The following is a 72,089-nucleotide window of genomic DNA, read 5'->3' as shown; positions in this document are numbered from 1 at the left end:
ATGGGGTTAGTGCTGTTGACTCATCAGAAAGTAAAGACTAATTCACAGAGTGTATGAAGATTCCAGTAAGGGTTTTGTGAAGGAGCCCTAGTGCTGTTGACTCATCAGACATAGAATGTTTTATTTAGCTCATCAGTGGGCACTCATTACCATGGACACCTCCAGCCCAGCACCTTGCACCACGGTTCCTGCCCTGCTCCATGGATGACAACGATGATCGCCTGACCCTTGCCTGACTCCACCAAGTCCTTTGCCTGACCCCTCAAACCTGTTTGACCTAATAAAGTCCCACACCTGGGGTCATTGACATTCTTTTATTTATATACAGTTAGGTCTGGAAGTATTTGGACAGTGACACAATTTCCATAATTTTGGCTCTGTACTGTATAACACCACCAAGGATTTGAAATGAAACAACGAAGATGTAATTGAAGTGCATACTTTCAGCTTTAATTCAAGGGGTTGAACAAAAATATTGTATGAAACGTTTAGGAATTGCAACCATTTTTATACACAGTCCCCTATTTTCAGGAGCTCAAAAGTAATTGGACAAATTAACATAATCATAAATAAAATGTTCATTTTTAATACTTTGTCGAGAATCCTTTGCAGGCAATGACTGCCTGAAGTCTGGAACACATGGACATCACCAAATGCTGGGTTTCCTCCTTTGTGATGCTTTGTCAGGCCTTTACTGCAGCAGTCTTCAGTTGTTGTTTGTTCGTGGGTCTTTCTGCCTTTAGTTTTGTCTTCAGCAAGTGAAATGCATGCTTGATTGGGTTGAGATCAGGTGATTGACTCTGGCCATTGCAGAATATTCCACTTCTTTGCCTTAAGAAAAGTCCTGGGTTGCTTACACAGTATGTTTTGGGTCATTGTCCATCTGTATTGTGAAGCACCATCCAATCAACTTTGCTGAATTTGTCTGAATCTGAGCAGACAGAATATCCCTAAACACTTCAGAATTCATCTGTCTGCTTCTGTCTTCTGTCACATCATCAATAAACACTAGTGACCCAGTGCCATTGGAAGCCATGCATGTCCATGTCATCACACTGCCTCCACGTTTTTTTACAGATGATGTGGTATGTGTCGGATCATGAGCCGTTCCAAGCCTTCTCCATACTTTTTTCTTCCCATCATTCTGGTACAGGTTGATCTTAGTTCCATCGGTCCAAAGAATGCTGTTCCAGAACAGGGCTGGCTTTTTTAGATGTTTTTTGTCAAAGTCTAATCTGGCCTTTCTATTCTTGAGGCTTATGAATGGCTTGCACCTTGTGGTGAACCCTCTGTAATTGCTTGTGTGAAGTCTTTCTTTTATGGTACACATGGATAATGATATGCCTACCTCCTGGAGACTGTTCTTCACTTGGCTGGATGTTTTGATGGGGTTTTTCTTTACCATGTAAAGGATCCTGTGATCATCCACCACTCTTGTCTTCCATGGACGTCCAGACCTTTTTGTGGTGCCGAGCTCACCAGTGCGTTCTTTTTTTCTCAGAATGTACCAAACAGTTAATTTGGCCACTATTAATGTTCCCACTATCTCTCTGATGGATTTTTGTTTTGTTTTTACAGCCTAAGGATGGCCTGTTTCACTTGCATTGAGAGCTCTGTTGACTGCATGTTGTGCGTATACAGCAACAGCTTCCAAATGCAAATGCCACACTTGGAATCAACTCAGACCTTTTAACTGCTTAATTGATAAAGAAATAATGCCCACACTGGCCCATGAAACAGCTTTTGAGTCAATTGTCCAATTACTTTTGGTTATTATATATACAAGAGCTATAATTCATAAACCCTTCCTTCAATTTGGATGTGAATACCCTTAACCTAAAGCTGAGAGTCTGCACTTTAAGCCCACTCCTATTTCTAGGAGTAATATTATTAATAATAATAATAATAATAATAATAATAATAATAATACATTTATTTTATAAGGCGCCTTTCATGGCACTCAAGGTTGCCGTACAACAACAAATTTAAAAACAGTTACAAAATTCAAAATAAAAAATACATAGAAATATACAGTATAAAACATAGCTAGTAGCAGAGCAGCACGGGAACAGTAAATCAACAGGGATATGCCTGCGTAAACAGGTGGGTTTTGAGGTGGGTTTTGAATGAGGAGATTGAATCAATGTTCCTGATGTCGGGGGGGGGGGGGTTCCAGAGGCGAGGGGCGGAGCGGCTGAAGGCTCTAAACCCCATGGTGGACAGACGGGCTGGGGGGACGGTCAGGTTGATGGAGGAGGCAGACCTGAGGGACCGGGTGGGAATGTTGATGTGGAGGAGGTCGGACAGGTATGGAGGGGCGAGGTTATGGATGGCCTTGAAAGTATGGAGAAGCATTTTGTAATCGATGCAGTGTTTGATGGGGAGCCAGTGGAGTTGGTGTAGAATTGGGGTGATGTGACTGATGACAGGGGTTCTGGTGACAATACGGGCAGCAGCGTTCTGGACCAGTTGGATCTTGTGGAGCAGTTTGTGGGGGAGACCAAAGAGAAGGGAGTTACAGTAATCTAGGCGGGAAGTGACGAGGGAGTGGACCAGGATTGCGGCGCTGTTGGGAGTGAGTGAAGGGCGGAGGCGGTTGATATTACGAAGATGGAAGTAAGCAGACCGGATGGTGTTGTTGACGTGGGAGTGGAATGAAAGGGTGCTGTCGAGGACGACACCCAGACTCTTTACCTGGGGGGAGGGGGAAACCAAGGAGTTGTCTATGTTGAGGGTGAAACTGGGGTGCTTGGTGAGTGTGGATTTGGAGCCAATGAGAATTACCTCTGTTTTATTACTGTTTAGTTTGAGGAAATTTGAAGTGAACCAGGATTTAAGTTCATGTAGACAGGCACAGAGGGAGGAGGGAGGGAGGGTGGAAGTGGGTTTGGAGGAAACGTAGAGCTGGGTGTCGTCCGCATAACAGTGGAAATGGATGTTGTATTTACGGAAAATCAGACCAAGTGGGAGGAGGTAGATGATGAAGAGGATAGGGCCAAGGACAGAGCCCTGGGGAACACCAGAGGAGAGGGGGGACGGATGGGATGTGAATGATTTTAACTGTATAAACTGAGTGCGGCCAGAGAGATAAGAATGGAACCAGTGTAGAGGGGTGCCAGATATACCAATGGAGGCTAAACGGTTAAGGAGGGTGGAGTGCGATATAGGGCCAGTTTCACAGACAAGGCTTAAGCCTAATCAATCCTGGACTAAAAAGCATCTTCAATGGAGATTTTACATTGAAAGTGTGATTTAGTCCAGGACTAGGCTTAAGCCTTGTCTGTGAAACCGGCCCATAGTATTGAAAGCGGCGCTCAGATCGAGTAGGATGAGGATGGATATGAGTCCGGAGTCAGCTGCCATCAGGAGGTCATTTGTGATTTTGAGGAGGGCTGTTTCTGTGCTGTGAAGGGGGCGGAAGCCAGACTGGAACTGTTCATAGAGGTTATTGTTAGAGAGATGAGTATGAATCTGTAAAGCCACCACTTTAAAAAAAGAAATGGCAGGTTGGAGATGGGACGGAGGTTATTGAAGATGTTGGGGTCTGAACCAGGTTTCTTCAGAATTGGTGTTATGGCTGCGGATTTGAGAGATGATGGGACAGAACCAGAGGTGAGGGAGGAATGGATGATTGCAGTTATCAGGGGCAGGAGAGAGGGGAGGGAGGCTATGACCAGGGAGGAGGGCAGGGGGTCAAGTTGGCAGGTGGATGGCTTGGATTTCCGGATGAGTTTAGATAAATCGGCAGCAGAGGGGAGATGGAAGCAGGAGAGAGGTACAGAGAGGGGGGGATGGGGAGATAGGGGAGATGGACAACTGGACATAAGAGGGGTCAGTTGCTGGTGGATGTTGGCTATTTTTGAGTTGAAAAATGACATCAGGGAGTTACAGTGGTCAGTGGAGTAGAAGTGTGGGGGAAGGGAGTCGGGGGGGCGAAGTGAGTTGTTGACCGCTGAGAACAGGGCCCTGGTGTTCCCAGCACCAGCAGTGATTTTTTTTATTAGACAGTCAATTCTGTTGGAAATCTCATATAAGATACGTTAGATCCAAAGTATCAAGGAGTATTGCAGTATTGTGCAGGGCAAAACATATTCTGGAACAGAGGATGTTGTATACTCTATATTGTTGTCTTGTCTTACCCTATTTGAGTTACTGTGTGGAGATATGGGGAAATGCATATAAAAGCACTTTAAACCCATTGATTACACTACAGAAAAAAGCTATGAGAATTGTACACAGGGGTAGTGGTGGTCTAGTGGATAGTGAGTTGGACTTGGGATCGGAAGGTTGTGAGTTCAAATCCCGCCTGAAGCCACACCACTACTAGTGTGCCCTTGGGTAAGAAACTTAGCCCTCAGTTACTCCAGGGGGAATGTCCCTGTAATTCGTAATTGTAAGTCGCTTTGGATAAAAGCGTCTGCTAAATGACAAAATTAATTAAAATTACATAAGGTCGGATATCGTGATCACACAAATAACTTGTTCCTAATGTCAAATGCCTTAAAGCTCATGAACTTATTCAAATTGAAATTAGCACAGTTAATGTATAAAGCAAAGACTCAAGAACTCCCAGGTAACATTAACAAATTATTTATATAGAGGGATAAGGGATATCATTTGAGAGGTAACCACAACTTTAACAAGGGTTATGCTCGCACCCATCTCAGGAGCAGGTGCATATCATTCTACGGAGTTACCATATGGAATGGGCTAGAGGAAAATATGAAGGAAAGCAGAAATATTGCTCTATTTAAAAAAAGGTTTAAAGAAATTATTTTTGTTAAATACCAAAATGAGGAAAGGGAAGGTTGTTAATCTTCTGGAAATTAAGGTGTTAGTCAGTTTCACTATGTTTCAATTTAAACTTTCGTGGGAATTTTTTGGGGATTTGCTAATCTATACATTTTTGGAAAGGGCATTGTATAAGGAATCAGAAAATATATGTTTCCATTTGCACAGATGTCTGAAAGGCGGCCATCTTGGCATTTACAAAATGGCCACCATAATACACACGTTTTGTAATATCTTGGCTTCTAAATAAGCTAGAACATTGATTTTAACTGCTAAACCTACATTTTCAGGGTCAAGGAATCCAATGGTTGTAGTTACAAAGCTATTTTTTGTATTCTTCAAAACAAACAAAAAAGTATATGGGCACAGGCAGCCATTGCTCTGCAGGATCCATAATTGGATCCCCTGCAAAATTGGTACTCCAAACATGAGGATGGCATGCTTAAACCAACAACCACAGACGTCCTCCCAGCCCCAAAGTCCATCATTGAGATTGTACAATGCAAATGCAAAACTGACTGTTCTTCTGGCAGATGTTCATGCAGAGCTAAGAACTTAGCCTGTACCGACATGTGTCAGTGCAGCAGCCAGTGCCAGAACGATGACGATTCCCAAGCCGTGACGCACGAAAGTGATGATGATGAACTAATCTAACAGCCCAGCTCAAATTGGCACGCATTGGACTCGCCATTCACATATCACATCACATAAACGCTTATACATAGTCAAGAGACCCGCCTGTCATTACACATCTAAATACACATCCCACAAACAGAACAACCAGCACACCATACACTCCCCACATTCCTCCCATTCATTTATTTTGTTTCATTCCCTATTTTTATCATTAAATATGATATACAGAGCTTATTCTCCATGCCGCACCCGCCTTGAAGTCCTGGCTGAGAGCGTTCCTCACTTCCAGTTTGCGCCAACTCAAGATCCCCAAAATCTGGCGAAGAGCCCTAGTTGTTGCGATCCCTAAACCGAATATGCCTGAAGGGGACCCTAAGAGTTACCGTCCCATCTCTCTGTTATGCATCCCCTTCAAGATCCTCGAGCGTCTCATCTACACCCGCATCGAACCAATTGTCGACCCGCTGCTCCCACGTGAGCAGGCCGCGTTCCGACGCGGGAGGTCGACCGTAGATCAAGTCACCCTTATGACTCAAGACATCGAGGATTGCTTTTTGGCAAAAAAGAAGGCCGGGGCCGTCTTTATAGACCTGACGGCTGCCTACGATACCGTATGGCATCACGGCCTCTCCTGCAAGCTGCTCCGCCTGCTGCCGGACAGGCACATGGTCAGAATGATCATGGAGCTCATCCATAACCGCAGCTTTACCCTTACCACCGGTTGCGGACAGCTAAGCAGGCTTCGACGCCTTAAGAACGGCGTCCCTCAGGGATCGGTCCTGGCCCCCCTCCTCTATAATATCTACACCTATGACCTGCCCAACACACTCTCGCGGAAGTACGCCTACGCAGACGACCTCGCAGTGGTGTACTCTGCTGGAAATTGGCAGTCTGTGGAGGGGATTCTGAGCCAGGACATGCAGACACTAGTGGCATACTTCCGGAAATAGAGATTGAAGCTTAGCGAGGCAAAGACGGTATCGGCTGCCTTCCACCTTAACAACAGGGAGGCTAAACGTGAGCTTAGAGTATACCTAGATGGAACTCCCCTGCCATGTTCCGCTGAGCCAATCTATCTCGGTGTGACATTGGACAGGACGCTCACGTTTTGCCGGCACCTCGAGTCACTGCGCAAGAAGTTAACAGCTTGTGTGGCGTTGATGAGGCGACTGGTTGACTCGGGCTGGGGTGCCGGCGCAAAGACCTTGCGCACGGCAGCCCTAGCCCTCGTTTATTCAACTAGTGAATACTGCGCCCCAGTATGGTGTTGCAGTGCCCACACCCGCCTCATCAACTCGCCTATAAACGAAGCCTTGCGCATTGTGACAAGATGCCTGCGTCCTACCCCCGTGGACAACCTTCCCATACTAGCAGGCATCCAGCCCGCAGGCCTCCGCCGCATGGGAGCCACAGCACGTCTCGCCTGCCGGGCCGTGGAGCTTAAGGGCCAATCCCAATTCCCTTTTCTACCCCTATGGCTCGTTTTCGAGTGTCACTCGATTCGAAGGCAAGGCCTTCGAATACGTCACAAGCCCTACCCCTTGAAATCTAAGCCCTATGAATTGGGACAGCCCTTCACGGCGCCTACGTCATCAACAGTGGTTTAGACGCGGTACGGGTGACGCGTTGTGTTGCCGGCGAATTCTCTCTCCTGTGACCGGAGGAGATAGCAAAGATGGCGGCCGTTAGCATCACAAACACTATGATAACATCCTCCGTAGTATCTAGTCTATCTCAGTCACAGACATGTTCAACAACAAGGAAGGGATACAACTAATAAACATGTTAACTCACTATTCACCTTGTTATACAACAACTACTACTACTACTACTACAAGTGTCTATGACTACTGTTCATGTTAAATCCGTGTGGAGCTAATGCTATCGCGTCTCCACAGGCTAAAGTACAACACTGATATCCTTAACTTATGTCCTAAACACACTACTGTCATACAAGTCGTACCTTCCCAGCTTGCACTGGGCCTGGTCTTCAAGATACGCTACACCACAAAGACACCCAAGTACCTGTCAACATACTTCCAAAAAGTGAACAACGTCCACACATACAATACCAGAGGAAGCTCCACGAACCACGTTCAACCGCGTTGCACCACAAACAAGGGGTTAAACTCGTTTGCAAACTATGCAGTAAAAATGTGGAACGCCCTTCCTATAATCTTAAAGGAGTGCAAAACACTGCCCACCTTCAAAACCACTCTCAAAAAACATTTACAGGAGGCTGCAATCCGTAACTGGACCCTCTAAATCAAAAATCAGATTAAAAGACCCGAACTACCCACTGTACATACTTTGTGTTTTGTCCCCCGCCCCCACCTGTGGTGTATGTCCCCACCTGTCCTACCCGCTGTACATACCTAATGTTTTGTTATATTGTTCTTCCCATGATGGATGTATGTTTATCTTGTAGATAGTACTAGTTATTTGTCTGTATTATCTTGTAGATAGTACTAGTTTTTTTTGTCTGTCTTACATGTAACGATGAATTGAGAATCAAGGACCCCAATTGAAATAAGCCAGTGGCTTTCTTGGGTTTTTATCCTGTTAGTTGACCTTGTATGTAATATGTACTTTCATGTACCTACTCCTGCAAATCTTCTATGCTGCACTCTGTCAACTACTCGTAGCCAATCAAGGCTCAAAAAATGAGCAGCGGTTAGATGTGTCCTAGGGTTGAGGCCTAGCAGAAGCCTAACCAGTTTAATTTGGGCTGTCTGGAGTCTTGTTTTATGGGCCTTTGTGGTTCTATAGTACCATGATGTTACGGCATAGTCGAAGTGACATTGAATGAGAGCTCCTGATAGGGTCCTCAGTGTGTTTTTACTGACAAGTGAGGATATCCTGTACAAGAATCTAGTTCTATGGTTCACTTTTTTGATTACTTTTGCTGCCATTTTATCTCCGGAAAGATTTGCCTCTAAGATGGAGCCCAGGTATGTAATATCCTCTTTTCTTGTGATATTAATGTTACCCACTTTTATTTTAAAATTTTCAGCCTTTCTGAGTTTAGATGGGGATCCGTATAGGATGGTTTCAGTTTTACCTAGGTGTATTGATAGTTTATTGTCAGCTAGCCAGATGCAGATTCTACTCAGTTCAGTGCTTAGCGCTTTTTCCACCTGCAATATGTCCCTGTCAGAGACCAGCAGAGCCGAGTCATCCGCGAACAGGAACAAATTGCAATCACATGCTGATGACATGTCATTCACATATATTAGGAACAGTAAAGGTCCCAATATGCTTCCTTGTGGAACGCCGCAGGTCACTGGGAGGGGGGGGGACAGTGTTCCGTTCACACTAACCACCTGTTCTCTCCCCTCTAAGTAGGATTGCATCCAGCTCACCGATGTTCTATCGAACCCAATTGCTTTCAGTTTATCTAACAATATGTGGTGATCTACTGTGTCGAAGGCCTTCTGGAGGTCCAGCATGACCATGCCGCAGTACTTGCCCGAGTCCACCTCATGGTTGATGTGGTCGTTCAAATAGAGAAGGCATGTGTCAGTGGAATGGGATGTTCTGAATCCTGATTGAAATTCATACATCAGATTTTTTTCGGTAAGGTACCTATCAACCTGTTCATAAACTATTTTTTCCATAAGTTTCGAGATGGAATTAAGAATAGAAACAGGTCGGTAGTTGCCTGGGTCTAATTTGCTTCCTTTTTTATACAGTGGGGTTACCCTTGCTATTTTAAAGTCAAGGGGGACGTGTCCCTGTTTGATGGAGAGGTTTATTATGTGGGTGATGATTGGGGTAATGGAGGCAGCTGAGTCTTTTAGAAATCTGGCTGGAATATTGTCATGGCCCGTGGCCTTTTCTGAGTGTAGAGCGCCCAGCTTTTTAAACACCTCATCGTTTGACACCATGGAGAGTTTAAAATCATCTTTGCGTACACCCAGTTTATTGTAGAACGCACGGATGTGCTCTACACCATAACGCCCTGAGTGGGGTGGTAGATTGTTAACTAATTTAGTGGCTATGGTTGTAAAGAAAGTGTTTAAGCACTTAGCCACATCCAGCTTGTCTGTAAAGAGAGAATCTCCAGATTTTATGCTGATGTTTGTAGACCTGGTTTTGAGTTTTTGACTGCAACCTAGTTGGCTATTAAGTAGCTTCCAAAGGTCACGTGGTTTGTTTAAGTTTTCTTCGATTTTGTTATCGAGGTATTTTTTCTTAGCAGATTGGTCATGGTAATTACCTGATTGCATAGTTTGTTGCATTGTTTTTTAATTTTCTCAAAGTGGGTTTTGAGATCTTCGTTTAAGTGTTTCACTAATTTTGATTTGCATTTTTGAACTTCAGAGCATTTTAGGTCTCTGACTTAGTTGAGACACCCATTTGTGCCTGCCGCACAGGATCTCAGGCAGCAATGCAGAGATCTAAACATCAGTGCGGCAGGACGGGCGGATTATATGTGGCGCGCGGAGTGGGAGGCAAACACCTCCAAACTCCGCGACCACATCCCAGTCGCCGGCCCTGAGCCCCTCGGGATGGACTTGCCAAGGCTATCCTGGGTGACGCTCAATCGTCTCCGGACCGGCGTCGGGCGTTTCCGCTCATCAATGCACAGATGGGGCTTGGCCCCAAATGCGTCGTGCGAGTGTGGCGCAGAGGACCAAACCGCAGACCATGTTATCCTGGATTGCCCGGTTTACCACCCACCCAACGGGATGCATGGTCTGTCGGTACTAGATGACGAGACGATGACGTGGCTTCTGGAGGGGTGTCCAGAAATATAGCCCGGGTGAGCCCCTCAACCAGCTCTCGGGGTGGTAAAAGGGTAGCCCCTCGGCCCCGAGCCTGGTGGAGTGGAGAGGAAAACAACTACCCATACGCCGAAAGAAGATCATTAAATATGCCATTAGGCTAAAGATTTACCTGCCTCTGTATTGCCTTACTGGTTGCTGGCTGTTGCCATAACATCCCAAAATGTATAGATTAGCAAATCCCCCCAAAAAGCCAACAAAAGTTTAAATCATAACATCGAGACTATCTAATGCAGGAGGTTGTCATGATCATACTGTGGTCTGTGGACTCACGTATGGAAGTAATAGAAAAACTACAATTTCTTAAAGTATAAGTTACACATTTTTATGTGATGATATAAAAAATAATAATACAAAAAATAGCTTTGTAACTACAACCATTGGATTCCTTGACCCTGAAAATGTAGGTTTAGCAGTTAAATTCAATGTTCTAGCTTATTTAGAAGCCAAGATATTACAAAACATGTGTATTATGGCGGCCAATTTGTAAATGCCAAGATGGCCGCCTTTCAGACATCTGTGCAAATGGAAACATATATTTTCTGATTCCTCATACAATGCCCTTTCCAAAAATGTATAGATTAGCAAATCCCCCCAAAAATCCCACGAAATTATATAACAAACCTGACTATGTGGTTTTCTGTGTCTTTTTCTTCTGTATTACATTGTGGATACTGATGTTTGTTATTTATTTATTTTGTGTTGTTTCAGTATTAAGAATGGAATAATTATGTTAATTTATTTATTTTGTGTTGTATCAATATTAAGAATTAAAAAGTATTAGAACGGATGATACTGAAATATATGTATTAATTAATTGGATTATATAATGTAAGGCAAGGCAAGGCAAGTTTATTTGTATAGCACATTTCATGCAACAGGGGCAATTCAAAGTGCTTTACATGCATTATTTAAAAATACAGCAAGAGGAGCATAAGAAAATAAAAATTACAATGAATAAAAGCAAATATAAGAAGTAAATAGATAAAACATTTAAAAAGACAATATTCTATTATTCATACTATGGCTGTGTTCGAAATGACATACTGACCTACTATTCATACTATGGCTGTGTTCGAAATGGCATACTAACCTACTATTCATACTATGGCTGAGCTCGAAATGGCATACTAACCTATATTTAAGCAATATTACAAGAGAGGGAGTGCTGTTGTCCTGAATCGGCCTGCAAGAAGAGTAATCTAGCTCAGGCCAGGGGCCATTGGCAGTCGTCGTGATGGAAGAAGAAAAACATTTATAGACACTGGAGAAACAGTACAAGGGGGGAAGTAGAAATCTTAGGAGACACAGTATAGGGGGAATAATAATTATAACGTTGTTGTTGTTATTATTATTTAGCAGTCTGCCCATGGAGCTCCTCCTTGAGGCTCAGCCCCCACAGTGAACTCAGGTGACCAATCAACAGGCTGCTCTTTATGACCATGTTTATATACCTTGTTGCTAAGTTATTATAGTGACAGTACACCTCAGGTGGTGTTGATGATGAATATGACAGTTGCGTGACATATATACACACACACACATACATACACACACACACACACACACACACACACACACACACACACACACACATTGTTGTCGTTTATATATACAATATTCAAAATTCAAAAAAATCACTTAATGTCATAGGAAGCTTGTACATTTCTGTTGGTCAATAAAATAAATATAGTCCGGAGCCATGGGGTTGAACCTTGTTTTGTCGGGTAAATAAAAAATGTTTCTGCTGTTTCTTGGGGGTTCCTCTTCAACATAAAGGAGGGTGCCCTGTGATATCCCTTGAGCATTTTCAGATATTAACCCCTTCATTCCCAAAATGCCCAAATCCCAGAAAAATAGGTACTTATCCAACCAACAAGAAACAGCAGAGAAAAAAAAACTTTACCCAACAAAACAAGGTTCATCAAAAAAACAGGCTTTGGCTCCCGGACTAATAGCTTCCTGGTTCAAAAACAACAACAACAACCTGTCCTTCTCTTCTTCTTCTTCTTCCAGATGGGAACACGGCCCATCTCGTTTGGAGCTGCAGCCCTATAACCCCAAAAGCCTGTCTGCCTTTTTGTGTCTTGTTATTATTTGTTGTACACTAATTTGTTTCTTGTTTTTCTTTTCACTTGTTTACCTATTTACCTATCAAGTGTCTTTGGGTGTCTAGAAAAGCACTATATAAGTCTAATTTATTTGTATTTCTTTTAACCTGCTATTACTTTTGCTCTTTAATTATCTTTGTCTAGCCTATGTAAAGCACTTGGTGACCGGTGGTCTGATAGGTGCTATAGAAATAAACTTTACTTACCGTTTCTCCAGTGTCAATGATATAATACTATAGTGCTTCAGACCCTCCTTCACCCCCTCAGCCATTCCCCATCTCGATTCTCTGTATTCCCCATCCCTATCCTCTGTATTCCCCATCTCTATTCTCTCTACTATGTGTGTTTTTATCCCACAAACTCTTTTAAATCTTGCTGCTGTGAGAAAGTAATTTCCCCTCACACACACCAGTGTTTCCTCTACATGCATTTATTGGTGGCGGGCCGCCACGAATGAATTTCCTCCGCCACGAATTGATTCAGTCCACACAAAACAAAAAAAAAAAAAAAAAACTTCTAGCTGTCTAGTTGTCTAGCTGTCTTGGTGTCTTGGTGTCTTGGTGTCTAGCTGTCTAGTTGTCTAGCTGTCTAGTTGTCTAGCTGTCTAGTTGTCTAGTTGTCTAGTTGTCTAGCTGTCTAGCTGTCTAGTTGTTTAGCTGTTTAGCTCACCAAGTATAATTCTCCTCTTTCAATCCAATGCTTCCATCCTTTGTTCTTCTTCTCTCCCCTCTGGACACAGACCAGCTTGTCATTGTCCCACTTAACAGTTGACTGTGTAACATACGTATGTACTGGTTCTATTATTGTTGAATTTGTGAATGATATGTTACTCCCTAACTATTATTATATACCTGATTGTAACCTGTACAGTTATTTTGCAAACGTTATTCCCCTGATGAATTCCCCCCTATGAATTTTCAAAGTGTTGTGTATATATATATATATAACGTTTATTCCGTTTTCTGAATCAGTGTGGACTCGTGGTGTGTTTGTTCATCGTCTGACATTGGCACGTTTTATTACAATATCAACTACTAAGTTACATATGACTGTACTTATCATAACTGTACATGTCCTACTCTAATGGATCTTGAACGAAACGCGCATTTTTTTTTTATTAAGTTGAATTGCTGTGCATTGTTTTAGGATGCTTAGTCCAGGGCTCAAGTTGCGTTTGCAACTTTATGAGAAATGATCTGCTGATCAGACCTCCGTTTCTTTCTTTATATAAACGGGTTATTTTGATAAACCGGATACATTTTGTGAATATATATGGTTACTTTCTCGCCTGAAAACATATTAAAACTTCATAAAATGACATATTAACACTTGTAGAGGCAAATTACAGCTTTTCGCTAATCGCTGTCAAAACGGAGGTTTCAAAAACACTAGACTGACGCGTCACAGTCGCCAGCTGGTCGTGACGCGTGCGCGTGCCAGCTGGTCGTGACGCGTTAGGCCGGCAGCTTTTGGCAGCGGCAGGTTTTGGCATGACAGCTCCCCTGGTGTTAGGAAAGGGAAAAAAATAAATAAAAAAATTAAAAAAGAGCGCGCGTGCACGTTTCATGCGCGTGCATGCGGGAAAAATTTGCGCGCGCTGCGCGCGCGGTCAGGACAATCCGCCACCATTGTAAAAAATCCTGGAGGAAACACTGCACACACACACACACACACACACACACACACTCTCTCTCTGTTCACCACAGTGTCAAAGCTTAAAGTAACAAGTCACTCATGTTGATTTCAAGATTTTCTCTTCAAAAAACAGAATTTATTTGAATTCAGTCTCTTCACAGACAAACCAAAACAACACTTTCAGAACCAAACAACAACAAAATAAAACCTCTCCTCTCCTCTCCTCCTCTCATTGGCTGAACAGGTCAGTGAGGGGGGGTTTGACCGCCCAGGACCCATAGCCCTGCCGGGCCAGGTACGACTTCATCACACGCTTGGCTTCCTGGTAGGACGACGCCATCATCTACACACACACACACACACACACACACACACACACACACACACACACACACACACACGTTAGTTAGGCCATCCTCTACACACACAGGACAGGTGGTGAGGCTGGTGGAGGCAGAAATCGGAGGTTCATTGCTTCCCTGGTAGACAGAGCAGTGCGTGTTTGCAGTACCTTGGTCTGTCTGTAGGGGTGTTAGGTGCAGTACCTTGGCCTGTCTGTAGGGGTGTTAGGTGCAGTACCTTGGTCTGTCTGTAGGGGTGTTAGGTGCAGTACCTTGGTCTGTCTGTAGGGGTATTAGGTGCAGTACCTTGGTCTGTCTGTAGGGGTGTTAGGTGCAGTACCTTGGCCTGTCTGTAGGGGTGTTAGGTGCAGTACCTTGGCCTGTCTGTAGGGGTGTTAGGTGCAGTACCTTGGACTCTCTGTAGGTGGCGGCCTTCAGCAGCTCGGGTCTCTGCGCCTCTTTGGCCGTCTGGTTGAAGCGGCTCAACATGGCCACCTTGCACAGCCGGCTGGCCAGACCAGGACCACTCTTAAAGGGAGACCTGGGGGAGGGGGGGGGCGTGAGAAACTCCTGGCTGTGATTGGTTAACTTGTCCCACGCGAAAACGTCTTGCGTCAGACATGCGTAACTGGACCAGGGAATGTTCAGGCTTCTGTTCACACCTAACATTATTGCACACATTCATTCATTCACATTCAAACTAGACACTACAGTCAGATAAAAATCCTCTTAAACAAGGCAGTGAGTACCGGTAGCCTAAATTGTTTAACTTAAAAACACATTTTACGTTATAAATAAAAATATAGAAAATAAGTAACTCACATAGGAGCAGTAAAAAAACAGTTACTCACAAATAGGAGGATGACTGAAAACGTTAGTGTCCTAAAAAAAAAAAAAAAAAATCCAATTTATTAATGATTATCGAGCAAAATATTTTGTGATCGACCAAGATCCTTATCGATCAATTATCGATCGTCGATCATTGATGCCCACCCCTAGTATAGACTCCCCCCTCCAGGGTGTAAGGACTCACCCCTCCAGGGTGTAATGACTCCCCCCTCCAAGGTGTAATGACTCCCCCCTCCAGGGTAGTATAGACTCCCCCCTCCAAGGTGTAATGACTCCCCCCTCCAGGGTGTAATGACTCCCCCCTCCAGGGTGTAAGGACTCACCCCTCCAGGGTAGCAGTGTTTCCCCTAGGTTTGCTGCCTTGGGGGGGTGGCATGGACCGTGGCATGGACCCCCCCACCCGCCCAGGGGGTAAGGCCCTGCCACATACCAGCGTCATGTCCAGGGGGTGTACTAACTTGTACATTAAGCCGCCTCACGCTACGGAAACAGGAAATAGGCTCCTGCCCTATGGGCCATTAGGCTCCAGAACCATCGGTTCTCAAGGCTACTTACTTATGTGGTCTTGACTACCTGTCCACTTTCTCACCTGGTTCTTGCTGTCTCTCTCTCTGGTGTGCCGACACCATCCTGCTCTCTCTCCTTCTCTCCCTCCCTATCCTCCTCTCTCCCTCTTTTGCTGTCAACCAAAACGCAAACATAACAACCAGAGTATGTATAATCTAATAAGAGGTATAAATTGATCCATATCAATTTTTTTACCGGGTGGAAACACTGGGGTAGTATAGACTCCCCCCTCCAGGGTAGTATAGACCCCCCCCTCCAGGGTGTAATGACTCCCCCCTCCAGGGTAGTATAGACTCCCCCTCCAGGGTGTAATGACTCCCCCCTCCAGGGTGTAATGACTCCCCCCTCCAGGGTAGTATAGACTCCCCCCTCCAGGGTGTAATGACTCCCCCCTCCAGGGTGTAATGACTCCCCCCTCCAGGGTGTAATGACTCCCCCCTCCAGGGTAGTATAGACTCCCCCCTCCAGGGTATAGACTCACCCCTCCAGGGTGTAATGACTCCCCCCTCCAGGGTGTAATGACTCCCCCCTCCAGGGTGTAATGACTCCCCCCTCCAGGGTGTAATGACTCCCCCCTCCAGGGTGTAATGACTCACCCCTCCAGGGTCTTGCCCCCCAGGCCGTCCACCACCTCTGGGAAGAGGTCGTCTCCCTGGCTCCAGTTGAGGGCCAGGTGCGTGTCGGGGGTGGGGCAGCTCTCTGGTGCCGGCCCGGGGGCCAGGCTGATGCGAGGCTGGCAGAGGCAGTAGAACTCGGGCAGGAGGGGCGTTATGCCGTTCACACGCTGGGTCACGGCCATCTCCACCCCCCGCACGTCAGCGCAGCTCACCTCACCTGGGGGGGGGGAGACACCGAGGAGAGGGGGACACACCGGGGGGAGGGGAGACACCGGGGAGAGGGGGGGTTAGGGTTAAAGGTCACAGGGATAACAGGGTTCTGTTGCTGACCAGCACCAACGAGGGGCTGCTGGGGTACATGGGTCTGATGCTGGGGTACATGGGTCTGATGCTGGGGTACATGGGTCTGATGCTGGGGTACATGGGTCTGATGCTGGGGTACATGGTTCTGGGCTGAAGTGAAAGCCCTAGGAGGAGTGAAAGCCTAGGAAAAAACTTTATTTGTGTTGCTATTGCACACATTAATTCATTCACATTCAAACTAGACACTACAGTCAGATAACAATCCTCTTAAACAAGGCAGTGAGTAGCTTAAATTGTTTAACTTAAAAACACATTTTACGTTATAAATAAAAATATAGAAAATAAGTAACTCACCATAGGAGCAGTAAAAAAACAGTTACTCACAAATAGGAGGATGACTGAAAACGTTAGTGTCCTTAAGAGCGTCCAGCTTATCTTAAATTTAAACTCCAGCGAGAGACTGTAGGCGGCAGGCCTACTGGTTGTAAATAGTAGCAATTTAGATATATGGCGGCAGGCCATATATCATAACCATATGACTTCTCAATACGGTGATCAAGGCAATAAACAAACAAGTAAACTCACAATAAACCCAGCCTGTTATACTAAATACCCCCTAAATCATATTCATGCCTCCGACAACACCTCAGGCCTTTGGGTGGTTCATCCACATGGATGGAGGCAGACTGAAAGTCTGTAATCCTACTTTGATTGTTTGTTTATTGCCTTGATCACCGTATTGAGAAGTCATATGGTTATGGGGGGTGATATTGCAAGGTAATTTAAGCACCTGCGCACCTTGCATTGCAGTAGTGGAGAGAGAGGGGAGCGATGTATCGGGTACATGAAAATGAAAATGCAAATCATTAGAATTGCATTTTCATTTGAATATTGTCTGAAAGAATGCATGCAAAAGTGGAACATGCAATTGCAATCTCATATTGCATTAGCATTTGAAGCTATATGCTTCCATAATTCTGGTGCCTTTTAACAGGTGGGTTGATACTCTCTGGCTATACTAGCCTGAGAAAAAATATGGATAATTTTGTAATTTCATCCGGAGGAAGTGAGCAAGCCAAAAAATAGACAAATCTACTCTACAGACTGTAGACTACAGTACCAAATGAAAACTAGCCTCCCTCGTCCTCTTTTCACTATTTTAAGTTAAACTTAACCCTCTCAGCAGCACGGGGGCGCCGGTGCCCAAATATCATACCTTCTTAAAGAAGGCTTCTTTAGAAGTTCATAATTCGGAAACGGTTTGAGCTAAAGACAAGCAGTTTTTTGCATTTAAAAGTAGGCAAATAGCGCTCACCGGGAAGCTCCCGTTCATCGATGTGCGTCGCTGATGTCCGTATATAAATCTAGCCACAAAGTTGTAGACAATGTGGATAGTTTCCTGCTTTGCCTGCCGCAGTACTTCGTCAATCCCTGTGGATATAGGTCTACTCTTGAAAAAAAAACGTCACATCCAGTCTCATGTTGGGTCCAGATAAAATGTATAATAACTAGTCATGTGCCAACATGTCCGAATCCTATTGGCCCTCGTACAACATTACAGCGTAAGCAGGGAGTTGTAAGTTCAAGGAGAGAGACCGCGGGAACATAAAAAATAAATAATCGTTGTTAATTTCCATATAATTTGTGGTCAAAGCCTCAGGGAGCCACTGAAGATGGGCAAAAGAGCCGCATAGGGCTCCGGAGCCGCAGGTTGCCGACCCCTGATCTAGGAGGTGTGAAGGCCCTAGGAGGTGTGAAGGCCCAGGTGTGAAGGCCCCAGGAGGTGTGAAGGCCCTAGGAGGTGTGAAGGCCCCAGGAGGTGTGAAGGCCCTGGGAGGTGTGAAGGCCCCAGGAGGTGTGAAGGCCCAGGTGTGAAGGCCCTAGGAGGTGTGAAGGCCCAGGTGTGAAGGCCCTAGGACAGGGGTGCTCACACTTTTTGGAACCAAGATCTACTTTTCAAGTAGCCAGTCTGCCAAGATCTACCAGTCTAGTTTCAACATCGCAAACGTACATGCACGTACTACAAACACACACACACACAGTTCCCAGCCTGCATAGTAAACTCACAATACACTTTCCCTCTCTCTGTCACACAGCCACAGGAGAAGACCATCACAAACCCTCCCTCTTTGGTATTCTCGCTCACACACATTCACACACACACACACACACATTTGCCAGTCTGCATAGGGAGCCATAGCACAAACCCTCCCTCTCTCTCCCCCTCCCACACACACACACACACACACACTCACTTTCTCTCACTCACACACTGACAGCCAGTCTGCAGTACCATAGCCAACTACTGATCCAACAAACAGAAAAGTAAACCAGATACAAAACAGGTAGTTCCCTAGTTTGAAAGGAGGAAATAAATGCATTTCTCTACCTTAGTGGGAGACCTGGCACTGGGAGGAGGCAGCTAGTTTCTAATAGTCAGGGCTGTAGGAGCTGGTTGCAAGGTGTCATCAGCCACTGTGGATCCGTCATCGAAAAGGCAATCAGCAGCCTCGAGAAACTTTTTTCACAATTTCGCCGTCTTTGAATGACTTCTTGTGTTTAACAAGAACGTGACTGACGGGATAAGAAGCTATCGTTGCAGCCGTACGTTTTCGCTCTTTTGCCACATTTCCCTTCTTCGAAATAGCCATCGTAGATTTGCAGATCAGACAGACGCACTTCCAATATCACATCGTGTAAAAAAGTCCTCCTCCCATTCTGGATGGAAGTTATACGTTATCGGTTTCTTACTTGGTCCAGCTTCCCCACTCATTTGTATAGCCTTTATTTAGTATTATATAGTAAATAGTAGAAATTGGAAGGCTAACTAGGTAATTAGTAGGGATGCACCGAACATTCGGCCACCAAATGTATTCGGCCGAATATCGCAAAATAAAGCACATTCGGTATTCGGCCGAATGTGTGAAAACACCGAATGTTTACCACCGAATAGTGGGCGTGTTTTGATGATACTTGCCAGGTCATTCTTAGGGAAGAACTGACGATGAGTGAAGGGAAGTCCAGGGTAGATGTAGACAGAGGGTTGATTGGGAGTGGAGACAGAGGGTTGATTGGGAGTGGAGACAGGTGTGCAGGTTTGGCTGAAGATCTAATTAGCGGGGACAAGCCTCAGCTGCGGCGGAGAGCACGCTGTGCTCGAGCTGTGGGGGCGGGGGAGGGTGTGTGAAGGCCCAGCCGTAACACTATGTCATTGAACCATACGGACATCAATACTTAAGCCACAACATACAGAATTATCAAAATCCTGTAGCATCTCTTTAAAGAGAGTTCACCTAATTAGTTAACTTGCAATCTTCCAAAGTATTTTGTAATAATATTATCATGGCACATCATTCTTGTTAACACAAGTCATGAATAAAGCTTCAGCCTACATTGATGAAAGATTTTCTTTCAGCAGCTATTCAGGGAAAACAAAAACATTTAATTTGACTGATTTATTTTATTTATTGTGCTTTGTTGGTATAGACTGATGTCTGCTGGAATGTTCAATAAAAGTAACATTTTTTTCAATCTCAATTTCTTTCTTTGAGAAGCATGAATAAAAAGCAAAATGTATTTAGTTTATGCAATGATAATTAAAAACTGCCGATACACATTCGGTATTCGGCCAAGTGTTTCCTTAAATTCGGCTTCGGCCTCGGCCAAGAATTTTCATTTCGGTGCATCCCTAGTAATTAGTCTCGCCGGTATTTTGTAGTTGGTGCTGTTGACTGCGCATTCGTGGTGAACCGCGTGTTAGGTGTAGGTGAAAAGATCAGATCTCAGACTGGCTTACCTGTACGTCAATCAAGTGGCAAAAGCCATAGTGAGGATGGATGATAGGCGAACTTTTTTTATTTTTTTATTTTTTTTCCGTTTTGTTCAATGCCATGCGATCTACCCATACTACCTTTGCGATCGACCGGTCGATCGCGATCGACGTATTGGGCACCCCTGCCCTAGGAGGTGTGAAGGCCCTAGGAGGTGTGAAGGCCCCAGGTGTGAAGGCCCTAGGAGGTGTGAAGGCCAAGGTGTGAAGGCCCTAGGAGGTGTGAAGGCCCTAGGAGGTGTGAAGGCCCCAGGTGTGAAGGCCCCAGGTGTGACCTGCTCACCTATGAGGATGCTGCTGACGTAGACGGGCTCTATGAAGTGGCTCAGCAGCGCCCCCTGGAGGCCCAGGACCTGCCACTGCATGAGCTTGTCGCTGGCGGACATGCTGATCAGCCGGGAGGCCTGCTGCAGGGGGGAGGAGGGGGTGGCGGGGGAGTCCAGCAGCAGGGGGGAGGAGCACAGGCTGAACACGCTGCCCCCCAGGGCCACGTGCAGACCCAGCTGGTTCTCACAGGCAGCCAGGGACAGGGGCCTCAGACGCCTGGGGGGGAGAGAAGGGTTGTTAGAGAGGGACAGGGGGGAGGGGGAGGGGGAGAAGGGTTGTAGAGGTGTTGTAGAGGTGTTGTAGAGGTGTTATAGAGGGGTTATAGAGGGGTTATAGTACAGGTTATAGGGTGTTATAGAGGTGTTATAGTACAGGTTAGCGGGGGTTTTGGCAGCCCCAGCAGGCCTCTGGCTGAGGTAGAGGTGCAGGGTGTTCCCGGCCTTCAGGCCCAGCAGCCCGCTGGTCTCGTCCAGCTGGAAGACCGACTTCTCCACCAGACTCTGGTTCCTGCTGAAGAACAGCCACACGTGCCTGTACAGGTACCTACACACACACACACACACACACACACACACACACACACACACACACACACACACACACACACACACACACACACACAGGTAGTAGTCTATGCAGAGGAGGAGGCAGGGCTGAAGGAACATTCTGAGGAACAGGAAACAGCACACCACCCTCCTGGCAGCATTCTGACAACCCTACCTGTCTGTCTGCCTACCTGTCTGTCTGTCTGTCTGTCTGCCTACCTACCTGTCTGTCTGTCTACCTACCTATCTGCCTACCTACCTGTCTGCCTACCTACCTGTCTGTCTGTCTACCTACCTGTCTCATAGACAAGCTACGCCGCCTCATAGACAGGGAGAATGAGGTGCGGCTCGTTAAAACATTTATGACTCTTCCGATCGGATGACTGAAGGAGGAATTCATTTTTTGTGGATATTAATACATATTAATACATACTGATTCATGGAGGAAGTCAACTTGTCCGAACATAAAATGTACTTGTTAGTTCTCAGAACAGCTAGTTAGTTACTGCAGACTACCCCCCCCCCCCCCCCATCTCATCAGACCCCCCCCCCACCTCATCAGACCCCCCCCCCCCACCTCATCAGGGACCTCCTGGCGGTGACGACAGCGTTGGAGTCGTGGAGGAGGCGTCCATCGGCCGCAGGGCTCTCCCTGCTGTTGCTGCTCCCGGTCCCCATGGCAACCACCTCGCACCCCGAGGCTGGAGGAGGAGGGGGGGGGGTCTGCCATGTCAGTCTCTAGGAGGGTTACTACCAGGGTGTGTGTAGCAGGGTTACTACCAGGGTGTGTGTAGGAGGGTTACTACCAGGGTGTGTGTAGGAGGGTTACTACCAGGGTGTGTGAGTGTGTAGGAGGGTTACTACCAGGGTGTGCGTGTGACGTGGAAAGTACAGTAGCCCCTCGCCCCTCTCCTTCCCCCCCCTCCTCTCCCTCTCCTCTCCCTCTCCTCTCCTCCCCCTCCCTCTCCGCCCACTCACGTGACTGGGAGACGAAGGCTGCCACCGTGGCTCCGCAGCCGGAGAACTGAGGGTATTCCTGGGTGAGCCTGGCCAGCTGCTCCCTGACGGCCTGGGATACCTGGGACACCTGGTGCTCTACAGCGCCACACGCAGGACAGGAGGGGGTCAGCAGCAGAACACACAACTAAAGGTCTTTGCACACTGATGCGTTTTGTTTCGTATGCATATTTTTAAAATCCGTCATACGAAAAAAAAGCGTTATGCACAGAGACAGACAGAGAGAGACAGACAGAGAGACAGACAGACAGGCAGGCAGAGACAGACAGACAGTCAGGCAGAAACAGACAGACAGGCAGACAGACAGACAGGCAGGCAGGCAGAAAGACAGGCAGGCAGACAGAGACGGACAGAGAAAGGCAGGCAGACAGAGACAGACAGACAGGCAGGCACAGACAGACAGACAGGCAGGCAGGCAGAAAGACAGGGACAGACAGACAGATACAGACAGGCAGAGACAGACAGACAGACAGGCAGACAGGCAGACAGACAGGCAGAGACAGGCAGGCAGAGACAGACAGACAGAGACAGACAGAGACAGACAGGCAGGCAGACAGACAGGCAGACAGAGACAGACAGGCCTACAGACAGACAGACAGAGACAGACAGACAAACAGAGACAGGCAGGCAGGCAGACAGACAGACAGACAAGCAGAGACAGACAGTCAGGCAGACAGTCAGACAGAGACAGACAGGCAGACAGAGACAGACAGACAGACAGTCTTGCCATAGAGGGGTCTTCTAGAGTTGACGTCTGAGTCTGGGGACGGCCTCTCACTGACGGGGAGGGGAGGAGGCCCTGACACACACACACACACACACACACACACACACACACACACACACACACACACACACCTCACTGTTAGGGCTTTCACACCGGCAAAGAAACGTGCCGGTTCGCGTTCGCGTTCCGCATGTTCCGCTGCAGCTGTAGGATATCTTGGTATTTGATCACCTACTATATAAAATCACCTGCTCGGCTTTAATGACTTAACCGCTATTTTCTTTTTCTTTTTTATGTTGCCACCCTCTAGTTTTTGGTGATTTTTTTTCAGGGGGGGGTACTGACCTGGGGTGTCCAGGGGGGGGGGTACTGACCTGGGGTGTCCAGGGGGGGGGGGGGGGGGGGTACTGACCTGGGGTGTCCAGGGGGGGGGGGGTACTGACCTGGGGCGTCCAGGGGGGGGGGTACTGACCTGGGGTGTCCAGGGGGGGGGTACTGACCTGGGGTGTCCAGGGGGGGGGGGGGGGGGGGTACTGACCTGGGGTGTCCAGGGGGGGGGGGGGGTACTGACCTGGGGCGTCCAGGGGGGGGGGGTACTGACCTGGGGTGTCCAGGGTGGGGGTCAGCAGGGTGTCCTCCAGGCTGGGCAGCAGGGCGTCCAGGGCCAGCTGAGCAGCCTTGGCGCGGGCCTCCTTCTTGGAGACACCCATACCCACCTGGTACTGGTGATCATCCACCACCACACAGAACGCAAAGTATAACCCTGGGAGAGGGAACCCTGGGGGGGGGGAGGAGAGAGAGAGAGAGAGAGAGGGAGAGAGAGAAACAGAGAGAGAAACAGAGAGAGAGAAAGTCAGACGTTAAGGTTTTTTCCTACTTGCCCTGCAGGCCAAGTGCTTCTCAAATCTACTTGCCCATCTACATTTTTACTTGCTTACCGTTGCCGGCTGTGCGGCGCATAGATTTCTCTCACAACATACTTCTAAGATCCGTTGCCTGTTGATTGTGTGTAAATCGCTACAGAAGACACGTTTCTTAAAAAACTGTGTTCATATATTCAGCTATATTCAGGGTATATACAGGAATCTTGAGGTTCATTTCAATACCTTTCTAAAACTTTTTAAAGACCTTGTCAATATTTTTCCAGACCTCACCGCCACTTGGAGCTGTAACCGTTTACATCAGTGACACCTTTAACTTAACAGTTTTAGTTTGCAATAGACTAGACCACTATCATACAACAGAATTTCCGGTTCATCTTTGTTTTTTAATAAAACGAATAAATTCACGAACTTTTACTAAAAGGTTTTAGGACTCAAACTCTTTGGACAAAGTCTAATTCAGAAAAATACATACAAAATTCAAGACCTCATAAAATCGTGATAAGACTTTTTAATACTTATTAAGGGTCTTGATTTTCCCAAAATTGATTTATCAACTTTTAATACTTTTCAAGACACCGTGGATACCCTGATATTACATCAATCATTATATTTGATTGTAGATGAGAATTGGTTCCAACTATTAACTTATTTGTAGCACGGATGGGTAAAAGCAATATGGCAGAAATGTAACCTGTCAATCTGTAGTCATTTCAGATCAGTGAAATGATAAGTGCTATTTCAGAGTATTCAGACAGGGCCAATTACACCCTCCATGCCTCTCTGTACAGGTGAGCCACATGTTTAATGCCGGGTCACAGTTCACGGGTGGGTAACTCATGATACAATAACCTTACAATATGTTGTGCCCCGATACCGATGGTATCACGATACAGCGATTCTGCGATATTCGATACATTGTAAGACAAGTCATCAACGATACATCACGATATCTGTGTTAACTGAAGAAAAAATACCATTATGAAGGCAAAAAGCAGGAATTATGTTTTTTATTCATTCACTTTGTTGTTGCTGGTTGTGAACAATGAAACAAACACTAAATTAGGTCTAGCCGACATCTTTCATCCTCGTCTCTAACATACACACACACTGACTGCCACTTGTCCATGTGTGACAGCCATCATACAAAATAAAGTGCCAAAAGGCCGAACTGCCCAGAAAGCTGGAGTTAAAATGTTTAAGGAAGGACTATAGATATCTATTGTATCTATGTGAAGACTGATGTACATGTCCTATTTAGAAAAGAGGCTACAGAGCAGCCAGCAGTATCATTATGCTATACATACTGATAATATTAAACTATGCATTTTACTTATTAAAATATATTTTCTGTTGTCTCATTAATCGGAAGAGTAGCTTCATAATATAATTACCAAATTACCATATAATAAACCAATGGAACATTTACCTACAACTTCAAGTGGGATACCATTTACATTTACATTTTTGGCATTTAGCAGACGCCTTATTCCAAAGCGACTTACAATCAATACATTTGAATACTAAGCATGTGAATCAGCAGTCCACCATTCGTTGCAGGAAGAGTACTCTAGCTCGGGCCGGGGGCCACGGATAGAAGGAAAAACCTTCTCCCTATTATCGCCTTCTACTAAAACTTTTTTTTTATTTTTTTTTACTGGAGAAACTGAGAAACAGTACAAGGGGGGCAATAGAAGTTCTAGGGACACAGTAGAGGGGAAAGCGGGTGTCTTTAGGAGACGTAGAGGTGAGGGTCGGAAGATGTCTCAGGAGGAGCAGTTAAGATGTAACCTGAAGAGATGGGTCTTCAGTCTACGACGGAAGATGGGTAGTGACTCTGCCGTTCTGACAGCCGTGGGGAGCTCATTCCACCAGCGGGGAGCCAGTGTTGTGAAGAGACGTGATCGGGCAGCCCGACTGCTGTGTAGAGGAGGAGGGGCCAGTCGGCCAGCCGAGGTGGAGGAGCGGAGTGAGCGGGCAGGGGTTTGGAGGGTTACCATTTCCTTCAGGTAGGCAGGGGCTGTCCCTTTAGCTGCCTGGTATGCAAGCACCAGGGTCTTGAATCTGATGCGAGCTGCTATCGGGAGCCAGTGCAGGGTGCGAAGGAGAGGGGTGACATGCGAGTATTTGGGGAGGTTGAATACCAGCCGGGCAGCAGCATTCTGGATGAGCTGCAGAGGTCTAATGGCTGAAGCGGGGAGCCCCGCCAGGAGTGCATTGCAGTAATCCAGGCGGGAGATGACCAGTGCCTGGATCAAGAGTTGCGCTGCCTCTCTGGTAAGGAATGGTCGTATCCTTCTGATGTTGTAGAGGAGGAATCTGCAGGAGCGAGCCGTTGCTGCAATGTTCTCCGCACAGGATAGTCGGTTATCCAGGATCACTCCAAGGTCAGGGATTAAAGCAAAAAAAAATCTCCTGACTGAAAATTTGTTCAAGCCAAGTCATATTCTCATTTTAACCTCCACTATATGTTTGTATTTTATAACGTTAGCGTTTTAAGGGAAGAAGATTCTTTTGAACAGCTTTTCTATTGCCAGTTTGCTTTTATGTGATACGCTCGGCGGAGAGGGTGATTGGCTGCCCTTTGCCCCCCCTTGAGGCCCTGTTTAAAAGTAGGGCTTTGGGGAGGGCCAGGAAGATCATGGCTGACCCCGCACACCCAGGACACGGTCTCTTCGCCCCGCTCCCCTCAGGCAGGAGGGTGCGGTCCCTAAAAACTGTGAAGGCCCGACATACAAACAGCTTTTTCCCCACAGCCATCCGGCTCCTAAATGCCGCTGCCCCCCCCCCTGACCTGACCCCCTATCTATCTATCTACCCTCCCTCCACCCCCACTGGACTGTCTGGATATGAACACTTGAACACTTGATCTCTGCACTTTATATTTATATTAATTATGACTCTTGCACTTCGATGTTGGTTTGCACTGTCTTGTCCTGTCTTGCACCGGTCCTGCTGTAAACCGTGCTCCATTGTTCCAAACCAAATTCCTAACATGTTTACATGTCATGGCAATAAAAGTATTCTGATTCTGATTCTGATTTATGTGATATCAATGCTGTTTTCAATTCATGAAATAAAATTGATACTTATTGCAAGGGTTGACTCTGACATACAAATAATCAGATAATGGGTGTGGCTTAGACAATTAGGGGGAGTGGCTTGTATGAAAGTGGGTGTGGCCTGTCGGTGGGGCCGAGCCGATTCGTAAAATATCTGAACCGTGTCTGTGGCACTTGTGGTTGCTGAGCTAAAGTCCTTTAACCTTCCTTTAACCACTAGGCCGGAAAAGCCTTCATTAAAGTGGGTGGCTGCTGCTGGCGTACGTTTGGGCCCAGGGAACGGGCATGGAAAGAGTCACAGTCACCAAACTCTACACACTCCTTGATTGTATCCCTACATTGTACCAAATCAACTTTCAGAGTCCTAGGCCATTCCTGGGAGGCCTTGCACGCGAGCTAGCGGGAACCTGTAGGGAGCTCTAATGCTTGATGTGAAGTGCCAAGTGTAAAAAGACATGTTCTCACACGTACAGGGGTACAGGGAGTACAACATGTTGCATTTTCATGCCATTAGGGTTAGGGCTTCCTAGGGTTTCCTAGGGTTAGAGATGCATTTGGACTTCTGGAGTACCTCCACTACTTTCAATGGGTTCTGAAGGTCTGAGAGCAAAGGGCTTTCTACCAGGGGTAACTAACCCTGGGTAGAACCTTGGGTTCAAATCTGGAGTGTGTGGGACCAAATGTGTAGATGTGGTGAGCTAATGAAGCTCTTTGAGATTGAGATGAGAAAAGGGCGCTTGTCTCTTTAAGGCCAGGAGGGAGTTAGCGACTAGCGATGTTAGCTTAGCGCCAGTTTAACAGAAGTAACTTAACTTTTAACATGACTTCCCGTGGTCGTAGCGGGCTGGTTGACGGCTTAAAATGACCGTGGAGACCTGTAGACCTTATCCAGCCATAGTCTTGTGTTTCTACCCCGGGGCATAGCCGGTGTTATTCACGGACAAACACTCCGTAGTAGAGTGGTTCTAGTACACTGGACATATGTAGCCAATTGACGGAAATCCGTCGCGACTTGGAAAAAATTTACGGAAATCCGTCGTAGCGACGGAGAACTTTAATCCCTGCAAGGTTCTTGGCTGTCAGGGAGGGGGTTACAGTAGAGTTCTCCACTGTGATGGAGAAGTCTTGGAGAGGGCAGGCTTTCCCGGGGATGAAGAGGAGCTCAGTCTTGTTAAGATTGAGCTTGAGATGGTGGTCAGCCATCCAAGTTGAAATGTCAGCGAGACATGCTGAGATACGGGTTGCCACGTGTACATCAGACGGGGGGAAGGACAGGAAGAGTTGAGTGTTGTCTGCGTAGCTGTGGTAGGAGAGCCCATGTGAAGAGATTACCGAGCCAAGAGACTTGGTGTAGAGGGAGAAGAGTAGGGGCCCTAGGACGGAACCCTGGGGAACTCCAGTGGAGAGGGTTCGTGGAGAAGATAGCGATTCTCTCCAGGTCACCTGGTAGGAGCGGCCCGCCAGGTAGGAAGAAAACCAGGAGTGTGCGGTGCCAGAGATGCCCAGGTCTGAGAGGATGGAGAGAAGGATCTGGTGATTGACTGTGTCGAAGGCAGCAGACAGGTCAAGGAGAATGAGAACAGAGGAGAGGGAGGAAGCTTGGGCAGAGTGGAGGGCTTCCGTGACAGCAAGGAGCGCAGTCTCAGTGGAATGCCCAGCCTTGAGGAGGTGGATTAAGGAGTGAAGAGAAAGTGGAGAACAGTTTTCTAGGATTAGAGGCAGAAGAATGTATTTTTGAATGATAGTAGGATGTTTTAGCAGCTGATGCCGAGGAGGCGTAGTTGGCAAGGAGAGAGTGATAGAGGTTAAGGTCATCAGAAAGGCCAGTTTTTCTCCATTTCCTCTCAGCTGCTCTGAGCTCTAGTCTACAAGCATGTAGCGTTTCAGAGAGCCAGGGAGCTCGAGGAGAGGATCGAGCTGGTTTCAAGGTTAGTGGACAGAGGGTGTCGGAGGTGAGAGCGGACAGAAGGGTTGAGGATGCCGCATCAGTGGATAGAAGGGAGAAGGATTCGACAGAGGGTAGGGAGGATAGGACAGAAGAAGAGAGGGCGCTGGGGGACAGGGTACGTAGGTTACGACGAGAGGGTCTTAAGTGGTTAGAGGCTGAGAGGGAAGAGGAAGTTTTGAGGGGAAGGGAGAAGGATATAAAGTGGTGATCAGAAACTGGAAGAGGGGTAACGGTAAGGTTGGAAGTGTGGGAAGATCTGGTGAAGACAAGGTCGAGCTGATTGCCTGCCTTATGAGTCGGAGGAGAGGGGGACAGGGTAAGGCCGAAGGAGAGGAGAAGGTCAAGTACTCCAGATGAGAGAAGCTTCTCAGATTGGAAATTGAAGTCACCTAGTAGTACGAGCGGAGTGCCATCATCAGGGAAAGAGCTGAGAAGGCCATCCATCTCGCCTAGGAAGTCACCGAGTTGGCCTGGGGGGCGATAGATGACGACAATGTGGAGTTTGACCGGGGAAGAGACAAAAGCAGCATGAAATTCAAAGGAGGATGTAGACAAGTGTGCCAGGGGAAGGACAGTGTGTGACCACTTGGGCGAGATGAGGAGTCCTGTGCCTCCCCCTCGACCAGAGGGTCTAGGGGAATGAGAAAAGGAGTAGGCGGCAGAGAGGGCTGCCGGTGTAGCTGTGTTTTCTGGTGTGATCCAGGTCTCAGTGAGAGCAAGGAAATTGAGGGCCATAAGAGATGCATAAGCTGAGATAGCGTCAGCTTTCCGGACCGCCGACTGGCAATTCCAGAGACCGCCTGCGGCGATAAAGTCATGGTCAGTAGAAAGAGGTGGGTAGATGAGATTGGAACTGTAAGTTCTATGGATACCATAGAACTTACAGCAAGATATGAATAACATATGCACGATTCCATGACCCCACTTGAGACAAAGAAACGTTAACACATTGGTAGCACTATCTGGCACAGTGGTAGCACTATCTGGCACGGAGCACAAAGTATCAATGGGCGCGTTATTATTCAGTGGCAGTGACATGCAGGTCCTCTACCATTTAGAATCCACGACGTTGCATTTCCTTTGACATTGTTTGTCACATTTTAAATAGATAACATGCTACTTTATCAGCTTTCTCAAACAGTTTGTGAACGGATACAAGGTGTTGTGGCATAGCCTGGGCGCTTGAATACTGTCCTTGTTGTGACTAAATAAAACTTTACACTGCGGATACCATAGATATTACATACAGTAAATACCATAGATATTACATACAGTAGATACCATAGATATCACATACAGTAGATACCATAGATATTACATACAGTAGATACCATAGATATTACATACAGTAGATACCATAGATATTACATACAGTAGAAGCCTTGTTTGAGACGATAGACTGTCAGACGCATAGCGGCTACATTTAGCAGTGGCCAATGAGGCATCTACGTTTCTACATCTGTCGAATACTACACGGCAGAGTTTGACGCTTGAGTTTTTACAACGCGCAACTGCCAGAAAAACATACCGGCATATACAGTAAATCGATATTTGGCGACGTGAATCGATCATTGTATCGCAAGAGGCCACGATAAGAAAATCGCTGTATCAATATTTTGTCCCAGCCCTAGTTCACCTGCCCGGGAATTGTCTGCAGACAATTACAAGTACATAGCTGGTACTGTGGTATCCTTCTCCACCCACGGATATGGTTCTGCGTCTATTATTTTTCTCATAATCTAACTTTGCTAACCTCGGCTGCGAGCCTTCAGTCATGTTTTGAATGAACAAACTAAAAGATACGTCTAATGACGTCAACAACGTCATTCCCAACAGGCAGAGAGGTTTGGCCAAGGCAGACAGCGGCAGCCCACAACTGATAGGAGAAATCGCAAAATATTTTATTTTTTAAATCACGCTGAATTGGTACTTGCCCGACTGGGCAAGTCAAGGACAGGTTTACTTGCCCGCAATTCTTTTTTACTTGCCCCAGGCAATCGGGCAACCGTTAATGTCGAACCCTGCCTGCCAGTCTAACAAACATGATGAACAGGAGACTACAGTCATACTACACACACACCAGGGATTCCGTTAGAAAAAATTGGTGCCGGTCAACGCGTCCGGGAAGATTTCAATGTACCGGACAAACGGGAGAGAAATTCCGGTCATCATATTAATATATAATATAGGTGTTGTCACGGTGATTAGCTGTTGTGTCGCCTATATATGCCATTTAATGTCTATTTCTCATCCGATACGATTAGATGTGAGCTATATAATAATATAGGCTTTCATGATTCTATGCCATAGCTTTAGCTTTTGATGCCTATTTGAACGGACTGCATTGATCAATGAACGGACTCCACAGTCTGTTAAGTCCTCCACATTACGTGGAGTCTGAAGTCTGTTCAATTGTTTGGGATTCACGACAGTAATGTGAGTTTTCTATTTTCTCTTTCCAGTTTTAACCTTTTTATCAATAAAACAACGTAATTTCTATAACCACGTCTCGCTGGTTGGGAAGGCATTAAGTTTAGCTGCCTGTCAAATTATACTTACTCGGACTCGGGAGTATGAGAATGAGGAGGATGTATCGGGGGGATACACACCCGTGGACTATTTCACCTTAGTGGCACAAATTAAACGCTATAAATAGACTAAATTGAACTAAAATGATGGACACCGACTGAATAACTGAAGGGGGAAGACAGGTCTCAAATGTGGAACAATTATAACATTTAATACATACAGATAAAACATACACAAATATATAACATTGATATCCCTAAACTCAAACCAGCGTGACCACAGCTTACGGCCCACCAGAAGCACCTCTCGTGGCGACCTTATAGTTCCATTCAGGAAAAGCACCTTCAGTAAACAATCCTTCTCAGTGATAGCAAGAGAAAACTGGAACTCACTACCCAACCAACTCAAAGACATACATACTTACTCCACCTTCACAACACACATGAAAGCCTGGCTGACACAGAACTATACTTGTCCTCATTAATCCCTCTCTGTGCTGCCTCTCCATAACACCTTTTTTTAATGTTTTGGTTTGTTTAATGTATTGCTGTTTGTAAGTGCTTAATGTTGTGTGGCCTGTAATTGTCCTGTGGCTTCTATGTGCTTGAAATGTCGCTGCTCCCATAAGTGTGTATGTGGTGTGGTTTGTAAACATGCTCTGGCTTGTGTGAGCTTCTACGTGTTTGCCATGACTTCATGTGTCCCTGTCCCCTATGCGCTGATAGTGTTTGTTGCATCCGCTTGTAATCACCTCAGCTTGCTTACTTGAGTTTTTTGTCAAGTGTGATGTTGAGGTACCTTGTCTCAGTCACGTGTTCTTAGAATATTGAAATGTTTTATTTTAATTAATGACGTTACTTTTCAGGATGCCATGTTGCAACTGGCCGGGGACTTCAGCTGAAAATTAGCCGACTAGGCTAACGCTGCCTTTTTTTACTGTATTTTATATGGTTCATGTATTTGGATTGTCCTCGATATAATAAACTAATAAACTAAACTAAATCTGGCAACCGCTTATTACCGCTGTTTGTTCATCGCATAGGCTAGCCTACACATTAATAATAAAATAAAAGAAATAGCCTATATATTCGTCTTTTTTAATATAGAAGGAATCAGAATATGTGACAATTAAATTTTTGCAAATTGTATTCAAATTGTGTTTAGAGGGAATTATTTTCACCGGACATTATGACCGAAGAGGTTTAAATATGTTGGACATCAACATATTTTACCGGACAAAGACCGGTAATTACCGGTTAACGGAAACCCAGACACACATCTCCCATCACTGCTCTGTGTGTGTGTGTGTGTGTGTGTACCTGTGGTCTCCTTCAGGTCCATCTGCAGCTGCAGCACCCGGGCCAGCTGGTAGAGAGCCGTCACAGCATGGGTCTCCCCCCTCCTGTACCTGTCAATCAACGCCTGGAGGCCCACAGGCCCTGGGACAAGGACACACAGAGACATGTTAAGACACGCAGGGACACCAACGGAACCCCCCGCCTCCCCAAGAAAGAGGAATTATTACGGTCGTAGACACCAACCATCTGACAAGCAGGCTAAAATATGGGTGTTTTTTTTTTTAAACACACCCAACCTCGAATCTGGCGAGTGGCAAGCCCATGGGCTCGTTGGTAACGTTAGTCCGCCAGTAGTCTCATATAACTAGACCTATCTCCACACTTCGCTTCGCTGTGCCAGCACTGGAGAATAATACAAGATTGTGCGCGAGTGTGTGCGCGCGAGAGAGTTTTTGCAGGGTGAGATGTCTGCAGATGAAAGTAAGCAAGTTGAAACGTTAGCAAATATAATTGCTGAGTGTTCTGACAGAGAAAGTTGGTTAAAATTGGTTGTTATTATTGTGACTAGAAAGTGTCTGACTATAGTTTCATGGTGTAAATAGTGTCAAACAACTAGCAAGCTGGCTAGCTCAGATGTGATGAGATGAGCTAGTCTGCTGCACACTTGCCAGCTAAAGAACTAACTGGATAGGGCTGCAACTAACGATTATTTTGGTAATCGATTAATCTGCCGATTATTTTTTCGATTAATCGGATAAAAGAAAAAAAAAGATTTCTTTCGCAAATTTTCTTTTAGGTTTTCTAAATCAGCCAGGCCTATACATATACATGTGCAAAATGAATAAGTATTAATAAAAAATAATAAATAATATAAATAAAAAAGGCTTTGCTACATCAAATAGGTTTAACAACAGGCCATGGACTATGGCGGTAGATTGTTTCAATAAAGTAGTTGAACTCTAGCTCAATACATGCATTGTTTTAGGTAATAACTTTGTTTAATGTAAAGGTCAGTAACCCAAAGTGCAATATAGGCTACAGACAAGACACTAATGTTTTTATATAACAGATGTGCTCCAAAACAATGCAATGTGTCCTCTCACTCCATACAATAGGCTAGGCTACAGTCAGTGCCTCACTCTAACTCACGGGTAGCTTGGTAGGCTACCACTAGCTAGCCTTTAGCTTATCACCTCTGCTCTACCACTGACGTTAGCCAGCTAGCTAAATACACTTGTCATGCAATATTGAATTCATGAATGCGAGCAAACACTCACTGGCTATCGCATTGCATTACATTACAGTCATTTAGCTGACGCTTCGCCAGAACTCACAAGTGCATCTCCTTACTAATACAAGTGACTATGAGCATACTCCGGTGCTGAAGGCATAGAATGCGAATAGCAAGCTAAAAATACAATAGGTCATTAAGAGGGAGAATCTATTAGATAAACGAGAAGAACTAACTTAGGCCTACAGCTGTGCCAGTGAAACGAATGATCCTCACTTCAAAACGCAACATATGGCATGGGTACAGCCAATGTTAAACTCGTATACCTTGGACGATTTCGGTCGAGTCGTTTTCTCCGCCTCCGCCATGATTTAAATGTAGCCGCCGTGCCGGCTCCGCAAGACAGCGTGGCATGCGTCAACAGGAAGTAGGTTTGTTATGGAACAAGACCCGACGAATCGATAATGGAATTTGTCGCCGACAAATTTCATTATCGATTTTTAGCGATTTCATCGATTCTTTTTGCAACCCTATAACTGGATGCACTTTATTATTTTACTTAAAGTAGATATACAATCTTTCTTATTCTGCTAGAATTGGGCTTTATGGTAATACCATAATGGCATATTTACAGTACATGGACAGTGGATTGAAGCATTGGAAATGTCCGTTTTTTTTATAGTTGGACATACAATTGTTTTCAGGTGAGAGTCAAAATGACATTATCTGACTGCATTGCCCACAGAAATCCAATATTCAATTTTAATTATGTTATGAATTGATATGGATACATTTATACCTCTTATTAGATTATACATACTCTGGTTGTTATGTTTGCCTTTTGGTTGACAGCAAAAGAGGGAGAGAGGAGGATAGAGAGGGAGAGAAGGAGAGAGAGCAGGATGGTGTCGGCACACCAGAGAGAGAGACAGCAAGAACCAGGTGAGAAAGTGGATAGGTAGTCAAGACCACATAAGTAAGTAGCCTTGAGAACCGATGGTTCTGGAGCCTAACGGCCCATAGGGCAGGAGCCTATCTCCTGTTTCCGTAGCGTGAGGCGGCTTAATGTACAAGTACACCCCCCCCTGGACACGACGCTGGTATGTGGCAGGGTCTTACCCCCTGGGGCGGGAGGGTCCATGCCACGGTCCATGCCACCCCCCCAAGGCAGCAAACCTAGGGGAAACACTGCAGGGACATGTTAAGACACACAGGGACATGTTAAGACAAGGACACAGGGACATGTTAAGACAAGGACACAGGGACATGTTACGACACGGACACAGGGACATGTTAAGACACACAGGGACATGTTAAGACACACAGGGACATGTTAAGACACACAGGGACATGTTAGGACACAGGGACATGTTAGGACACAGGGACATGTTAAGACACACAGGGACATGTTAAGACACACAGGGACATGTTAAGACACACAGGGACATGTTAGGACACAGGGACATGTTAAGACACACAGGGACATGTTAAGACACACAGGGACATGTTAAGACACACAGGGACATGTTAGGACACACAGGGACATGTTAGGACACAGGGACATGTTAAGACACAGGGACATGTTAAGACACAGGTAGGGATGCTCCGATCTGGATTTTTGGGGCCGATACCGATCACCGATTTTTTTCCTCAAGATCAACCGATACCGATACCGATTTTTAAAAAAATACATAACTGTAGGCCTACTGACTGGATAGCCTACATATTTTTTGCTTTTTAGACAAAAGTTTTGATCCATTAGGCACCAAGCAAACGCAGACCCATTTTTATGGCATAGTAAAGGTCTGGCCTATCACCCAGTTAGGGCCTGAAGCCCAAGTCAGTCGATATGGCTGTATAAAAGACATCATAAACGTGGCCTTCATGGTTTACATACTGTTACGTCCTCCTATGTTTTCTGTTCAGTTATCTTCCCCAGGAAAAAAAATTAAAATAAAAAATAAATAAAAAAAATCGGGTTTTGCGACCGGCCATTTTTGCCGATCACCGATCGAGTCATTTGGAGTGAAATCGGCCGATTTAAATCGGTGGCCGATAAATCGGAGCATCCCTAGACACAGGGACATGTTAAGACACAGGGACATGTTAAGACACACAGGGACATGTTAAGACACACAGGGACATGTTAGGACACAGGGACATGTTAGGACACACAGAGACATATTAAGACACACAGGGACATATTAAGACACACAGGGACATGTTAGGACACAGGGACATGTTAAGACACACAGGGACATGTTAGGACACAGGGACATGTTAAGACACACAGGGACCTGTTAGGACACAGGGACATGTTAGGACACAGGGACATGTTAGGACACAGGGACATGTTAAGACACACAGGGACATGTTAAGACACACAGGGACATGTTAGGACACAGGGACATGTTAAGACACACAGGGACATGTTAGGACACACAGGGACATGTTAGGACACAGGGACCTGTTAGGACACAGGGACATGTTAAGACACACAGGGACATGTTAAGACACACAGGGACATGTTAAGACACAGGGACATGTTAAGACACACAGGGACATGTTAAGACACACAGGGACATGTTAGGACACAGGGACATGTTAGGACACAGGGACACGTTAAGACAAGGGTTTGTATTCTAGATGTAAACGTGCAACACAAACACATGTGACTGGTTGTCAGACATGTTGGCTTACCCGTCCTGGGGCTGGTGCTGCCTCCAGAGAGGCTGGGGGGGGCAGGGCGGCCCTGGGTGAAGCTAGCCCTCTGGGAGCCGCGGGCCGACATCTGGGAAACTGTCAAAACTGTCAACCAATAACCTCCACTAACTAGGTAACTAGGCCAGACCAGGGAGGTAACTAGGTAACTAGGCCAGACCAGGGAGGTAACTAGGCCAGACCAGGGAGGTAACTAGGTAACTAGGCCAGACCAGGGAGGTAACTAGGTAACTAGGCCAGGCCAGGGAGGTAACTAGGTAACTAGGCCAGACCAGGGAGGTAACTAGGTAACTAGGCCAGACCAGGGAGGTAACTAGGTAACTAGGTAACTAGGCCAGACCAGGGAGGTAACTAGGCCAGACCAGTGAGGTAACTAGGTAACTAGTAGATGTTGTTACACACTCATAACATAGTAATGTTACATAACTGTTGTTACACACTCATAACATAGTAATGTTACATAACTGTTGTTACACACTCATAACATAGTAATGTTACATAACTGTTGTTACACACTCATAACATAGTAATGTTACATAACTGCCATATACTGTATGCCTACCTCTAACCCTGGGTGAAACCCTGATACCTACCTCTAACCCTGGGTGAAAGCCTGCTACCTACCTCTAACCCTGGGTGAAAGCCTGCTACCTACCTCTAACCCTGGATGAAAGCCTGATACCTACCTCTAACCCTGGGTGAAAGCTGAAGCAATCCTGGAAAGGGGGCAAAAGCACTAAGTTGACTCCTAGGACATTTTCTGAGACTTTTATAGCCATATAAAGCAACATAAATCCCGGCGGAATGCTTTATTAATAATCAATAATAGGGTTAAAAGGGTTAAGTGGCCAACATTAGCCTTGTTAGCCAGGTAGAAAACATTTACTAACAAAGACACAACCTCGACGGTTTAGACGACGCTAGCAGAGGAAACACGATGAACAACTCACCTACACGACGTCTGGTTGGAACACAGAAACGTTTTGGATTCAATTACAATTAGTTAGTTAGTTGCAGCTGATAGTTGAAGAGACACGGCCGTGATCTTCGAGAGCGCCCACGTGACTGACACTAATGTCCAATCATCTTCTTCTTCTTTTCAATTTGAATGGTGGTTTGCGACCAACTTGAGGCGCATTACTGCCACCTACCGGACTGTGTTTGGACGGTATATTTGACAGTGAAAACTTAAAAATTAAAGAAAGGGGGGGGGGGGGGGGGGGTTAAATCTTGTCTATCAACCCAGTATCTTTCAAATACTGAATTACCTGTTTGTCCATTTTGATTGCATTTCCTAATAAACTCTCCACAGTATCAATGGCCCCTGGCCTGAGCTGGATTACACTTCCTGCTACGACTGGTGGATTGATGATTCACTTGCTTAGTATTCAAATGTATCGATTGTAAGTCACTTTGGAATAAGGTGTCTGCTAAATGCCAAACATGTAATGTAAATGAGTGGGAGTGAGCAGGGTTGCCAGATGGGAAGGTTGGAAGGGGACGGCAGGTTAATGTAGGGTTGCCAGATGGGATTGACAATTTCCAGCCTAATCACAGTCTAAAAACCGCTAAATCCACCAAAAACCACCAGCCCAAAACCTAGATTGTCAGAAAACAAAACCGCTCATTCCTATTGGGCAGGTGCCCATCACTGAAAAAGTGCAATAGAAATGTGCAATAACTCTATTCTAAGTGCCTATTTATACATTTATATATGTTTACAGTATTATAGTATTATAACACCACTGACCTCATGTCTTTTAGCTTGCTTTTATAGTTGTTTTTATTTTCTTAAGATTGTTGTCTTTATTTGCACTTGACACCACAGACCTCATTGTCTCTTAGCTTGTTTTATAGCAGTTTCGCTTTTTAATTGTCTAGTGTGTAATATCTGTGATATGTTATATGTGTATATGTTTGTGAATATGTGAATATGTTTTCTGTTTTTTGCACCTTCAGAAGAACCACTACAATTTCATTGTATAGGCAACTGTACAACGGCAATAAAGTCTATTCTATTCTATTCTATCTCCTGCCCATAAACTGTAGCCTATGTCTGTTCCCAATTGTAGCCAGTGCCACCTTGTGGCTGCTAGTGGTAGTCCACAGGAGAACATCGGAGCGGATGTTCTCCTGTATGAGTAGTATGAGTAGTATGAGTAGTATGAGTAGTATGAGTAGTATGAGTAGTATGAGTAGTATGAGTAGTATGCTAGTACGCTATTCCGAACACAGCCACAGTCCCCCGGCGCCCCTCGACCATTCACACCATGTGCAGGCCATTGTCTCCTAGATTAGACCACCGACCCTTCAGAGAGAAGTTGAGAGAGAAGCAAAGAGAGGAGACCGAGGGATATACCACTATGCAGTGAAGTGGTATTCAGAGAGGGAGAGAGAGAGGAACGACAACGGAGGCAGACCGTAGCCTACCATCGGGTTGTTTCATCATCTAAACAAAGTATTGTGAAGTAAACCAACGTGGAAGGCTGCATCGATGGAAGAGGTGGGTTTCACACACGCACGTATATGAGGAAGTTAATATATAGGACTATTGTATACGTTGAATTCGGCCAAACACCGGTGAACTATTTGAAGCCAGTGGTGAAAACCGGGACGTAATGACATTTGACAGAAATGTGTTTGGCCACTGCGACACGCTGCTCAAAATCGGGACTATCCCATGACAACATTGAATGTGCTGAAATAACTGGTGCGATGCAGAGGTGGAATACCTCAAATATGCGCTTGAACTGTATCATATCTGTATCATCATATATCACGCGTCTAAAAATGGTGGTAACAGGAAGGTGTTGTCAACTTGTCATGATACAAAATCAAGGGTTGTTTTTCTTGCTGCAAGTTACCGATGCCCCATAATGAATTAGGATATAATAGACCGTGCAATGTGATAATATCACGGTCTAAAATGTGATTATGAAGGGGCCACACCATACATCAGGATACTATTTAATTTCCCCTGCTAATTCTCATAAGCAGTTAAGTACAGGCAAGCCAAACGGTGCAGTTCACCTTTACAATATTGGTTTCCTTTAGTCTTCCTCATTGAAGTCCACCTTTACTTTACTCAATTGATTTCTATTGAATATGATTTGAATTCCGTGACTTTAAAATGACACATTTGGGGAGAATACATTTATTTCATTCTCAAAGACGAAACTATTTTTTTACAAGACAATGTTGCAGGAATACTTAGTCACGTTCAAAAGACACCAGACAAAGTGGTTAGTTTGGTCAACCTGATTAAATGAATAAATGAATGGTCTTTATTGTCATTGATATAGTACAGGTACCAAACAACGACATTTGGGAGGGGGGGCTCCCCTGGTGGTAGGAAAAAAACAAAAAACAAGAAGGGAAAAGAGCTGGTTTACATAAATAAAGGCTATGTACACTATCCACTATACTATACTATACAAATAAAACACTGTGCTGTACTCTATGCTATGCTCTATGCTCTATGCAGTGCGTATGTCTTCATGCAGGCTAAATGCATGGCATCGGTGGGTGAGGCTGAGGACAGCAAGCTGCTGCAGATGAGCATCAAAGAAGAGGAGGAGGATCCTGACGGTTCACTTGATCAGAGTAAGTTGGTCGAGGCACATGTCAATAACTGTTGAGTGTGTTATTATGTTACACAATGAGGAACTACGACAGGATAATGAAGATACATTTCACTGTGTGTTTTTACTTGTTCTAAAGTATAATCAGAGTGTACAGAGAGACCCATATTATCGGCCTTTTACACAAATATCTGTGTTGGCTCACATTCCTCTGGTAGTACACAGATACGGTACATCACCAAAGATGTGTGTCAGCCTTACATTCCATATATATTGTTTATTGGTGTTTGCTGCCCACTGAAGATGGGATTTTGCCAGGTAAGATATTATTGACCAAACATTTATTTAATCAGTTAACATGGCTAGCTTGTATCCATGCATTTCAGAGTCAGATGTAAAAGTCCATCATGGAATAGATTTGCTCGACCACAAGCCGCTGCAGATGATCATCAAGCAAGAGAAGCAGGAGGAGGACCATGGTGATTTCATTGATGGAGGTAAGAGGGTGGGGCCATGTGATTATTCCTGTTGTGTGTGATATGATACAGAAGGGACGATGAAAGGCTCATTTAGATTTTTTTTTAAAGAGACAAGTCAAGGGTAAATGTAAGTAATCAATATTTTATTATCAACTGAAGAATAACTAAGCAAAAATAAGCAAGAATAGAAATGGGATGTGATAGTCAGTATCATCAATAGTGAATGATCTGTATGTGGAATGTTGTAAAGTGTAAACGAAGGAAAAATGGTTTGCAGCTAACAAATGAACACAGGTGTGCTCCTGTATGGAGAGAGAGAGAGAGAGAGAGAGAGAGAGAGAGAGAGAGAGAGAGAGAGAGAGAGAGAGAGAGAGAGAGAGAGAGAGAGAGAGAGAGAGAGAGAGAGAGAGAGAGAGAGAGAGAGAGAGAGAGAGAGAGAGAGAGAGAGAGAGAGAGAGAGAGAGAGAGAGAGAGAGAGAGAGAGAGAGAGAGAGAGAGAGAGAGAGAGAGAGAGAGAGAGACTGGTGAACCAGCACAGCCTAAGGCCTTGTCCACACCAATACGTTTTTTTGATAAATGTTTTTCGTATATAAAAATATTACCGTCCACACCAGCATGTTTATACAAATATCTGTATCCACATGCATACGCATGAACGCAATATAAACGCTGTCATTGAGCATTCCACACCAGTAGTCGGCGATATAATTTTAACCCCATAGCCCCGCTGGCCAATCGGATGCCTCTGTCTCTCAATGTTCTCGATCATTAACCGTGCATATATCTGTCAACAGGTTAAAAGTCCAGTTAACAGTGAAAGAACTAGAAGCACTTTGTACACATCCATTTTCCTCGCTTGTGTAGCCTCGACCACCGTTGCCTGTTGTAAACAAAGTAGTTACTGGTGCCAGGATATGACGTTGGAGGGAACAGCAAACAGCTGCAGTGCGCATGATCATAGAAATCTACGCGCGTGATGACATGACGAATAGAAAAAAACTCTGTCTATCTCGTCCACACGTCAAAAATATATTGCAAATATACAGCGTTTTTAAAACTCATTGACTGCCAAAGACGCCAATTGGCGTCTTATAGAATAGTAACGTTGACTGCCAAAGACGCCAATTGGCGTCTTATAGAATTTTTTTTTTTTTTCGCGGGGATCGCGTTATTGACATGTTCTACACCTAGCGAGTGAATTTCAGACTTGGGTGTAATGTATTTCGGTCCCAGATGGGGGCAGTAGTTCGATAAAAGCCTGGAGAAGGAAGTGGCTTGCTGTGGGTTGTAGTAATGGCGAAACGGATCAGGGTATGTGCCAAACGCGGCGCGGAGCATTGCGGAGCAGCGCGGCCATCGCGCGACTCTTCAAACAGTTCAGAGTCGGATGATACAGAAAAAGTGCAGAAAAAAATAAATAAATAAAAAGTTCTGCAGAAAAAGCTCGTTTTCTCTGTTTATTGGTCAAAATCAGGTGTTTTTGCTGAAACCACCCTATGTTCTACGGCCGATTTCTAAACACTCAAAGAGGCTAGAAACAAACTTTCTTTTTCTGATGAAAGAAGAGAGTCTAAAGTTTTGGTAGATATGTTCAATGTTTATGTAGTCCGAAAAGTCAATATTTGGTGGGTCTTCAAAGTTCAGCGAAAATGCCCCAAAAGTCTGGCAGTGTGGAGCTCTCCGCTCTGAACATGGCTGGCAGTCAAAGAGTTAAAAATCTTCACTCTGGCCGGAGTTTTTCAAAATGTTCGTTTTCAGGGTGCAAAAACTCGTTTGCGTGTGGACGAATCCCCCAAAACGAATATAAAAATCCATGTTCATCAACAAAAATGTATTGGTGTGGACAAGGCCTAAATAGGCACCAGTACAGGTGTATCAGCCAACAGCTGCATCAGCCAATCAGGCCTCCTCTCCCCACTGCCATCCTGCAACACAGAACCAGAACAAGACAGCGGTGGAGGGAGGAGACTGTAACAATAAACATTCCACAAAGATCTTTTTCGTTCTACAGTATTGATCACATCATACTGGACACTGTACTACATACATACAGATAGCAGCTAGTATATGTTAATACAGGAGGAGATAGTCAGTGGTGATTTCCTGTGTGTCTTGAGGAAGCGAAACCAGCACAGGACCACAACACCTGGCTCAGGGTTAGGTTAGAGTCACAACACCTGGCTAAGGGTTAGGTTAGAGTCACAACACCTGGCTCAGGGTTAGGTTAGAGTCACAACACCTGGCTCAGGGTTAGGTTAGAGTCACAAGTCACAACACCTGGCTAAGGGTTAGGTTAGAGTCACAACACCTGGCTAAGGGTTAGGTTAGAGTCACAACACCTGGCTAAGGGTTAGGTTAGAGTCACAACACCTGGCTCAGGGTTAGGTTAGAGTCACAACACCTGGCTAAGGGTTAGGTTAGAGTCACAACACCTGGCTAAGGGTTAGGTTAGAGTCACAACACCTGGCTAAGGGTTAGGTTAGAGTCACAACACCTGGCTCAGGGTTAGGTTAGAGTCACAACACCTGGCTAAGGGTTAGGTTAGAGTCACAACACCTGGCTAAGGGTTAGGTTAGAGTCACAACACCTGGCTAAGGGTTAGGTTAGAGTCACAACACCTGGCTCAGGGTTAGGTTAGAGTCACAACACCTGGCTAAGGGTTAGGTTAGAGTCACAACACTTGGCTAAGGGTTAGGTTAGAGTCACAACACCTGGCTAAGGGTTAGGTTGGAGTCACAACACCTGGCTAAGGGTTAGGTTGGAGTCACAACACCTGGCTCAGGGTTAGGTTAGAGTCACAACACCTGGCTACGGGTTAGGTTAGAGTCACAACACCTGGCTAAGGGTTAGGTTAGAGTCACAACACCTGGCTAAGGGTTAGGTTAGAGTCACAACACCTGGCTAAGGGTTAGGTTGGAGTCACAACACCTGGCTCAGGGTTAGGTTGGAGTCACAACACCTGGCTAAGGGTTAGGTTAGAGTCACAACACCCGACCAAGGGTTAGGTTAGAGTCACAACACCTGGCTAAGGGTTAGGTTAGAGTCACAACACCTGGCTAAGGGTTAGGTTGGAGTCAGAACACCTGGCTCAGGGTTAGGTTAGAGTCACAACACCTGGCTAAAGGGCTCTGCACACAGCGTGCGATTTCTGTTGCGCGTCAACATTCCATTTTGAAGTTTGAATGGAAGTCTATGAGAACATCGCATTTCAACACACACGGCCCCGATTTTAATCGCACGGCGAAAATTCGATTCCATTCATTTTGAATGGGAAAAAGCACAAATTTGACAGTGCGACAAAACTCGCACGCCGTGTGCTTTGTCCCATTCAAAATGAATGGAATCGAATTTTCGCCGTGCGATTAAAATCGGGGCCGTGTGTGTTGAAATGCGATGTTCTCATAGACTTCCATTCAAACTTCAAAATGGAATGTTGACGCGCAACAGAAATCGCACGCTGTGTGCAGAGCCCTTAAGGGTTAGGTTGGAGTCACAACACCTGGCTAAGGGTTAGGTTGGAGTCACAACACCTGGCTAAGGGTTAGGTTAGAGTCACAACACCTGGCTAAGGGTTAGGTTAGAGTCACAACACCTGGCTAAGGGTTAGGTTAGAGTCACAACACCTGGCTACGGGTTAGGTTAGAGTCACAACACCTGGCTCAGGGTTAGGTTGGAGTCACAACACCTGGCTAAGGGTTAGGTTAGAGTCACAACACCTGGCTCAGGGTTAGGTTAGAGTCACAACACCTGGCTAAGGGTTAGGTTAGAGTCACAACACCTGGCTAAGGGTTAGGTTAGAGTCACAACACCTGGCTACGGGTTAGGTTAGAGTCACAACACCTGGCTCAGGGTTAGGTTGGAGTCACAACACCTGGCTAAGGGTTAGGTTAGAGTCACAACACCTGGCTCAGGGTTAGGTTAGAGTCACAACACCTGGCTAAGGGTTAGGTTAGAGTCACAACACCTGGCTAAGGGTTAGGTTAGAGTCACAACACCTGGCTCAGGGTTAGGTTGGAGTCACAACACCTGGCTAAGGGTTAGGTTAGAGTCACAACACCTGGCTAAGGGTTAGGTTAGAGTCACAACACCTGGCTAAGGGTTAGGTTAGAGTCACAACACCTGGCTAAGGGTTAGGTTAGAGTCACAACACCTGGCTAAGGGTTAGGTTATGGCGCTTTTCCACTACGATGCAGACCTGGTGCCGACCTGGTGCTGACCTAGGTCTGCCCGCTTCGGTTCCCTTTTCCATTCGTCGGTCCGGGTCGCTTCAGTCCTAGGTCCCAGGTACCACATCCGAGCAGGGACCTGGGACCTGGGACCTGGGACGCACGCAGTGACATGTGACGCTGCACACCGTTGATTGGTCAATGGACAATCGTCATCCCATGTCCCATCCCATATTATTTCTTCACAACCGCCATCTTGAAAATACCACATTCACTAGGAAAATGTCACTACATTTTCTGTAATAGCTTATTAATAAAGATTCGGAAAATTATGCTGACCATCGTATTATCTTAGTTTAATGTCATTTCAATGAATCATATAACTTTTATTTACAACAAGCACAACACAAAAATCGCTATTATGCACCGTGTTTGTCCGTGAATAACACCGGCTGTGGAGGTGGTAAAAAAAACACAATACTCCTTTGCTAACTTCACCATCTGTCTACGGTCATTTTGAGCCCTTAACCACCGCGCTGACACCCCGAGAAGTTATGCTTTTAACCGTAAACTCGATGAACCGGGAGTTCGCCAGCAGCCGTCCAGCCATTTTCACCATTCACTCATGAGTCAAATGCCGGTTTTAACAGGGAATTCGCTCCGCGCTGTGTCCACGGTGATAGGAGTGGATGATCGACTCCATTCAAAAACTTTTGAATTCCCTGGCTTCTCCTCTTTCCGGACACGTTTGAATTGTTATCCTAACCCCCGGTAAACCGAAGTTATTAACCCGCAAACGGCACCGTGTTTGTCTGTGAATAACACCGGCTGTGTCAAATTCCGGTAGATTCGCGTCTTGTCTGCGTTTCCCGATGATGATACTACAGTTCATAAAGCAGACAAGTGAAGGCAGTGGTTTTAAGGGTTCAAAAAACATGACTTTATTATGTGTACATAGCTTCCTCTCTCTCTTTCTCTTTCTCTCCCAAAAAATCACTGCTGTGTACACCCGGAAGCTTTTTGCCAGGCTGCGTGTGACGCGTAACTCCGCCTACTATCGACGACTCCTCCTACTAGTCCGGTTCGGTTTGTGTAATGGAAACAGAACAGATCAAAAGTGACCCGACCTGACCCGACCCGACCCGACCTGACCCGACCCGGGCCGGTCAATGGAAAAGCGGCTTTAGAGTCACAACACCTGGCTCAGGGTTAGGTTAGAGTCACAACACCTGGCTAAGGGTTAGGTTAGAGTCACAACACCTGGCTAAGGGTTAGGTTAGAGTCACAACACCTGGCTAAGGGTTAGGTTGGAGTCACAACACCTGGCTAAGGGTTAGGTTAGAGTCACAACACCTGGCTCAGGGTTAGGTTGGAGTCACAACCTACCTGCAGGCACACCTTTGTCTGAGTACAATATTGGCCAAACACCGGCCAATGCACTAATATTTGTTGAAAGCATATTGTCTGCACTAATCTATGGGTGAATTGGTCGCAGTCCAGAAGGACTACCTTCAAAATATAGCTGTTATAAGACATTTGAATTCCTCAGACAAATGCCTCGAATTCAAACTCAAATGGATAGATGTTTCTCTTGACCGCCAGAGGGGTGTGATTTTGAGGTTAGGGTTAGTGTGATGTGTGATATGTCAAGTATGTAGGCATCAGAGGTCCTCACCATTTCTATGTGATGCTGTCTTAGCTATTTGTTAGGTAAATTAGTTGAATAATATGTTTAATTCAATATATTCTGTTTCATGCAGGAGGAGAGAGTCCACACTCGTGCTGCTCTGACAGTGGGAACAGTCCTTCTGAGTCAGGGGGACCAGACCTGCAGACGCCCAAGGCAAAGAGTCCGTTTAACTGCCTTCTGTGTGGACACGGATTTACCAGAGCACAAGGTCTGAAAGGCCACCATAGAATCCATACAGGAGAAAAGCCGTTTGTCTGTGTGCAATGTGAGAAAAGCTTTCGTACTTCCGCACAATTAAACAATCATCAGAGAATTCACAGTGGAGAGAAACCGTTTCACTGTTCTCAATGTGGAAAATGTTTCCATTCTTCTACCAATCTATGGGTACATATGCGGGTTCACTCCGGAGAGAAACCCCACCTGTGCATAGAATGTGGTATGAGTTTTTCCCGCTTTCAACAGCTCAAAATCCATCAGAGAATCCATACAGGAGAAAAACCCTTTGTCTGTGTGCAATGTGGAAACAGTTTCTCTGTGAAAGGCAGCCTACAGACACATGAAAGAATTCACACCGGAGAGAAACCTTACAGTTGTTCTGACTGTGGGAAAGGTTTTGCAAGGATCGACAATTTAACTTTCCACCAGCGGATACACAGGTCAGACAAGCCCTACTACTGTGTTGACTGTGGTAAAAGGTTTGTTTCATCTGGAGCATTAACTAAACATCGGAGAATTCACACTGGTGGAAAACCACTTCACTGTTCTGAATGTGGAAAATGTTTCAGTACTTCTAGCAATCTACGTGAACATTATGCAGGTGCACACTAGTGAGAAACCCCACCTATGAATAGAATGTGGTAAGAGTTTTTCCAAAGAGTTTCACCATCTGCCTGGAGGAGATAAAGGCGTGGATGAGAGTTAACTTCCTTCAATTAAATAGCTGCAAAACAGAAGCCATCCTCATCGGCACCCCTCACCAGGTTAAATCATCCCCCATAACAAGCATCACTTTCTCTGGACAGGTTATCCCTCTGTCATCCGTCGTCACCAACCTTGGTGTTCGAATGGACCCCCACCTCAACTACGAGGCCCACATTAAACACATATCCAAAACGTCATTCTTCCACCTTAGAAATATAGCAAAACTCCGCCCCACCCTGTCTTTGCCCGATGCAGAGAAGTTAGTCCATGCCTTTGTCTCCTCCAGGCTCGACTGCTGCAACGCACTTCTCATCGGGATCCCTAGCAAGAGCCTTCAGAAGCTCCAGTACATTCAGAACAGCGCTGCTAGGATCCTGATGAGAGTGCGCAAATACGATCACATCACACCCATCCTCCACTCACTACACTGGCTTCCCATCTCCTCTCAGATCATTTACAAAATCTCACTGTTAACTCATCAATGCATTCACGGCAACGCACTCCCTTACCTCAAGGACCTGGTCAAATCCCACAGCCCCTCCACTCGCACTCTCCGCTCATCAAATGCAAACGTCCTCAAACCCACCAAAACCCACCTCCGCTCCATGGGAGACCGGGCCTTCTGCTCCATCGCCCCCGAACTGTGGAACGCCCTCCCTGCCCACCTGAGAGCACCACAGTCGGTCGACTCTTTTAAGAGCGGACTTAAGACTCATCTTTTTAACAAAGCGTTCCAGTAGCCAGATTTGTATTTATATTTTTTTTTTGCCACAGTGTCTTTTTAACCTTTCTGCTTTTGATGTTTTTAGTGATCTTTATTGTGTTGTGCTGTTTTTGTTTCTTTTATTGACTGTAGCACTTTGAGATTCTTGAAATGTAAAGTGCTTTATAAATAAAATCCATTATTATTATTATTAAATCTCAATGTCAAAATCCACCAGAGAATCCATACAGGAGAAAAGCCTTACAGCTGCTCTGACTGTGATGAAAGCTTCAGAATGTCGTCTGCTCTAAGAACACACCAGAGAAAACACCATGGTGTATAAACAGGACCCTTGTGCTGCTTCCAACACCCTCCCCCACTCTGGCCAGGACACTGAATGACCAGACTAATCACCCTCACCCATTCCGCTTTTTTCACATCAATTTGGGTGACGTGTGAATCGTGGAAAGCCAAAGAGTTTTTATTTGGAGGGGGGGGGGGGACAGACAAATCTCCTTAACTATTCTTACAGAAGTAATTCATGTAATTTAGGGTAAGTGCCTTACTCAAGGGCACACTAGTGGTGGTGTTCCCAGTTGGGATTTGAACTCATGACCTTCTGTTCACCAGTCCAACTCACGACCCACTAGGTCACCACTGCCCCTACTAGTCCTCCTCTTGTCTTGCCTTGACCCCCCTCACTGTTCACAGTCCACACCAGCCCACCTTGTTAGTACAGTCAACAGGATGTTATTGATGATGATGTCATGATGATGATGATGATGATGATGTCATGATGATGTCATGATGATGATGTCATAATGATTGCTGACTGATGAAGCCTAAACCAGTAGAGTTGTATATGAGACTGTAAGGTAGTGAGCCCTGACCTTAGGGCATCTGACGTCTACTGCTCTGTGTTGCTATAGCAACAGTAACTTTTATATACCTGTAAAAGCTATTTGTCACTTTGTACATTTAGTGTGTCTACATGAAGTATACATAACGCCTACACCAGGTGTATGATTTGTTGTGCTTCACCTACATATACTGTGTCTGTTTGCACATGTTATGAAATATGATTAATAAATCATCTAAATGATCAATGAGTAATATGTTGATATGGATATTTTCAGTATATTTTTATTCTCCTCTTCCTCCATCACCTCCTCCTCCTCCTTCCCATTCTCCTCCTCAACCTCAACCCCCTCCTCCTGCTCCTCTTCATCCCATTCCTCAGGGCTCTCAAGTTTTGAACAGAGTTCAGAGTGAGATTTTGGCGGCGGCGGGGGTGGGCGGGGTCTGATCTGATAAATGACATCAATTTGTAAAAAAAATAAAAATAATCACACACACACAGTCTCAGCGTCAAAGGATATGGTCTTCTCCCACGTCGACCAGTCTGTAGCCACTTCGAGATGTGAATGATCAATTCAAATAATCTGTCCTCTTCTGTGTAGCGAGCATCTGAATCAATAGCTCCAGTCAGCCCGTGTCGTTGGAATCAGAACGTTGTTTGTTGTAGCGGGAATATCAAAATGTTACCCGGATACAGCAATGCTATTATTTTCTGATTGGCTGTTCGGTAGCTATATTTTTATTTGATTAGCTGGTGCGTGGCCTTCTGAACTCTAGGGGAACCAGAGGGAACTCACTTGATTCTCTACCTGTTCTATTTTTAAAAAATAGCGGCGCAACTTGGTGGGCGCCCCTGGTAATTTCTCTGCGTGAGAAATACAAGGTGTGGCGTGTGAGCGTGTGAACGGATTGAAATGCGTGTGTCTCACGCCCAATGCGTGAGACTTGAGAGCCCTGCAATTGTAGATGTTAACAGTAGGCCTATTTGTTAAAATTAATCGACAACAGTGGTGAATGTGTGGAATTTACATTCAATATGTGGAATTTACATTCATCTTATAGCACAGCGGTCACGAACCACGGGACCAGAGTCGGGGCCTAGGTGAAGCTCCTGGAGACACTCATTCACCACTAGCATGTGAGACATGTGGACCACTGACTCCTCCTGAGAGACACACAGAGAGAGAAAGAGAGACACAGAGAGAGAGGTTGAGGAAATATTGTCCATCTCTACCTGAGGACTGGACAGCAGGTGTGTTGACTGACTGAGTGTGTGTGTGTGTGTGTGTGTGTGTGTGTGTGTGTGTGTGTGTGTGTGTACCTGGTGGCTGAAGAGCAGAGGTCTGCTGAGGTTGACAGAGCGAAGACTCTTGTTTGTATTCAACACAAATGCTGTCACACTCTGAGTCCCCTACAGAGATACATGACAACGCTGTATGAGAGAGTGTGTGTGTGTGTGTGCACAGTGTAAATAAACATATGAATTGCCTCCCTGATTGTTGCCATAACTATTAGTGTGGTGTACTACAATTAAAGAGCCTACAGGAACCAGTAACCAAATGAATGAATTGCTCCGGGAACCACATGAAACTTGACATCCCTAAACCGCTGATCTCACTTAAATCTTAGTCTTTTTAAAAAATCTTAATTCTAAACATTACTCAGGAGACAGACAACCCAGGTCAAGTGACATAAACTAGTTTATCTGACACAAACAGTATTAAACCACATTTAAATGAGGATAGCCGTTTTGGTAATCGTGTAGTAGTGCCTCAAACAATCCTGGAGAAATAGATAGCGTTCTGGGTGACAGGATGGTCAGGAATGACCAGAGGCTAGCAAGGCGAGGGGGACCGGATCTGGTGGCTGGTCCTTGGTGTGTGAGGGGGCCAGGGCCAGGGTTACAGCAGGGTTGGGGCCAGCTGTGAGCGCCAGGGCAGCGTTGCTGGCTGGGTCTCCGTCCAGGCCGTAGCAGGGCGTCCAGTAGTAGTGTCTCCTCAGACCGTGGAAGACCTCGGCCAGACACACACGGCCGTCCACCTCGTACACGCTCACGTCTGTCTGGTCCCCCACCAGACGACCGCTGGCCAGCAGACGGCTGAACTCCTAGAGGCAAGAGGGGAGACAGAGAGTGAGTGAGTGTGTGTTTGGGGGGGATTCTAATGCCTATACACCAAGGATGTCAGGGATAAGGGTTATAGAGAGAGAGAGAGTGTGTGTGTGTGTGTGTGTTACCTGACAGACGGGCTCCTCTAGTCGGTTGCCCCAGATGTAGATGTGTGTGAGTGTGGTGGTCGTCTGCATGGCTCGGGCCAGCGACACCAGACCCAAACTGCCTATGTTGTTACTAGTGATGGACAGCCTGAGGGAGATGATGATGAGATGGAGATAAAAAAATGTCCGTATGGAGATTAAAAGGAAGAGGGAGGGGAAAGAGCCAAACAAATCTGTCACTCTTACCCTAGGGTTATATGGGTGAACAGTTGTAGTTGAGGGTAAGGATTGGGAGTGTGTGTGCGTGTGCGTGTGCGTGTGTGTGTGACTCACCCTCTCAGGCTGCAGGTCGGCAGGGAGATAGCCTCGCTCAGGTACCGGGCTCCGTCGTCTTCAATCCGATTGGATGACAGGTCTAGGATCTCTAAGGTTCTGTTCTGTTTCAGAGCCTCTGATAGACACTTCACCCCATCACGGGTCACATGGTTACTGCAGAGAGAGGAGAGAGAACGTGTGTGTGTATGTTTGTGTGTGTGTGTGTGTGTGTGTGAGAGAGAGAATGTGAAGTTCATGTGTGCACAGACTGCATACGTGTGTGTGTGTGTGTGTGTGTGTGTGTGTGTGTGTGTGTGTGCGTACCATCGTAGATCGAGGTATCGTAGAGTGTAGTTCGTTCTGAGGGCCTCAGCCAGTCTCTCCAGACCAGAGTCAGTCATCTGCATCTTCCCTAGGTGAAGCTCCTGGAGACACTTATTCACCACCAGCATGTGAGACATGTGGACCACTGACTCCTCCTGAGAGACACAGAGAGATACAGAGAGACACAGAGAGAGAAAGAGAGACACAGAGAGAAAGAGAGACACACAGAGAGAAAGAGACACACACAGAGAAAGAGACACACAGAGAGATCCAGAGAGAGAAATAGAGACACAGGGACAGAAAGAGAGACACAGAGAGAGAAAGAGACACAGAGAGAGACAGAGAGAGACAGAGAGACACAGAGAGAGAGAGAGACACACAGAGAGAAAGAGAGACAGAGAGAGAAAGAGAGACACAGAGAGAAAGAGAGAGGTTGAGGAAATACTGTCCATCTCTACCTGAGGACTGGACAGTGTGTGTGTGTCTGTGTATACCTGGTGGCTGAATAGGAGGGGTCTGCTGAGGTTGACAGAGCGAAGACTCTTGTTGCTGTCCAACACGATGGCAAATGCTATCACACTCTGAGTACCCTACAGAGAGATACATGAAAACGCTGTATGAGAGAGTGTGTGTGTGTGTGTGTGTGTGTGTGTGTGTGTGTGTGTGCGTGTTACCAGGTCACAGTCAGCCATGTCCAGCTCCTGCAGAGTAGTGTTGACCTGTAGCATGCTAGCAAAGTGCATGGCTCCTCTGTTCCCTATCTTATTACCAGTCAACCTCAGAGAGAGCAGGGCATCATTATACTGAAGAGAGAGAGATAGGGAGAGAGAAAGCGAGAGAGGGAGAGATGGGGAGAGAGAAAGAGAGAGAGAGATAGGGAGAGAGAAAGCAAGAGAGGGAGAGATGGGGAGGGAGAAAGAGAGAGAGAGATAGGGAGAGAGAAAGCAAGAGAGGGAGAGATGGGGAGAGAGAAAGAGAGATGTTTTGTATAAATGACAATCTATGACATATTGTAATCTAAAGACTTTCAGTACAGGATGGCTACAGTACAGTAGATGCATGTGGAGTGTGTCTGTACGAACATGCAGACTCTTGGCGAGGTGCTCCGCTCCGTCAGTCAGTATGTCATCATTACCCATCAGGTCCAGAGAGAGCAGGGACGTGTTCTCCTGTTCAACACCATTAAAAGAAGTAGAAGCACACTCAAGTTCCATATGCATCAAATTGTGGTTTAATAGGACAGCCGTTTCGGCCGTAAATACACACATACAGTGCAAGACAGCCATTAAATAGTCAGGTAGGCTAATTGAATAGATAGCACCTGTGAGAGCACACCTGACTGGGATTACAATGACGTCATAAATACATGAATCAAAACAATCAGTGTCTCAAGTAGGCTATATACACTAACTCAAGATTCTATGCACATGAATAGATTTATCGGTGAAGGCTAGATAGAAATAACATGTAGCCTAATGCATAGAGATGAGTCCTGAAAGAAGAAAAGAAAAGAATCATACAATAGAGATGGGGGGGGGGGGGGGGGGGGAGCCTAGGTGGGGAACACATCATCTGACCAACTGTTCAACACAAACAACACCGCTTCACTGACCCAACCACATTGGGACAACACACACATGCCATTAACGTGAAGGTGATTAAGTAGCTCCAGGTAAGTTACCCATAAGTGCAGGGATCTAGGGTCATGTCATCCACCACCAATGCATAAGGAGGTTAGTGTTCAATTCATCTCAAATCACTTCCACATAGCTCTCGAAGTTTACTGGCAAATTTTTGTGTATCTCCACCATCCTTTTTGGACCAGATGAGCCCGCTTTCAGTACTAGCTATGCTGTTCCCACAGTGTAACACTCTGAACAACCTACCTCTCAGAAAACACTGTGACTCCAACAGTGCAGGAAAACAGGCCATCTCTTTATTTTTTTCCCTTTGTAGTTCTTTGTGTTTTTTTTCTGAACATATAGGTCTAGATAGTGATGGAAGACCCCATTGTCATATGGGTTTTGGAAAAATAAGCTTGCTGCTGATTATAGTAAATGATTTAGTGTTGTTTGTAGCACAGTGCTTGCTTCCTTTTACATGGGAAATGTACTTGTCCATTCAGTTGATGCTGAAATTGGTATTTGTAAGTGTGATTGCTGTTTTTCTGAATTTTTAACCAATTCAATTACTGTATGTTGTTTGATACTTAGCCTACAATGGAAGCTCCATGCGGTCAGATACTGCTGCCTGCACATATTGTTTTGCACATAATCTGTAGCCTACGTCTCTAATTTATACATCTGTATACATCATACTGTACATAGCTACCGTAACTGTACATACCTTACTGTTATCCATCTCTTCTATATACTTAGGCTACTACCTGCTGTACTTACCATACTATAATTATCACTCCATAACTGTAAATAAACTAAATCACTATATTTATTTTTTTTGGAATGGAATGGACTTTATTTGTCATTGCTACAGTACAGGTACCAAACAACGAAATTTAGGAGGGGTGGCTCCCCTGGTGTTAGGAAAGGGAAAAAAACCACATTTAGAAAAAGAATAAAATCACAAGAAGGTAAGGAGCTGGTTTACATAAATAAAGGCTATGTACACAATCCACTGTACTATACTGCACAGATAGTCAACTAGGGTTGTCATATTGCACAAAAGTATTTTTTCACGTTATTTAAAGTGTCACAGTTTGCAGGCTTGAAATGTACATGTTTGTGCCTCAGCACTAGCTGCCATACAATCCGTCCGGACTGTCCTGGGCCCAGAACTTAGGCCTTTGCTGTGTTCAGGGCCTTGACGGCCCTGTGGTAGAAGCAGTTCTTCAGTCTGTTTGTCTTAGCGGCCGGGGTCCTGTACCTCCTTTTCGAGGGCAGCCTGATAAAGTGTACGTGGGTCGGGTCCCTGGAGATCTTGGAGGCCTTCCTGAGACAGCGTGTGTTGTACAGCTCTTCCAGAGAGGGGAGGGGGGCGCCGGTGATCTTCTGTGCTGTTCTCACGACTCTCTGTAGCGCATTTCTCTCCGCTGTTGTGCAGCTGTAGAACCAGTTGCAGATGCCGTAGGTGAGGATGCTCTCCACTGCGCCGCGGTAGAAGGCCACCAGTATCTCCTGCTTGTTGTGTTCTTTCCTGAGGCATCTCAGGGTGTATAGCCGCTGTTGTGCCCTCTTGATGGTGCCTTTTTTGTTGTCCTTCCAGGCCAGGTCATCCCGCATGTGATGTCCCAGGAATCGGAGGGTTGAGACTCTCTCCACGCTCTCTCCGTCGATGAGCAGGGGCTGGATCTCGGACTTTTTCCTCCTGAAGTCTACGATGAATTCCTGGGTCTTTGACTTGTTTAGCAGCAGGTTGTTAACCTTGCACAGCTTGCTCAGTTGCTCTAACTCATCCCTGTACGCCGCCTCGTCCCCCCCCGAGATACATCCCACCACGGTGGTGTCGTCTGCAAACTTTACGATGTAGTTGCTGGGGTGGACGGGGGTGAAGTCGTGGGTGTAGAGGTTGTAGAGGATGGGGCTTAGCACGCAGCCCTGGGGGGACCCAGTGCTGAGGCTGAGGGCTGTGGAGGTGTGGGGGCCCACCCGCACCCTCTGGGGGCGGTCGGTCAGGAAGTCCTTGATCCACGCACATATAGAGTGTGATAGACCCAGGTCTAGTAGTTTGGTCACTAGCCTGTCTGGAAGGATGGTGTTGAAGGCGGAGCTGAAGTCCACGAAGAGCAGTCTCGCGTAGCTGTTTCCCCTCTCCAGGTGAGATAGAGTGGCGTGGAGAGTCGTCGCTATGGCGTCCTCTGTGGACCTGTGGGCTCTGTAGGCAAACTGGTATGGATCCAGGTTGGGCGGGAGGCGTGTGAGTATGTGGGCCCGGACTAGTTTCTCGAAGCACTTCATGATGATTGGTGTGAGTGCCACCGGGCGGTAGTCGTTTAGGCAGCTCGCCGTGCTTTTCTTCGGGACTGGGATGATAGTTGAGGTTTTCAGGCAGGGTGGGACGGTGGCCTGGGACAGGGACTGGTTAAAGATGTTGGTGAAAACCCCGGCCAGCTGGTCGGCGCAGTCTCTCAGCACCCGTCCCAGGACGCCATCCGGCCCCGAGGCTTTCCTGGGGTCCACCGCCTTCAGTACGCGTCTCACCTCATGCTCTGTGAGGGTGAGGCTGCTGAGAGCTGGAGAGAGTGGTGTTTGTGTTGCGGTTACCTCCGTTCGCCCCTCGTCGAACCGGCGTAGAAGGTGTTCAGCTTTCCTGCCAGCAGGGGGTCGTCCTCTGCGGCTGTGAGCCTGTTGGCTCTGAAGTTTGTCATCTGCTGAACCCCCTGCCACATCCGCCTGGAGTCGTTGCTCAGGAGGCATTCCTCAATCTTCTCTCTGTGCTCTGCCTTGGCCGCTTTGATGCCGCGCTTTAGGTTGGCCGTGGTGGAGCTGTACAGCGGTGTGCTCTTCCCTGCGAAGAAGGCGTTGTCCCTCTCGTTGATCAGTTTTTGGACCTTCCCAGTCATCCATGGCTTCGTGTTGGGGTAGACCCGGACCCGTTTGTCCACGGTGACTGAGTTGGTGCAGTTCACTATGTGGTTCAGAACCGACGACGTGTACTGTTCCAGGTCCTCATGCTCATATTCCTGCCATAGGGTGTCATTTAGGCAGATCTGCAGTGGAGCGGACCCTTCTGGCCAGGTTCTGACAGTCTTAGTGGTGATGGGAGCACTTTTCCCCATTGTAGTGTATGCAGGAATCAGGAGGATTGACACATGGTCAGACATGCCTAGATGAGCTAGCGGACTAGCCTTGTAAGCACGTTTGATGTTGGTGTATACCTTATCCAGTGTTTTTTCTCCTCTCGTTGCACATTTCACATGCTGATAGAACTTGGGTAGTACTGCCTTCAGGTCGACATGATTAAAGTCCCCCGCTATGATGTGAATAGCCTGTGGATCAGTGCTTTGTTGGCTACTGATGACTTCATATAGTCGCGCCAATGCTACTCTGCTGTCTGCGCTAGGCGCTATATACACACATGTAATTAGCACCGCGTTAAACTCCCTAGGGAGGTATGTGGGTCGGCATTTAACAGTCAAGTATTCCAAGTCTATTTCCCGTCAGTTTGATGGTGATAGCTCTACACAACAGACAGTTTCATGGTGATGATAGCTCTACACAACAGACAGTTTCATGCATGGTGATAGCTCTACACAACAGACAGTTTCATGGTGATAGCTCTAGACAACAGACAGTTTCATGGTGATAGCTCTACACAACAGACAGTTTCATGGTGATAGCTCTACACAACAGACAGTGTCATGGTGATAGCTCTACACAACAGACAGTTTCATGGTGATAGCTCTACACAACAGACAGTTTCATGGTGATAGCTCTACACAACAGACAGTTTCATGGTGATAGCTCTACACAACAGACAGTTTCATGGTGATAGCTCTACACAACAGACAGTTTCATGGTGATAGCTCTACACAACAGACAGTTTCATGGTGATAGCTCTACACAACAGACAGTTTCATGGTGATAGCTCTACACAACAGACAGTTTCATGGTGATAGCTCTACACAACAGACAGTTTCATGGTGATAGCTCTGCACAACAGACAGTTTCATGATGATAGCTCTACACAACAGACAGTTTCATGGTGATAGCTCTACACAACAGACAGTTTCATGGTGATAGCTCTACACAACAGACAGTTTCATGGTGATAGCTCTACACAACAGACAGTTTCATGATGATAGCTCTACACAACAGTTTCATGGTGATATCTCTACACAACAGACAGTGTCATGGTGATAGCTCTACACAACAGACAGTTTCATGATGATAGCTCTACACAACAGACCGTTTCATGATGATAGCTCTACACAACAGACAGTTTCATGGTGATAGCTCTACACAACAGACAGTTTCATGGTGATAGCTGGTTTGTTTGGGCTTCTCCTCAGCCTTGCTAGCAGGCCTCCCCGGCGGCCTCGCCGTTTCCTACGGTCTCGCCGCCGGCGTTTCCGCCTCAGGGAGGGGACTGTGAACCAGGGCTCTCCCGGTAGCCTGGCGATGTCCTTGTCAATTCTGTATTGCTCCAGGAAATCCGCCGTAACTATCTTGTCGGTTTTTTTGCACTTCTGGTTAGACGCTAAACTGCATTTTATTGTCTGGTACTTGGACTCAGAAGATTACCATGCATTTAGAAGTATACGCCCTCTTTTAGATGTTTGATGTATGTCTATCCATGAAACTCTCTCTCTCTCACACACACACACACACACACACACACACACACAACACACACACACACAATTGCCTTTCCATTGATGTTTAGTAGACACACTCGGTGAAGACACCATAGTCACCATACCGCTTCCCTAACATGTTAGTTCCGCTCTCGTTATTTAAGTTAGGCTTATCTTTTGTTTTAGGCAACTTTTTTTCTTCGTAGGGGTCTAACTGTGTCAGTCTTGGTTCTTTTCAACTACACACCGTCGTGTGACTTGTTTACCTGAATGAGGTCAGCGAGATATTCCGCCCCTGTGTTTGTGATGTTGTTGTACCTGACATCCAGACCTGTCAATCAAAGAAAAACGCCGGAATTATTTGACAGCTGCATTTCTCAATAACAATGATATAGTCTCTGTTGTCATTTCCACCGTCATCTGCACTGATCTGATGATAACACAGAATGAAATGTGTCCCTCTCGTGCTCTGAAAGGAGCTGCTGCTGCCCACTGTCTTGACTTGAGATGCGAGTCTCCTCACACGACGTTCTCCTCACCTGTCACTGACTCACCTGTCACTGACTCACCTGTCACCTCCTCACCTGTCACCTCCTCACCTGTCACCTCCTCACCTGTCACCTCCTCACCTGTCACTGACTCACCTGTCACCTCCTCACCTGTCACTGACTCACCTGTCACATCCTCACCTGTCACCTCCTCACCTGTCACTGACTCACCTGTCACCTCCTCACCTGTCACTGACTCACCTGTCACCTCCTCACCTGTCACCTCCTCACCTGTCACTGACTCATTCTTCAGGAGAGTTCTTGTGAGAGCAAATACATCGTCGTCGGTCAACTTCTGAACACGTTTCAGCCGATTATTTCCCGTCAGTTTGATGGTGATAGCTCTACACAACAGACAGTGTCATGGTGATAGCTCTACACAACAGACAGTGTCATGGTGATAGCTCTACACAACAGACAGTTTGATGGTGATGATAGCTCTACACAACAGACAGTTTCATGGTGATGATAGCTCTACACAACAGACAGTTTCATGGTGATAGCTCTACACAACAGACAGTTTCATGGTGATAGCTCTACACAACAGACAGTGTCATGGTGATAGCTCTACACAACAGACAGTTTCATGGTGATAGCTCTACACAACAGACAGTTTGTTGGTGATAGCTCTACACAACAGACAGTTTCATGGTGATGATAGCTCTACACAACAGACAGTTTGATGGTGATGATAGCTCTACACAACAGACAGTTTCATGGTGATGATAGCTCTACACAACAGACAGTTTCATGGTGATAGCTCTACACAACAGTCAGTTTCATGGTGATAGCTCTACACAACAGACAGTTTCATGGTGATAGCTCTACACAACAGACAGTTTCATGGTGATAGCTCTACACAACAGACAGTTTGATGGTGATGATAGCTCTACACAACAGACAGTTTCATGGTGATGATAGCTCTACACAACAGTCAGTTTCATGGTGATAGCTCTACACAACAGACAGTGTCATGGTGATAGCTCTACACAACAGACAGTTTCATAGTGATAGCTCTACACAACAGACAGTTTCATGATGATAGCTCTACACAACAGACCGTTTCATGGTGATAGCTCTACACAACAGACAGTTTCATGGTGATAGCTCTACACAACAGACAGTTTCATGGTGATAGCTCTACACAACAGACAGTTTCATGGTGATAGCTCTACACAACAGACAGTTTCATGGTGATAGCTCTACACAACAGACAGTTTCATGGTGATGATAGCTCTACACAACAGACAGTTTCATGGTGGTGATAGCTCTACACAACAGACAGTTTCATGGTGATAGCTCTACACAACAGACAGTTTCATGGTGATAGCTCTACACAACAGACAGTTTCATGGTGCTAGCTCTACACAACAGACAGTTTCATGGTGATAGCTCTACACAACAGACAGTTTCATGGTGATAGCTCTACACAACAGACAGTTTCATGGTGATAGCTCTACACAACAGACAGTTTGATGGTGATGATAGCTCTACACAACAGACAGTTTCATGGTGATGATAGCTCTACACAACAGACAGTTTCACGGTGATAGCTCTACACAACAGACAGTTTCATGGCGATAGCTCTACACAACAGACAGTTTCATGGTGATAGCTCTACACAACAGACAGTTTCATGGTGATAGCTCTACACAACAGACAGTTTCATGGTGATAGCTCTACACAACAGACAGTTTCATGGTGATGATAGCTCTACACAACAGACAGTTTCATGGTGATAGCTCTACACAACAGACAGTTTCATGGTGATAGCTCTACACAACAGACAGTTTGATGGTGATAGCTCTACACAACAGACAGTTTCATGGTGATAGCTCTACACAACAGACAGTTTCATGGTGATAGCTCTACACAACAGACAGTTTCATGGTGGTGATAGCTCTACACAACAGACAGTTTGATGGTGATAGCTCTACACAACAGACAGTTTCATGGTGATGATAGCTCTACACAACAGACAGTTTCATGGTGATAGCTCTACACAACAGACAGTTTCATGGTGATAGCTCTACACAACAGACAGTTTCATGGTGATAGCTCTACACAACAGACAGTTTCATGGTGATAGCTCTACACAACAGACGGTTTCATGGTGGTGATAGCTCTACACAACAACAGTCAGTTAGATGGTGATGATAGCTCTACACAACAGACAGTTTCATGGTGATAGCTCTACACAACAGACAGTTTCATGGTGATAGCTCTACACAACAGACAGTTTCATGGTGATAGCTCTACACAACAGACAGTTTCATGGTGATGATAGCTCTACACAACAGACAGTTTCATGGTGATAGCTCTACACAACAGACAGTGTCATGGTGATAGCTCTACACAACAGACAGTTTCATGGTGATAGCTCTACACAACAGACAGTTTCATGGTGATAGCTCTACACAACAGACAGTTTCATGATGATAGCTCTACACAACAGTTTCATGGTGATATCTCTACACAACAGACAGTGTCATGGTGATAGCTCTACACAACAGACAGTTTCATGATGATAGCTCTACACAACAGACCGTTTCATGATGATAGCTCTACACAACAGACAGTTTCATGGTGATAGCTCTACACAACAGACAGTTTCATGGTGATAGCTCTACACAACAGACAGTGTCATGGTGATAGCTCTACACAACAGACAGTTTGATGGTGATAGCTCTACACAACAGACAGTTTCATGGTGATAGCTCTACACAACAGACAGTTTCATGGTGATAGCTCTACACAACAGACAGTTTCATGGTGATAGCTCTACACAACAGACAGTTTCATGGTGATAGCTCTACACAACAGACAGTTTCATGGTGATAGCTCTACACAACAGACAGTTTGTTGGTGATAGCTCTACACAACAGACAGTTTCATGGTGATGATAGCTCTACACAACAGACAGTTTGATGGTGATGATAGCTCTACACAACAGACAGTTTCATGGTGATGATAGCTCTACACAACAGACAGTTTCATGGTGATAGCTCTACACAACAGTCAGTTTCATGGTGATAGCTCTACACAACAGACAGTTTCATGGTGATAGCTCTACACAACAGACAGTTTCATGGTGATAGCTCTACACAACAGACAGTTTGATGGTGATGATAGCTCTACACAACAGACAGTTTCATGGTGATGATAGCTCTACACAACAGTCAGTTTCATGGTGATAGCTCTACACAACAGACAGTGTCATGGTCATAGCTCTACACAACAGACAGTTTCATGGTGATAGCTCTACACAACAGACAGTTTCATGATGATAGCTCTACACAACAGACCGTTTCATGGTGATAGCTCTACACAACAGACAGTTTCATGGTGATAGCTCTACACAACAGACAGTTTCATGGTGATAGCTCTACACAACAGACAGTTTCATGGTGATAGCTCTACACAACAGACAGTTTCATGGTGATAGCTCTACACAACAGACAGTTTCATGGTGATGATAGCTCTACACAACAGACAGTTTCATGGTGGTGATAGCTCTACACAACAGACAGTTTCATGGTGATAGCTCTACACAACAGACAGTTTCATGGTGATAGCTCTACACAACAGACAGTTTCATGGTGCTAGCTCTACACAACAGACAGTTTCATGGTGATAGCTCTACACAACAGACAGTTTCATGGTGATAGCTCTACACAACAGACAGTTTCATGGTGATAGCTCTACACAACAGACAGTTTGATGGTGATGATAGCTCTACACAACAGACAGTTTCATGGTGATGATAGCTCTACACAACAGACAGTTTCACGGTGATAGCTCTACACAACAGACAGTTTCATGGTGCTAGCTCTACACAACAGACAGTTTGATGGTGATAGCTCTACACAACAGACAGTTTCATGGTGATAGCTCTACACAACAGACAGTTTCATGGTGATAGCTCTACACAACAGACAGTTTCATGGTGGTGATAGCTCTACACAACAGACTGTTTGATGGTGATAGCTCTACACAACAGACAGTTTCATGGTGATGATAGCTCTACACAACAGACAGTTTCATGGTGATAGCTCTACACAACAGACAGTTTCATGGTGATAGCTCTACACAACAGACAGTTTCATGGTGATAGCTCTACACAACAGACAGTTTCATGGTGATAGCTCTACACAACAGACAGTTTCATGGTGGTGATAGCTCTACACAACAACAGTCAGTTAGATGGTGATGATAGCTCTACACAACAGACAGTTTCATGGTGATAGCTCTACACAACAGACAGTTTCATGGTGATAGCTCTACACAACAGACAGTTTCATGGTGATAGCTCTACACAACAGACAGTTTCATGGTGATGATAGCTCTACACAACAGACAGTTTCATGGTGATAGCTCTACACAACAGACAGTGTCATGGTGATAGCTCTACACAACAGACAGTTTCATGGTGATAGCTCTACACAACAGACAGTTTCATGGTGATAGCTCTACACAACAGACAGTTTCATGATGATAGCTCTACACAACAGTTTCATGGTGATATCTCTACACAACAGACAGTGTCATGGTGATAGCTCTACACAACAGACAGTTTCATGATGATAGCTCTACACAACAGACCGTTTCATGATGATAGCTCTACACAACAGACAGTTTCATGGTGATAGCTCTACACAACAGACAGTTTCATGGTGATAGCTCTACACAACAGACAGTGTCATGGTGATAGCTCTACACAACAGACAGTTTGATGGTGATAGCTCTACACAACAGACAGTTTCATGGTGATAGCTCTACACAACAGACAGTTTCATGGTGATAGCTCTACACAACAGACAGTTTCATGGTGATAGCTCTACACAACAGACAGTTTCATGGTGATAGCTCTACACAACAGACAGTTTCATGGTGATAGCTCTACACAACAGACAGTTTCATGGTGATAGCTCTACACAACAGACGGTTTCATGGTGATAGCTCTACACAACAGACAGTTTCATGGTGATAGCTCTACACAACAGACAGTTTCATGGTGATAGCTCCACACAACAGACAGTTTCATGGTGATAGCTCTACACAACAGACAGTTTCATGGTGATAGCTCTACACAACAGACAGTTTCATGGTGATAGCTCTACACAACAGACAGTTTCATGGTGATAGCTCTACACAACAGACAGTTTCATGGTGATAGCTCTACACAACAGACAGTTTCATGGTGATAGCTCTACACAACAGTTTCATGGTGATATCTCTACACAACAGACAGTGTCATGGTGATAGCTCTACACAACAGACAGTTTCATGATGATAGCTCTACACAACAGACCGTTTCATGATGATAGCTCTACACAACAGACAGTTTCATGGTGATAGCTCTACACAACAGACAGTTTGATGGTGATAGCTCTACACAACAGACAGTGTCATGGTGATAGCTCTACACAACAGACAGTTTGATGGTGATAGCTCTACACAACAGACAGTGTCATGGTGATAGCTCTACACAACAGACAGTGTCATGGTGATAGCTCTACACAACAGACAGTTTCATGGTGATAGCTCTACACAACATACAGTTTCATGGTGATAGCTCTACACAACAGACAGTTTCATGGTGATAGATCTACACAACAACAGACAGTTTGATGGTGATAGCTCTACACAACAGACAGTTTCATGGTGATAGCTCTACACAACAGACAGTTTCATGGTGATAGCTCTGCACAACAGACAGTTTCATGGTGATAGCTCTACACAACAGACAGTTTCATGGTGATGATAGCTCTACACAACAGACAGTGTCATGGTGATAGCTCTACACAACAGACAGTGTCATGGTGATAGCTCTACACAACAGACAGTTTCATGGTGATAGCTCTACACAACAGACAGTTTCATGGTGATAGCTCTACACAACAGACAGTTTCATGGTGGTGATAGCTCTAGACAACAGACAGTTTCATGGTGATAGCTCTACACAACAGACAGTTTCATGGTGATAGCTCTACACAACAGACAGTTTGATGGTGATAGCTCTACACAACAGACAGTTTCATGGTGATAGCTCTAGACAACAGACAATTTGATGGTGATGATAGCTCTACACAACAGACAGTTTCATGGTGATAGCTCTAGACAACAGACAATTTGATGGTGATGATAGCTCTACACAACAGACAATTTGATGGTGATGATAGCTCTACACAACAGACAGTTTCATGGTGATAGCTCTACACAACAGACAGTTTCATGGTCATAGCTCTACACAACAGACAGTTTCATGGTGATAGCTCTACACAACAGACAGTTTCATGGTGATAGCTCTACACAACAGACAGTTTCATGATGATAGCTCTACACAACAGTTTCATGGTGATATCTCTACACAACAGACAGTGTCATGGTGATAGCTCTACACAACAGACAGTTTCATGATGATAGCTCTACACAACAGACCGTTTCATGATGATAGCTCTACACAACAGACAGTTTCATGGTGATAGCTCTACACAACAGACAGTTTCATGGTGATAGCTCTACACAACAGACAGTTTCATGGTGATAGCTCTACACAACAGACAGTTTCATGGTGATAGCTCTACACAACAGACAGTTTCATGGTGATAGCTCTAGACAACAGACAGTGTCATGGTGATAGCTCTACACAACAGACAGTTTCATGGTGATAGCTCTACACAACAGACAGTTTCATGGTGATAGCTCTACACAACAGACAGTTTCATGGTGATAGCTCTACACAACAGACAGTTTCATGGTGATATCTCTACACAACAGTTTCATGGTGATATCTCTACACAACAGACAGTGTCATGGTGATAGCTCTACACAACAGACAGTTTCATGATGATAGCTCTACACAACAGACCGTTTCATGATGATAGCTCTACACAACAGACAGTTTCATGGTGATAGCTCTACACAACAGACAGTTTCATGGTGATAGCTCTACACAACAGACAGTGTCATGGTGATAGCTCTACACAACAGACAGTTTCATGGTGATAGCTCTACACAACAGACAGTTTCATGGTGATAGCTCTACACAACAGACAGTTTCATGGTGATAGCTCTACACAACAGACAGTGTCATGGTGATAGCTCTACACAACAGACAGTTTCATGGTGATAGCTCTACACAACAGACAGTTTGATGGTGATGATAGCTCTACACAACAGACAGTTTCATGGTGATGATAGCTCTACACAACAGACAGTTTCATGGTGATAGCTCTACACAACAGACAGTTTTATGGTGGTGATAGCTCTACACAACAGACAGTTTCATGGTGATAGCTCTACACAACAGACAGTTTCATGGTGATAGCTCTACACAACAGTCAGTTTCATGGTGATAGCTCTACACAACAGACAGTTTCATGGTGATAGCTCTACACAACAGACAGTTTCATGGTGATAGCTCTACACAACAGACAGTTTCATGGTGATAGCTCTACACAACAGACAGTGTCATGGTGATAGCTCTACACAACAGACAGTTTGATGGTGATAGCTCTACACAACAGACAGTTTCATGGTGATAGCTCTACACAACAGACAGTTTCATGGTGATAGCTCTACACAACAGACAGTTTCATGGTGATAGCTCTACACAACAGACAGTTTCATGATGATAGCTCTACACAACAGACAGTCTCATGGTGATGATAGCTTTACACAACAGACAGTTTCATGGTGATGATAGCTCTACACAACAGACAGTTTCATGGTGATAGCTCTACACAACAGACAGTTTCATGGTGATGATAGCTCTACACAACAGACAGTTTCATGGTGATAGCTCTACACAACAGACAGTTTCATGGTGATGATAGCTCTACACAACAGACAGTTTCATGGTGATAGCTCTACACAACAGACAGTTTCATGGTGATAGCTCTACACAACAGACAGTTTCATGGTGATAGCTCTACACAACAGACAGTTTCATGGTGATAGCTCTACACAACAGACAGTTTCATGGTGATAGCTCTACACAACAACAGACAGTTTGATGGTGATAGCTCTACACAACAGACAGTTTCATGGTGATAGCTCTACACAACAGACAGTTTCATGGTGATAGCTCTACACAACAACAGACAGTTTGATGGTGATAGCTCTACACAACAGACAGTTTCATGGTGATAGCTCTACACAACAGACCGTTTCATGGTGATAGCTCTACACAACAGACAGTTTGATGGTGATAGCTCTACACAACAGACAGTGTCATGGTGATAGCTCTACACAACAGACAGTTTCATGGTGATGATAGCTCTACACAACAGACAGTTTGATGGTGATAGCTCTACACAACAGACAGTTTCATGGTGATAGCTCTACACAACAGACAGTTTCATGGTGATAGCTCTACACAACAGACAGTTTCATGGTGATAGCTCTGCACAACAGACAGTTTCATGGTGATAGCTCTACACAACAGACAGTTTGATGGTGATAGCTCTACACAACAGACAGTTTCATGGTGATGATAGCTCTACACAACAGACAGTTTCATGGTGATAGCTCTACACAACAGACAGTTTCATGGTGATAGCTCTACACAACAGACAGTTTCATGGTGATAGCTCTACACAACAGACAGTTTGATGGTGATAGCTCTACACAACAGACAGTTTGATGGTGATAGCTCTACACAACAGACAGTTTGATGGTGATAGCTCTACACAACAGACAGTTTCATGGTGATAGCTCTACACAACAGACAGTTTGATGGTGATGATCTACACAACAGACAGTTTGATGGTGATAGCTCTACACAACAGACAGTGTCATGGTGATAGCTCTACACAACAGACAGTTTCATGGTGATAGCTCTACACAACAGACAGTTTCATGGTGATAGCTCTGCACAACAGACAGTTTCATGGTGATAGCTCTACACAACAGACAGTTTCATGGTGATGATAGCTCTACACAACAGACAGTGTCATGGTGATAGCTCTACACAACAGACAGTGTCATGGTGATAGCTCTACACAACAGACAGTTTCATGGTGATAGCTCTACACAACAGACAGTTTCATGGTGATAGCTCTACACAACAGACAGTTTCATGGTGGTGATAGCTCTAGACAACAGACAGTTTCATGGTGATAGCTCTACACAACAGACAGTTTCATGGTGATAGCTCTACACAACAGACAGTTTGATGGTGATAGCTCTACACAACAGACAGTTTCATGGTGATAGCTCTAGACAACAGACAATTTGATGGTGATGATAGCTCTACACAACAGACAGTTTCATGGTGATAGCTCTAGACAACAGACAATTTGATGGTGATGATAGCTCTACACAACAGACAATTTGATGGTGATGATAGTGTCGTATATTTCCACACACATGCATAGATAGTATGATAGGGGGTCATGCTATTCTGTAGCCTTCATGTTCGCACCAGCGGGCACCCGGAAGGGTGACATCACAGTGACATCACAGGGGACGGCCCTCATGACCATCTAGATAAGGTGATAGGCTATGACCTGTGACTGTATTTGCATAAGAGGGCAGGGATCTGGGGGACTAGGGAAAACCAGCGAGGAAGGGAGGAAGCGGTCTCTTTTTGTCACCAGGCCCCAGCTTAAACACGTGTATGTATAAATCTGTTTGTAACTCGGATTAAATCATCTTAAACTCACTAGCTGTTGTTTGATTCATAACCAATAAGAATACACGACAATGATGGCGAGCAAGTAACGGAGATAATATAGCTTAATTTACAGTATTTTGCAGACTTCAATCTAACGAAGAAGGTAGGTTTCTACAGAGATCGCTCTCTAGTCGATTGGTGTGTTTAAAATAGACTGTAAATCTCAGATAAGTTATAGTCAAAAGAATCTGTGTAACGGTAATCTTGTTGGAATAGAAACACATCTTTCATAGTCTTTAAGCTGGGGTTGGTGAGAGCCGGATTTTGAGGTCCGTTTTTGTAAATATACGATTAGATTGGTATATTGGTGATATAGGGCTGAATTTGGTAATTCGCTTTTTTATGTTAAGATATTAGTTGTGTAACTAATAGCGGTATTACGGAATATCGTGAGTGTGTGTGTAGAATTGTGTTAAGGGTCTGTTTGAAACGACGCCATTGTGTAAGCGGCCATTTGCAGTGTACTGTCAGCAGAGCGTAGACGCCATTTGTGTTGTCCTGTGTAAGCGGAGCGATAACACGCACGCTCGGGCACGCGCGCAGATGCGCAGGACACACACAGAGACCTTCTAGAGGAACAGTGAAAAACATATGAGAAAGATTTGGATGAGATAAATAATAGTTAAACTGGATTGAAAGATAATCTTGATATTGCGGTGTCGTGAAAAGTAATCGTTTATGAAAACAAGTTGTGTTAAAGAGATTGTTTTAAAGCAGGCTACAAACACGCGGGGGTTTCCCCACAGAGAAGGACAAAGACTAGCCCCTCCCTCTCCTCCTTCTTCTCCTGTTGTTCAAACATACAGACACGTTGCGTGTGATTGTTGCATTACATAGATTGTAGTGATTCAAAGATAGAAAGATAGTGAATTGATCATCGGGGGATTTAAAGTAGTTTAAAGATATTTGTCATAGTTTGTTAAAAGTAAAGATAGATTGTGACTTTAGGTTAGATTCAAAGCATATGAGGCAATTTGTGCGTGAGCCTAGACAAGGCTGCTTTCCCTGAGCAGAATCACAGCAGGGTCACAGACCCCAATAAAACGGCCCTGCCTGCTTGCATAGAATGTTGACGAGAGATCTGTAGAGATCACTCATAGATTGATGTTTTTAAATGATTGTTCTATATTAAATTACTTTAATTAATTTAATTAATTACTAATTGGTTGAATTAATTATTCAGATCATTCATTATCTGTTTCACAAAACTTTGATCAATTGTTTTGTGATAATTTAATGATAATCATTCCTTTTTTGATATTTTGATAAATAGCTGAATGACTTCACAGGTTTGCATCAATGAAGTGTCAATGAATAATTCTAATTAATCATTCATTCTTTTCCAAATAACAAGTCGATTTATTTACAGGTTGTAATTAATATTTGTAATTTACATATTTTATTTTAGTTAGGTCATTTCCACAGTGTTTGATTAAGGAATAGCAGAATAGTACATATTTGATAGTTGAGCAGTAAAAGGGTTTTTGTGGATCGGTGAATACTTAGGTGTTGATCAGCCTTTGTGATTTAATAATTGTGTTGACCAGAACTGTAATTAGTATTGAATGAGTAATCAAGTGACACATATTCATAAACAATTAGGAAACACATTTAAGTATAAAGTACTTACACAGCTATTAGATTTAAGTTAATACTGCACTGACATACACAAGAGGCAAGTCTGTTATTCTGAAGTTGCAGGGTTTTTGTGGGGATGGTTAATACAGTTATATTGGACTAGCATTTGTTTAGCAAACAAGACAAAATAAGGTGGGTTGTAAGAAGCGTACACCTTATCTAATATAGAATATTGTCAGCATATTGAGCAAAGTAGAATGGGGTCGAATTCCACGAAGCTGTTAAAAGATATTAGTGAACATCGTGGAATGTTGGCTACGTTATCCCCTATGGCTGTAGTGGAAAAAATGAATCCTCTTGTTAGGGAAATTAGCAAAATGTCTACGAAATGGAATAGCCGTTGGGAATACATTGAACAGCCGTGGCCGAAAGAGGGCAGCATTAATTTACAATTAATTGCAACATTGGAAATACTTATCAATGGGCACAAAGCACATCAAAGAGGAAAGATTAGATCAGAGAAACGCAAGTTAGAGTTAGCTATTTTAGATCTATTTAAGGTAGAGGGACAGAAAATAGCTCAGATGGAACCGGAAAAGAAAAAAGAATTGGCCAGAACACTGGAACAGAAACTGAACATTTCATCCCCAGACCTGTGTCCTGCCCCCAGTCCCCCTCCATATGCTAAGGCACTGGAGGATCATTCCCAGAAGAAGAAGAAGGAGCCAAGGGGAAAAGGGGACGACAGGAGTGACGAGGAAGATGACAGCGAAGATGGCAGTGCAGACTCAAGTGATGACGACAATGCAGATGGAGGCTACAACGCGCAGGTCAGGAAGATGATAGCCACAGCCGAAAGGAAAGGTGGGAGAAGACGCCCGGAGAAAGAGGGAGATTGTCACCGAATGTCATCAAATACATTAAAGAACTGTCCAGTGCTGATTCGGGGTAACAAGATGGAATATCATCCGTGGCATCATACAGATTTGTCTGAAGTGATCGAGAAACTCCCAGTTCTTCAAGAGGGAGGACATTCGTGGACGCGAGAGGTCGACGTGATACTGACAGGAACGCAGGCCGCGATGGGAGACCTGAAAAGACTCTTAGCTTTTATTGCAGGATTGGATACAATGCAGGAAATATTGATGAAGGCAGGACTTCATAGATATATCAATACATCAGTTTATGATCCAGAGCTCTTCGCAGCAAACAGAGGCAGGCTGTGGAAAGCAATCAGAGAGACCTACCCTACTCACATTCACCCAGACAATATCATTGTGAAGCCACTGGGGGGGGATGAGAATCCCAGGGGTTATGTTGCCCGTGTGCACGCTCAATGGAGAAGTGTGACAGGGAAAGACGCTGAAGATAACCCCTTAGAAAAATCCATAATCAGGGAAAAAATACAAGAAGGGCTTCCTACCCCAGTTAAGGATAAGCTAGCAGAAGTGGTGGGGCTACGACACATGAACAAAGCTGTTTATATAGACCACGTAGCTCATCAAGTTGAGTTATATCGAAAGAACATTCAGATACAGAAGGCACGAGACGAAGAATCCCTCAGAATATTGACTCATTTGCAATTGACTGAAAGCGAGAGGAACATAGAGGGAGTGCAGGCTTTAGCCCCACAGCAACAGCCACCTGGAGTGCAGACTGCTACTTACCAGTCCTACTCACAGGGGCCACAAGGGGGGTATCCTGCTACTTACCAGTCCTACCCACAGGGGCCACAAGGGGGGTATCCATACCCACAAGGGCCACCAGGGGTGCAAGCGGTTCCATACCAGATGTACACACAGCCTGGCCAAGGACCACTACCAGGGGGATGGACAGCAGCAGGGAAGGAGATGCTAGAACCATGCCAATGCGACCAGAATGGACATCTAGCCTGTGCCTGCTGCAACAGGCCCCAGGGGGGCGCAGGGGGGAGCCAAGGAGGAGGATATTGGCCCCCTACTACACCTGCTCCAGGAGTGATGAACCCTTACGGAGGCCCAGCAGCTGGCCTATAGGGGTGCCCGGAAG

The 72,089-nt window shown here is 45.3% G+C and overlaps 2 protein-coding genes across 2 annotated transcripts; both read right to left on the bottom strand.

The window, feature by feature from the left end:
• Positions 1-14,189: 14,189 nt before the first annotated feature.
• LOC308154394 (adenosine deaminase domain-containing protein 1-like) lies at positions 14,190-36,822 on the bottom strand (the record flags this gene model as incomplete). The annotated part of the gene is made up of 12 exons (XM_080527557.1): positions 14,190-14,303; positions 14,710-14,842; positions 16,314-16,551; positions 20,750-21,009; positions 21,166-21,336; positions 21,916-22,039; positions 22,317-22,433; positions 23,654-23,845; positions 32,822-32,941; positions 36,323-36,328; positions 36,493-36,498; positions 36,732-36,822. The coding sequence occupies 12 exons, from the start codon at positions 36,820-36,822 to the stop codon at positions 14,190-14,192; spliced, it is 1,572 nt and encodes a 523-aa protein (XP_080383683.1).
• Positions 36,823-47,849: 11,027 nt separating this feature from the next.
• Positions 47,850-54,364, bottom strand: LOC308154393 (leucine-rich repeat-containing protein 34-like; the record flags this gene model as incomplete). The annotated part of the gene is made up of 11 exons (XM_080527556.1): positions 47,850-47,963; positions 50,229-50,315; positions 50,472-50,561; positions 51,056-51,256; positions 51,386-51,512; positions 51,698-51,853; positions 52,004-52,158; positions 52,498-52,593; positions 52,678-52,806; positions 53,086-53,172; positions 54,350-54,364. 11 exons carry the CDS (start codon positions 54,362-54,364, stop codon positions 47,850-47,852), a joined length of 1,257 nt encoding a protein of 418 aa, XP_080383682.1.
• Between the last annotated feature and the right edge of the window lie 17,725 nt (positions 54,365-72,089).

Source organism: Nansenia antarctica (assembly GCF_963989245.1).
Source record: "Nansenia antarctica genome assembly, chromosome: 3".
NCBI classification, from domain to species: Eukaryota; Metazoa; Chordata; class Actinopteri; order Argentiniformes; family Microstomatidae; genus Nansenia; species Nansenia antarctica.
The sequence above is the reverse complement of the archived record's forward strand: the minus strand, read 5'-3'. Positions and strand labels throughout refer to the sequence as shown.